The 71,392-nt window shown below is 36.7% G+C and overlaps 5 protein-coding genes, 2 long non-coding RNA genes and 1 other non-coding gene across 13 annotated transcripts; 3 read left to right on the plus strand and 5 right to left on the minus strand.

Annotated features, from left to right (window-relative positions):
• The first annotated feature begins 10,066 nt into the window (after window positions 1–10,066).
• LOC130996777 (uncharacterized) lies at window positions 10,067–11,997 on the plus strand. Of its 4 annotated transcripts, XM_057922082.1 has the most exons (6): window positions 10,067–10,257; window positions 10,351–10,724; window positions 10,806–11,009; window positions 11,445–11,505; window positions 11,599–11,647; window positions 11,737–11,997. In XM_057922082.1, exons 2-5 carry the CDS (start codon window positions 10,599–10,601, stop codon window positions 11,613–11,615), a joined length of 408 nt encoding a protein of 135 aa, XP_057778065.1. In that variant the 5' UTR covers window positions 10,067–10,257; window positions 10,351–10,598; the 3' UTR covers window positions 11,616–11,647; window positions 11,737–11,997. The 4 variants fall into 4 exon arrangements, with proteins under 4 accessions (XP_057778065.1, XP_057778063.1, XP_057778066.1 ...); XM_057922080.1 differs by lacking the exon at window positions 11,599–11,647; XM_057922083.1 differs by lacking the exons at window positions 11,445–11,505; window positions 11,599–11,647.
• A 384-nt stretch (window positions 11,998–12,381) lies between these two features.
• LOC130996779 (non-specific lipid-transfer protein-like) lies at window positions 12,382–13,125 on the minus strand. The gene is made up of 2 exons (XM_057922088.1): window positions 12,696–13,125; window positions 12,382–12,610 (listed from the first exon to the last, which is right to left on the minus strand). The coding sequence occupies exons 1-2, from the start codon at window positions 13,018–13,020 to the stop codon at window positions 12,594–12,596; spliced, it is 342 nt and encodes a 113-aa protein (XP_057778071.1). The 5' UTR covers window positions 13,021–13,125; the 3' UTR covers window positions 12,382–12,593.
• Window positions 13,126–13,371: 246 nt separating this feature from the next.
• On the minus strand, window positions 13,372–13,443 carry TRNAD-GUC (transfer RNA aspartic acid (anticodon GUC)). The gene has a single exon. It is a non-coding gene; the product is annotated as a tRNA-Asp (tRNA).
• Window positions 13,444–13,586: 143 nt separating this feature from the next.
• LOC130996766 (rop guanine nucleotide exchange factor 7-like) lies at window positions 13,587–16,308 on the minus strand. The gene is made up of 7 exons (XM_057922063.1): window positions 15,586–16,308; window positions 15,406–15,522; window positions 15,178–15,332; window positions 15,024–15,098; window positions 14,675–14,950; window positions 14,249–14,608; window positions 13,587–14,171 (listed from the first exon to the last, which is right to left on the minus strand). Exons 1-7 carry the CDS (start codon window positions 16,007–16,009, stop codon window positions 13,788–13,790), a joined length of 1,791 nt encoding a protein of 596 aa, XP_057778046.1. The 5' UTR covers window positions 16,010–16,308; the 3' UTR covers window positions 13,587–13,787.
• Window positions 16,309–31,544: 15,236 nt separating this feature from the next.
• On the plus strand, window positions 31,545–34,785 carry LOC130996789 (uncharacterized). The gene is made up of 4 exons (XR_009092799.1): window positions 31,545–32,173; window positions 32,835–33,194; window positions 33,594–33,713; window positions 34,378–34,785. It is a non-coding gene; the product is annotated as an uncharacterized LOC130996789 (long non-coding RNA).
• A 1,946-nt stretch (window positions 34,786–36,731) lies between these two features.
• LOC130996776 (universal stress protein PHOS32-like) lies at window positions 36,732–37,909 on the minus strand. The gene is made up of 4 exons (XM_057922079.1): window positions 37,556–37,909; window positions 37,312–37,421; window positions 37,117–37,235; window positions 36,732–36,970 (listed from the first exon to the last, which is right to left on the minus strand). The coding sequence occupies exons 1-4, from the start codon at window positions 37,728–37,730 to the stop codon at window positions 36,889–36,891; spliced, it is 486 nt and encodes a 161-aa protein (XP_057778062.1). The 5' UTR covers window positions 37,731–37,909; the 3' UTR covers window positions 36,732–36,888.
• Window positions 37,910–40,737: 2,828 nt separating this feature from the next.
• LOC130996778 (T-complex protein 1 subunit gamma-like) lies at window positions 40,738–43,781 on the minus strand. 3 transcript variants are annotated; one of them, XM_057922087.1, is made up of 5 exons: window positions 42,596–43,781; window positions 41,799–42,197; window positions 41,345–41,428; window positions 41,135–41,226; window positions 40,738–41,064 (listed from the first exon to the last, which is right to left on the minus strand). In XM_057922087.1, the coding sequence occupies exons 2-5, from the start codon at window positions 41,850–41,852 to the stop codon at window positions 40,998–41,000; spliced, it is 297 nt and encodes a 98-aa protein (XP_057778070.1). In that variant the 5' UTR covers window positions 41,853–42,197; window positions 42,596–43,781; the 3' UTR covers window positions 40,738–40,997. The 3 variants fall into 3 exon arrangements, with proteins under 3 accessions (XP_057778070.1, XP_057778067.1, XP_057778068.1); XM_057922084.1 differs by lacking the exon at window positions 41,135–41,226; XM_057922085.1 differs by lacking the exon at window positions 41,135–41,226 and having other exon boundaries at window positions 41,799–43,781.
• Window positions 43,782–53,886: 10,105 nt separating this feature from the next.
• Window positions 53,887–54,791, plus strand: LOC130996792 (uncharacterized). Its single transcript, XR_009092802.1, has 2 exons — window positions 53,887–54,419; window positions 54,489–54,791. It is a non-coding gene; the product is annotated as an uncharacterized LOC130996792 (long non-coding RNA).
• Window positions 54,792–71,392: the final 16,601 nt, after the last annotated feature.

Below are 71,392 nucleotides of genomic sequence, written 5' to 3' on the forward strand. Positions count from 1 at the left end.
TTATGACAATCTTATTTTCACCCGCTAGAAAGTCGAGGAGAGGAACACTACTATTTGAGTAATCGTTGATAGACTGACGAAGAGTGCACTTTTCATACCGATTTCGATTACTTATGGTCTGACAAGCTAGCTCAGATCTACTTTCACAAGATAATGCGACAACATAGTGTATCAATGATGATTTCATCTGATAGAGATTTCAAATTTACCTCACGGTTTTAGATGAGTACATAAAAGGAGTTAGGTACTAAATTGAATTTTAGTACAGCCCTTTATCCGCAGATAGATAGTTAGATAGTCCGAGAGAACTATACATGTTTTGGAAAATATGATCCAAACTATTATGTAAAATAGAGGAAACCAATGGGAGCAAGTTCTACCCCTATTTGAGTTTGCGTATAATGATAGCTTTCAATCAACTATCAACGTGGGCCCATACGGAGCCCTCTACGGAAGGAAATGCAGATCCCCGCTTGATTAGAACGAGGTAGGAGAGATAAAGGTACTTAGACCCGAAGCGGTAGAAGAGATGATCACTATTGTTCGACATATTCGACAAAGAATCAAAGAAGCATGAGACCGCCAAAAATCTTACGCGGATACCAGAAGAACAAAGATTCATTTCGATGTGGGAAATAAAGTTTTTCTGAAAGTTTTCCCGTCTCGAGGAGTGCATCGATTTGGAGTGAAAGGAAAGCTCAAACCGAGATGCATAGGACCGTATGATATACTAGAGAAAGTAGGCCCCGTTGCTTACAGACTTGCGTTGCCACCACACTTCGCGAACGTCCATGACATTTTTCATGTATCTCAACTGAGGAAGTACGTGTTCGATCCAAAACACGTCATTCACCAAGAAGAAGTATCCCTGGAACCGGACTTGAGCTATGAGGAGAGGCCAGAAGTTATTCTGGACAGGAAGATACAGCAGTTGCGAAACAAATCAATTGCTTTGGTAAAGATCCAATGGAGACATCATGGCCAAGAAGAAGCAACTTGGGAACTTGAGAAGAAGATGAAGGAGAAGTACCCCGAGCTTTTTCCCGAAGGTAAATAACGTAAATTTCGGGATGAATTTTTTTTAAGGGGGGTAGGATGTAACACCCCGCATTTTTCCTCATTATAAATATTTTGAGATTTATTTTTAAGAGCACTGAGATATAAAAATAAGCTTATGATGAGATGAGATATTCCAATAGATTGAGTTATTATATTTTCGATGATGGGACTAGAGAATGAAATACTTTGAGGAAATAAGGATGTATAGAGATGTTGGTTGAACATTGATGAAGTTAAAAATTTCTTTTCTTTCGTCAGTTTGTAGTAGCTCTGGCGTAACCGAGCTCTGCTCTGGAAGCAGAGCTGAAGTTGAGCCGACCAAGCTCTGCTCTGGAAGCAGAGCTAAAGTTTAGCCGAGCTCTGCTCTGGCGGCAGAGCTGAAAACCGAGCTCTGCTCTGGAAGCATAGCTGAAGTTGAGCCGAGCTCTGCTCTGACAGCAGAGCTGAAAACCGAAGCAGAGCTGAAGTTGAGCCGAGCTCTGCTCTGGCAGCAGAGCTGAAAATCGAGCTCTGCTCTGGAAGCATAGCTGAAGTTGAGCCGAGCTCTGCTCTGGCAACAGAGCTGAAAAATCGAGCTCTGCTCTGGAGGCAGAGCTGAAATCGAGCTCTGCTCTGGAGGCAGATAGAGCTGAAGTCGAGCTCTGCTCTGGAGGAAGAGCTGAAATCGAGCTCTGCTCTGGAGACAGAGCTGAAGTCGAGCTCTGCTCTGGAGGCAGAGCTGAAGTCGAGCTCTGCTCTAGAGGCAGAGCTGAAAGCGAGCTCTGCTCTGCTCTGGTGGTCGAGATGTGCTCTGCTCTGGTGGCAGAGCTGATGTCGAGGGTTGAGCTTGGAGTCATGAAGGTGTAGCTATACTTTTCTCCACACAAAAATCATAGAGTAAGCTTCTAATTACATGAATCTACTTATATATGAGCTTGTGAGTTTGTTGGGATGATATTTGATGGACTAAAATGATGATTAGAGGTGATTGATGAATATTTCAATGAATTAGTTTGATGAGAAATAGGGTATAGTTGGCTATATGCTTAAGGTTGGCAAGTTGATGAGTTATTTTGAAAACCTTTAAAGAGCTACTGACTTGATCAATTTCGACAGGGTTCTTAATACCCAAAAATCTTGAAAATTTTATGGTGAGTATATTAGAGTGTTATGAACGTTCATGTAAAATTTCAAGTCTTTTGAACATCGTTTGCTACCATTGTAAAATACAAACTTCTAACTGCAACTTTCTACCGAAAGTTTGGAAGAAACAGATACTAGAGTCACCCTTTTCAGAAGCTTCCCCTGCGTTTTTGGTTTCCAAATTTTTATATGACTGAGATGAACATATTATCTAGATACCCACAAAATCTCAAGTCATTCTGACTAGATCTACTATTTTTAAAAAATCCAAACTTATAGTTGCACAAAACTGCCGAATATGGTAGGCTGTGGGAAAACGGTCATATCTCTTAAACAACTTGGAGTTTTTCAACCTACTTTTTTTTAAATGAAACTAGACTTAAAGAGGTTTCCAATAGTATGAGTCTCGAACCCAGGGGAGTTCCGAGGAGAAACAGTTTATTTTCTTAAGTTAAGACAATGCAGAAATAGTGAATTGAATAAGATTTTGATTATGAGATGGGATATGTATTAAAGATGCCTATATGTGGCTTAGTGAAGATGAATTCAGCTTATACATGAAAAATGAAATAAAATGGCATTACTTGTTTATGTGAGTAAAATTTTGACTAATTGGTTTAAGAATGTTTTATAAAATAGATTTTTGGGAAATTTCCTCGACTAAAAATATTTTATTTTTTCAAAAATGAGTTGTGTATGTGATTGCTATGTGCCTGGATTGTTTATCTATGAGTTTTTCCTTGACAGGGTTTAGACCTAAATTAGAAGATAAGTCGAGAATAAAATAGTGATTACTTAGAAAGTGTTTGCGATATAAGATCGAGTGAGACGGAGCGTAGAAATGAGAAGTGATGGAATATTACTAAGATAGAATGATATTCTTAGTAAGGAAGTTTCTGACCGATTCCTTTTGTTTTACCCCATGGACTATATTCGATGTTATGATATCTGAAGATGCGAGCAGAGGATGGAAGTGAGTCCACCCCGAGTTCTACGAGAGTAAGCTAAAGACATCAGGTGGGCATTATTTTTACTATACGTATATAGAGATCCCCTGCGTATCGTAGGCCTCTTATACGAAAGGAAGTAAATGACATGAGTTAACTGTTAAGTTTCAGTTTGATGAAAATTCTTACTGATGATGATGTTTATGAGTTTGATAAATGATTTGAGATTAAATAATGATTTAAACTATTTAACTTGCCAATTTTGATGATGATGAGCCTGTATGTCACCCTCTACTGATGAGACGAATTCGGGTCCTGCCACAAGCGGGATTGTGTACACAGAGGTGATCGTAAGCTGTCCTTCGGGTCGGCCGGTCACGGTGCTTGAGAAGGAGGCCTACTTCTCAGTACCTTTGATAATGACGAGTTGTAGATGTGGTACATACATGATGAGTATTTCGATAGCGCTATCATTTATTTATGATGTTTACGATGATTGTTAACTGCTTACACGGGTTCTTTTGAGTAAAATCCTCGTGTATTGCTTATGTGGCAAGTTCAATCTATAGCTCTAGGAGCGAGTTTTCATTGATTTTTCGGCATATGTCCACTAAGTATTTTATACTCAGCCCTGCATGTATTTCTAAACGTGCAGGATAAGCGAGGAGGGAGATTGGACTAGTGCTGGCGGGGATTTTGTTTCGGACAGTTTTTCTTTTACCGTATTCATATTTCTTACGGTAGTATCATGATGTTGAAGTTTATTTTGAATTTAATCAAGAAATTTACTCACGGCTATATGTCTTCATACATATGGTCTGTTCGCATTTTGCTGCGATACTCTGTATATCCCGAGTCATTGTGAGTAATTAGCTATGTCTTCTTGTAAAGGTTGACAAGAATCTCGATGATTTAAAAGTTATAAAGCCAATAATATTTTTATTGATGTTGAGGTCATCTTTCTTGATTTATCACGTTTCAGTGATTGCTTCCGCTTGACGTTCAATCTAGTTTTCTCTTTTTACCTTATTAATTTATTTAGTCGTATCGATACCCGGTCTACGCTATCACTGGCTAGGCGGCGGGCTACGACAAGTCTATATCGAGCAACCTGAAGGGTTTGTAGTACCTGGACAAGAGAAAAAAGTATGCAAACTAGTAAAGTCTCTTTATGGACTAAAACAAGCGCCGCTGCAATGGCATTTAAAATTTGACAATGTCATGTCGTCAAATGGCTTCAAAATCAACGAATGTGACAAATGTGTCTACATCAAAAGCACCAATAATGGGTACGTTATGGTGTGTCTCTATATAGACGACATGTTGATTATGGGAAGCAACAATCGTATCATTGTTGATACAAAGAACATGTTAAAAATGAATTTTGACAAGAAAGACATGGGGTTAGCTGACGTGATCCTTGGAATGAAAATTCTCAGGACCACTGATGGAATAATTTTGACACAATCTCATTACATTGAGAAAGTGCTCAAAAGTTTTAATGCGTTTGACAAATCGCCTATAAAAACTCCATTGGAACTCAACGTTCACATGAATAAGAACATAGGTGAACCTGTCGCACAGGAAGATTATGCTAGGATCATTGGGTGCCTTATGTATATTACAAACTGCACTCGACCTGATCTTGCATGCCCAGTGAACAAATTGAGTCGTTATACAAGCAATCCAAGTAGAGAACATTGGAAAGCACTTGAGAGAGTTTTGAGATACTTAAAGTATACTCTAAATTTTGGAATACACTACACGAGATACCCCCGGTACTTGAAGGGTACTGTGATGCTAACTGGATATCCGACGCGAAAGACTCGTTATCAACGAGTGGTTACATGTTCACTATAGGGGGAGGAGCAATCTCGTGGAGATCTACAAAACAGACATATATTGCTAGATCCACCATGGAATCAGAATTCATCGCTTTAGACAAAGCAGGTGAAGAAGCCGAGTGGCTACGAAACTTTTTGGAAGATATTCCATGTTGGTCAAAACCCGTGTCGCTTGTTATGATAAACTGCGACAACCAAGCAGCTATTGGGAGGGCGAAAAGTGGGTTGTATAACGGTAAGTCTCGACACATACGTCGACGACATAATACCGTAAGACATTTGATCGAAAGTGGAGTTATCTCTATTGACTACATAAAGTCAATAGATAATCTGGTCGATCCGCTCACTAAAGCTTTGAATCGAGATCAAATGTATAAATTGCTAGAGGGAATGGGTGTAAAATCCACAAAATAAGGATGATTATAGTGGTAACCCAACCATGATGACTGGAGATCCCAAGAACGTGGTTCAATGGGAAAACGAAGCTATAAGATTCCAAGTAGAACACTCAACTACTTGCATTCCCTAGAGAGCAACTGAGTGTTGAAGCCTGCTCAGTGGTAAGGTTAAGTCTTTGACTTTTAATGATTCCTAAACACCTCGGGGAGGTTGAGTATAGCAGGATACTCGGGAAAGAATCACCTATATAAGTGAGATGTGGGGGCCGCATCGACCTAACACTTATGAATCCAAAGAGCTGTCCAAGGCCCGCAAAGGACAAAAACATGAGAACGAAATGAGGTTGAGGCGTTAGTGTGTTAATATTGTCGTCTCGGTATACACGAATGAGAAATGGTTCAAAGACATCAAGTTCTACCAATTCACCAGTATATCCGATAGTATTAACTAAGGATGGTTCAAGGCCACAAACCACCTATTCTAATGCACTAAGGTCTCTTGAGAACAGAGCTTGTGTCTGCATTTGCATTTGGCTATTTCCACTCATGTGGGGGATTGTTGGAAATTGGTTGTGAGTAACTAATGTTTGATAATTTTTTGAGTACCGAAAACATTTAATTTAGCAGAATTAAATGGGACAAGATCGATCTACGTTCCGAGTAGATGATCGTAGTATATTTATTTACTCAAAACCGATTTCCGGTGAGTGAGAAATAATTATTTAAAGTTGGGTACTTAAAACATGGAGTTGTAGGAAAAGATAAGCATTAAAGAAGATTTAATGCTTATCCCACATTGGTTTGTGGATAACATTTATTACAATATAAAAGTTATTACATCAGAGCATGTAACAAAACTGTGTGCACACGTGACAGGTTGCAAAGCCCACACGCGCGCGCCGCCGCCGCCGCCCGCCCGGCCCCGGCCCCGGCACCCGGCCCCCGGCCCCGGTCCCGTCTCGTCACCCGACGTGCGGCCATGGACTTGGATCTTGGCAATTGGTCTTTGGGCTGGCCTTTGGGCCTACCCTAGCCCACACCGGCTCAAAACTTGGTCCGAAGGGGACGAGGCCCAACTCAATTGGGCCTACGCGCACGCACACGAAGCTCGCTAGGGCTTGGTCCAACGGGAGGACCCTTTGGTCTCCCAGGAAGCTTCCCACGTAACTGCTGCTGTCGGAGGAGTCATGGCAGATTCAAACAGCCCTAGTGTTACATCTGTTACTGTTGTAACCCCCGACACCATTTGAATTCCATCAATGGAATTAAACCCGCAAGCTCCCCCTATTGATGTGGTTTGTGCCTATAAATAGGACAGCCTACATGCATAACAACACACATCTGAACAAGCATCACACTTAAAACTCTGCTGCATTCTGCATCCTCTGTTAAGTCCTGTTCTCGCCTCATTCCAGTTCGCCGGAGCTCGTTGGTCTGCGGTGCTGCTGCCTACGTGACGAAGCCGTTTCATCTTTGGGGACGACACGCCAAACCGAGAGCACTACCGGGGCGTATCTCGTCTTGCGGAGAGAGGACCCTCCTCGACTCGGCTATCTTCCTGGTTTCTTTTGTTTTTGTAATTTCAATACAGTTTGTTTTGTAATCTCATCTCCTGCTTTTTGTTTCATTGTAATTACGCCCGCAAGCTTATATTCCAACATAATATATATTTTAAACATATGTCGGTAGAAATTCATTATTGACAAAGTGATAACGATATAGATGAAACCCCCTTCTAAGGACTTTCTCGGCCATAAAATTGTATCTATTTTCAACTTTACGTTAATGATATCACAGTATTAGTATACGCGAAATTGATAGAAGAAAACAAAATAGAGATCAAACTATTTTTTGTAAATGTCTGGTAATTATGTTCTCTATTTCTGAGAGACAAATCAATATCATGTTAATTCCAAATAAAAATATCGCTCTCCCCGGTGAACCTATAAACAAGCTAGCTACAACAATGACTAAAAACTTATTGTAGCTCCACAAATTGTATAACCTTGGACCCAAATTTTGAGCACAATTAAGCAATTTTATTTTATATTATTACATCTACATATCCACACATATTCATTATAGTGAGAAACAATTGTGAGCATCTCCATATTATTATTATTTTCGTAAATAATAAAAAAATGTATAAATACTAATAGAATAAAACACAATAGTAATTAATCTCTAAATAGCATTAAGTTAGTGGGATGTTATATATGAATTAAAGCAAATTTGGGAAGAATATGATGGAAAGTATATATGAATCAATTACAACGTCGTTAATGTGCAAATGGGATCCTCCGTCCCAAAATATAGTGTGTACCACGTGTACCACTCTTCATTTCTTAATATTTTTAAATTATTTTTTATTCAATTTTAATTTATTATGCTTTTATATAATATATAGATAATTAACAAGGGTTCACTCATCCATTTAGGGTTTATAATTATTTTTTTATATTTATTTGAATTAATAATAGATTATTTGGGTTCATTAATTCAAAGTTAGGGTATATAATTTTTTAAATTTTAATTTTTCAATGATAAATACTAATTAGAGTTTATAATATAATAATAATTTTTATTTTTATAAAAAACAATTTATAAGACAAAGAAATGAAGAGTGGTACAGGTGGTACACACAATATTCTGGGACAGAGGATCCCATCTGGTTAATGTGTGTATCCCATGTCAATTAATTAAACTAAGCATTTCATAAGATGGTTATACTAACTTTTTTTATAAGACTGCGTTTTACTTTGATGATTTATCCATGGAAAATGATGGATAACAAAAATTTATGCTTTAAAATATCTCTTTTCTTTTTCAACATTTGACACAAAAGAGATGTTTATCATTTTTTCTTCTTTATTTTCACTTCAAGGATGGATAAGGCATAAATTTTTGTTATCCATCATTTTCTATGAATAAATTTATCCATCAAAGTAAACAAAGTATAAGAGAAATGGAGGCTTGAAGAATATGAGAATCAAATATTAATGACACTATCATCATCAGGTGACTATTTTTTTTTTTTTTTTTTTTACGTAGATTAGTTATATAGATAGATAGATAGAGATTGAAGAAGACGAAAGCTTGTTTGTTTTGTCCGACAGATAAAGAGATAAGGCCATTCTTCCCCTGTGTAGCAGTGACATTACAATTGGCATGTAGCAGATATATATTAAGAATGTGTCGCCTCATTATATTATATTTTTATAATGTAGATCTCATGCCTCGTATTTTTTTATTATCGACCTAGCATATTTTGTATTGATCAAGGCCTATTGGCCTCGCTCTACCCATTGTCTCGAAACTTCTTGCAACATTTTTTTTTTTTGTGTAAAGAAAAACTTAGGATTCCTTTGGTGGGTGAGGTTCGTACAGTCTTAAATTCAATTTGAAATGTAATCAATTATTGCTCATTATACAATTAAGTGTGCTTGTTTTGTTCATTACCACAATTTTGAAACGAATTAATGTCCTTTCTTGCAGCAGTCAAAGTTTGAAACGAATCACAACAAAATAACTGTCGAAAAGTTAAAAAGATTTATTTCCTTTCGGTGGTAGTTTCGCAAAAATGCAATATTGACCACATACATTGAACGCAATTCTCATATAATTCCCTCAAACTTGTAGGAATTAAAACTATATTTTCTATCCTCCCCCAAAATTATTTATTTTCTGTCTACTTTTATCATATAATTATATACCAATATTATGTTTTATGGCTGCACCTTTATTCATAAATAAATGATTGTACTCCACCACAGCATAAAATAGTAACTGTTTTCATATGAAATTCGGGTACACTATGCCGTGTACTACTGATTACAATTATGGAATTATAACAATGTGCTGTGCTTTGTAATTTAATAATAATAAAAATTCTTATAGGGTTAATGGCATATAAATTACTGAATTTTCAATAAATTCTCATTTTCCATACAAACTTTAAAATTTTTATTAAAATTACTCAACTATTAATTTTTTTTCATTTTTCATTCGTGGTGACATGACATAAATATACTTGCTTGACATGAATATGCTTGCGTGACATAAATATGATCGTGTGAAAAAATAAAATTGACGTTGTAATATATAGTTGGATGAAAACAACGTCATTTCAGACCCAAAGTTTGGTCGGAAAATGGACAAATATGCAAATTGAGAAAAAATTTAAAGTTTAATAATTTATACCCAAAGTTTGGTCGGAAAATGGACAAATATGCAAAATTAGAAGAAATTTAAAGTTAGATAATTTATATGCAATTAACTATTTCTTATATATTAAATTATCTCGCTCGATAAATCCATCACATATAAATGTCCCCCCCCCCCCTCCCAAACACTGGATCTAAACAAATTCCACGACGGATTAAATTATTATTAACGGTTACGATTTATCAAATCTTGTTAAATAAAGGCGGTTGTTCGCCCCCAAATTAAGATAACACACATGCAACAAACAAACTGTAAATTTGGATCCGAAAGCCCTAATTAAATTAATAAATGGTGGTCTCTAAAGAAATAAAAATAAAAATAAAATAAATGGTGTGGATCCGAGAAAAGTGTCAGAAATTTTTCAAAGAAAACGACAGTACGATGAGAAGTTAAAAATAAGACATAAAATCGAAAATAACTAAAAAAGTTTGATAATAAAATAGGGTAAGGGATCGTTATTATCCACTAGCTAAGTATTGTATTCGTGGCAGTGAAAGTTTGGGAGTTGCAAAAAAATGGTCCCACACGGGGCACTGCCTCCGCCACGTGGCGTGATCCTGTTAGACTACAACGCCGACGTGAGTAACCGAAACTGAAAAACCTAAACGAAATTAATAAATTAATTAATTACTGAGTGAAGATGAGAGAACGTCGGCGAGGAAGGTATACATAATACTCCTTTGTATCTATAATCTGGATTACGGCCACACTTTACTATTTTCGTCTTTAAATTAATCTGATTTATTTATTGTGCAGCATTCATTATAAACAAGGAGTAGTAGATATCTGAGCGAGAGATCATTCACGTGCCTTGCTCTGTTTTTTCGATTTGGCGTTTCTGTATTTTCCCTTTTCCCACACGATTTCGCTTTTTCTTCTGGTTTGTGTTTGTTTGTGGGAAAAGATTCTGTGCGGTTACGTTTTGTTGACGGTGGGCGTTGTATATAAGACTGGAGGGTTTTCTTTCTGGTTTTACCACAGCTTACCAAGATTCTAGAGAGAGAATGGAAGGAGGAAAGCAATCAGGTTCTTCACTTGCCTCTGATCTTTTTGGGGCCAAGGATAAGGATTCTTCCGCCGCCTCTTCGTCTTCTGGGATTTTCGGTTCCTTGTTTCCGCCGCCTCCAAAGGTTGTAATAATTCAGACCAATTTCCTTTGATTGTTTAATGTTTTGGTGATTCAAATATGAATTGTGGTATGGTATGTGAAGGTTGTGGGAGGGGAATGGCACTACTATTCTGAGACAGAGAAGAAGATTCCAAAGGCAGATAGAAATGGCGAAGACCAAAAGGCCAAGGAGGAGCAGCAGCAGCAGCCCTTTCACTACAGCTCCTCAATATACTACGGCGCTCAGGATGTCTATTCTCCACCCAAGACCGAGGCTGAGGCTGAGGCCGAGGCTGCTCAGACTACTGTCAGTAGTTACTAACCAAACTCACTATATATTCATTTAATTACATGCTTGTTTGGCTAAGCTAAAGAGCTTATAAGCTTCAACAACTTTTATAAGATGGGGTTTTTTAAGAGCTTATAAGTAAAGTATTTGGATAATTGAGCTTATGAACTTGAAATGATATATAATGAAAATAACAAATTATAGTCGAAAAATATTTGTAAAATAATTATTGCATGCAAGATTATAAAAAAATAAGTTGGGGTAGACGAACTTAATTAGTTTTTGGGGAGTTTATAAGCTTCTAAAATTTATTTTTAAAGCTTATAAGAGGTTTAGGAGTTTATTTGAACTACTTTGAATGAACTTATAAGCTGTTTTGAAGAGGCAGCTGTAAGCTCAGCCAAACACCCTCTTAGTTTATTACTCTAATATTCAATATTCTTTTCTCATCAGTTCAACAAAGATAACGGACAAGACGACTCCACCACTGCTTCACGAGGGAATTGGTGGCAGGGTATACATACTATAATCATCACACTTCACACCAACATATACATTTATATACTATTTCTTGCATGTGTTCATTGTTTTTTTCTTCTTTTCGCAGGCTCTCTTTACTATTAATAACACCTAAATACCATATAATACTTAATTAGGTACTCAATAGTACTGTAACTCATTTTCTACACTTGATAATTCTTAAATCCAACCTTCTCAATCTTTTTTTTTTTTCTTTTCTCTGCAGGCATAAATATTTATATAATATATAGGCAGTTGATCCTGAACTTTTATAATGAAGAAAGGAGATGCTTGGCGACAGATTATATTTAAAAAGTCAGCCTCTCTTGGCCACAGTCAATATTTGTAACTGTAGCCGAGTAAACTTTCTTCCCCTTTCTTAATTTCTCTTATCATTTCGGGGAAATATAAATATTAGCTAGTTATAATAGCTTTGATATTCCTTGTAATCAAGTTCTGGGAAATATAAATGTTAGCTAATTATAAATCCGACTAGACAAACGTGTTTCAGAGTTTGTGGCCCATATTATATATAACGCCACACAAAGTTAAAAAAGGATATGATGGGATGTAAAATTAACGTCACTGATTACAACCGATTTTTGACTGTTTGTGTCAGCGTTTTTATTTTTTTCTTTTGTTTAGACAAAGGCTGTTTGTATCAGAAAGAATTTGGTCGGAACATCGACATTTTAAAGGTTTTTGTAGTATATATATATGTCCCTTGAAGTGGATAGCCATGTCAACAATGAAAAAAAATACTTATGCCCACATTTCTTAAAGGAATAATGAAAAAAAATACTACTTATTTCTGCAATCGGAGATGCTTGAGTAGCTCGAACTCGTGACTGAGAGGTTCAAAGTGGCGTCGTTTTGTAATATGCATCGTGTGTATATAAAAGAACATTCGTGATGTTACATGGATACGAGAGGAACTGTGATTATTTGTTATAAGTAACACAATTAGACAAAGTAATTAACTCGTAGTTATACATAATGATCCGATTGCAAATTATATCAGCAGTATATTATTCACTAGTTACTACCACTAGTAGTCCATTTCTGTACGAATCAACGCTTGATTCAAGGCAAGGTGTAAGCTGCAAAAACCAAACACAAATTCATTACAAAAACATAGGAATTAATTATATATATATAGTGAGTGTGTACGAAACGAGAACTTACGCCCACACTTGAAGCCGACGGGTCGGTTAGCCAAACGGCAGCGTTTGGGGATGGTGATGGCAACGGCCGGTTTGACGCCGGAGGCCTTGGCCGTGGCCGAGAGTAGAACGGCGCATAGGCATTTAGGATTCCTCCCAATCCTCTTCACTTGCAGGCAGCAGCTGCTCGACACCGCGGCCTTGGGGTCTCGCCCTGCAGCCGCGCAGGGCGCCAGCTGCACCGCCACTTTGTCCGGGGACAGTTTGCCGCACGCGCTGCCGCCTGCTCCCTCCGCCGCAGCAGCGAGCAAGGCGACGAGGCAAACAACCTTGAACAGAGCAGCCATTGTTGTTTGTTAAGTTTGGAATATTTGTGGTGTGGATGAGAAGTGAATGTTAGAAGATTATTGCATGGGATTTTATAGAGGAGGTTTGGGTAGTGTGAAAAGAGGAAAGTGAGAAGCACTAAGTGAATCATTATGTTTTGTTTGAATTGCATTGTGTGTGGCGTTTTGGTTCTGGAAAGAGTGACTCAACCACCCAACTGTAACAATGTGGCGTTTTGGTTCTGGAAAAGAGTGACTCAACCACCCAACTATAATTCTCCATTAAGCCTAAAACAACGAGATATTTATTTATTTTATATTGTCATGATTATAATTCAAAGAAAAAGAATCCCAAAAAAAAATGTTTAAAATCGCCGTTGCCGGGGATCGAACCCGGGTCACCCGCGTGACAGGCGGGAATACTTACCACTATACTACAACGACCACATGTTTTAAAGGTAAATTAATAAAATACTAGTATATAATATGAGTATTTGTCGTTACCATATCCATATTATCACTTCTCATGTTCTCAGATGCAGCTCGAATTATAAAGTGAAGAAGAATTAATGTTTCATGTGAAGAAATTTTAAAAAAATGCTGCTATTTATTAAGCATATCCTTGGCTAGTATATCGAAGTTGTCAGCTTGTGGAAAGAAAATCTTGATGCAATAAATTTAACTCCAAAAACACTAGTCTTTTTGCATGCAATTTACACAAAATTAACAAAAAAAGGGAATATGAACTCTGTCAAAGAAGCAAGGCAGGAAAGAAGTCATGGGCTGCCTCAGAAAGATTCAAGAGACGGCGATGTAGAATTCTCTCGTGTGGTGCTCGAAAACGAATCCGATCTCTCCATCATCTCCTTCCCTTTCCCATCAATGCTCAGATAATCTGTCAAGATCTTCTTCACCCCAAATCCACCAAGTGGGATCTTGCTGTTATCCTTGTATCCCTTTGCAGGGGTGCTGATGAGCGGCGAAGCTGCAAAGGTGGCCTTATACCCGACATTCTTGTGAGTGATCACACCAACTTTGGAGATGGAGATGAGCTGATCCGAATGCTTAGACAAGTCGTCCACGTACAGCAGATCATTTATACGCGCCACAATGTTGAATGCTAGGCTCTCGAGAACTCTTGAGTAGCTCTCCAAAATGGATTTTCCCACATCCTAGTCAACACCAACTGCATCAGCAACAATATCATGCATATATTCTGTGTAACTAACTAACTAACTAACTCACTCACCTTGTTGCATTGGATCTTGCACATGTCTAGTGTGGTCTGAGGCAGGCCAGGGAACCTCAGTTTCAAGCAGAGGAGAAGGCTCTCGGCCCTCCCCGCCAGCACCTCACGCCTATCCGCGTCACTAACAAGATCCTTAACCATTTCCCATGATGATCTTGAATTTGATCTCTGTGTGCTGCTGTGTAGAGGCTTTGAGCTCATTTTCCTCCGCCACACGTGTATGGCCGCCTCCAATCTGTTGGCGACGTCTATGGCGTGGTGCTCGGATGAGAGGTCGAGGCAGGCCAGCAAACACTCGGGCGAGAAGTGGTCAGCGCTGATGTACCTGTGGATCACATCTCCCAAGCTTGCCTTGCCATTCTGCAACAATGTTGAAGCTTTCATTCTTGTATCACATTTGAAAAGTCATTGATATATGTATCTTACCTTTGGAAGAGAATCTAGATATGAATCAGGTACATCCATTTCAGCAAGGGCAGCATTGTTGATAGCCATTGCAGCTTTGTGGATCTGGTTCGTGGAGTCGCGCCTGTGCTGCAGCATCCTTCTAGAATCTTCGGTGAGGCCACCGGGTGGGACCCGAGGAACGGGGAGCCACCATTTGTGTTCTTGGTTAGGGTTGCGGAAGGAGGTGGCTCCATCGCCACCCTCTGGGGCTAATACATACCGGAACTCTGACCCCTCAAAACTCTCCAATATCTCCTAATATTTTTTCATATAAGAAACAAGAGAGCGAAAATGAAAATGAAAATGAAAATATATAAAAGAATCTCACGAGTAGCATATTGTCCAATTTGCGCAATGCAGGGAGGTTAACGTACAGATCCACCCGTGGTCTGGAAGTCATGACCTGAAAGATGAATGAAGAATGTGGAGAAGAATACAAGCAGAGGAAGAAGAAGAAGAAGAGATTCAAGAATCCTAGTCACCTCGAGTTTGGTTCCGTCGGGGAATGTCTGCCAAGATGGCACAAATTCCACAATGTGATCACTAACACACACAATCCAATCCATTTCTCTTCGCCACATTAGTTTCTTCTCGACTTGCAGAGGTTCTAATCTCCAAATCTGACCAAAAAGTGTAGCTGACGAGGGGACAAAGATTCGCCGTCACACTCAAATTCCAAACAACCTTAATATCATAACTAAACTACCTACCGCAAAGATTGGTAATAGCATTTGATATAGCCAGAGCAGTGCAAACTCCATTGCCACAACCAGACATGTCTTCACCCAGCAGCAGCTTTGCAAATCTTTCTTTCATCATCTCAGTCTCTACACACACACATTAAATTATGTTCAACACACTAAAACCATACTGTAATAAAAATACAGTACCTGAAACACACGATCCTTGTTTGACTAATTTCCTCTTGTCTAAATGGGGCCTCTCGACTTCCTCGCAATTTAGAGGCGGCGAAGATGAGTCTTCGGAGCTACTATTTTCATCACACGGATTGGCCTCAGAGGCCAAAAAATCAGAACTCGAACTGCTTTCGCCGCTTTCTTCTTCATTCAAATCCTTCAACTCTCCGATTTTACTACACGTATGTTTCTCATTTTCATTCAACATCTTCTCCTCGATGTAATTGGGCGAATCACAGTAGACAGAGTTGTTCACTACCATTCCATCAAAATGGTACCTTGTGCTGGAACTTCTCGCTCTGCTTTTCAAGAATTTGACGGATTTGGACACCCAAAACGCCAATGTGGAAGAGGGCTGCTTCAATTTCGTATCTTGGTCTGACAGAGCTCTATCCATAAGGTGGCAGCTTGGATTTCAGCCATTTTTTACGAGTGAGAAAAGTTTATAAAACAAGAAAAAAGGTGGAGTGGGAAGTGGCAATAATTGTTCCAAGATAGTTGCTGAAGCACTGAGGTGGAAGAATGATGTCTAGAAAGAGAGAGAGAAAGATGATTAATTGGAGTGGTTTTTATGGAGAAGAGAATGATAAGCGAAGGCGCTCTTGAGGAGACCAAGAAGAGGCAGCGAGGCTCCTCCTTTTTGCTTACACAAGCCGCTTGTTACCCTTTGCTTCAACAAGGGCTCTCACACAATCATTGCATTTACACAACTATAAAAAGGTTGAAAAAATGTAAAATATTTTACTTTCCTTCTCTTTCTTGCTTATTTATCCGCTCCATTAACGTTTTGCACGAAATGTGTTGTTCAATTCTTCACTCTTCATAACATCACATTTAATGTTTTCGTATTTTATTTGTAATTTTCTTGGTCTCATGGAGATGTATGTTACTCCCTCTATTCAGGTTATATTCCGACCTTTTTTTTACACGAAAATTAAAAAATTAGTATTTTATTTATAGGTGAAAAATTGAAAACGTAAATAAAAAGTAAATTTTTTGTCAAGTAAAAAAATATCTCAAGATAGGTGGGAGTATTTTTTTTTTTTGAGCCACTCAATACTCATGGAGATGTATGTTAGGTAAGGGAAGAAGGTGTGGATTCACATCATCACATGGCAAGACAAAATGCGAGGATTATTCTTTCTTTTTTTTGTTTTTTTTTAGAATCAATGCGAGGATTATTACTAGGTGACAAAAATCATGTTTGCTGACAGTTTTAATTCATGATGGTCTAGTGAAGACGACGCAATATTATTAGTGGAAATTGTCAAACACAACAAAATCGAAATGTGATTTTGACAATAAAGTGTAGGTAGGTTCAGCAGAATCTGGGCAGGTCCGTGTGCAAATTTCAACTTCATTGCAAATTATTTATGGTAAAATAAAATTGCAGTTCTTTATTTGGGGGACATTTTTGAAGGCCTGAGCTCAATCTACTTATTAAAATATCTTACTGTGACATCTTTTGTATAAATAGGCCCCAAATTTAGGTTAATTTCAAACACAACTCCTAATTTTCTCACTATAATCGCTTATTTATAAAAATAATATAAATAATTATAATTGTATTATTTATCCTTATAGCTCTCATTTCAAATTTATACTTCCTCCGACCCACTTTAATAGGCTCATTTTCCTTTTTTGAACGTCTCATTAGAATAGGCTCGTTTTTCATTTTAAGTAAAAAAAATATATTTAATTGGTGTGAAGCACACCACTTTTCTTCTAAAAAGTAAGTTTTTTAATCTGCGTGCCCAAAAGAAATGAGTCTATTAAAATGAGACAAAGAGAGTATTAAATTAATAACTTTATCAAAATTAATTTTAAAAAATAACACATATAATCTCTTTACATATAAATAACATATAGCCCACATCGTAAATCTTCTAATAACCTACAAATCAAAGTGTGCATATAGTCATTCTTTTTTTTCTTTTTCTTTTTAAGGATCACTAATGATTCCCCATTTCCTCTCGTGATGACTCGAACCCTCGACCTATTGATTAGAGGGGAAGCGTCTTACTAACTAAGTTGCGCTTCGTTGTTAAGTGTGCATATTAGTTACCTGCAAATCAAAGTGTGATATGTTTTGGATACAAATAATTTTGTTTTTAGACATATTTTTTTGTTTTTTAGACTTCACGTCGCGAGTCTGATATTTGAAGTCGGTAGATAAAATCTCGTAAATCTTCTTTAACCTCGGTCTATCTTCTTACAATTCTGAGTTGGGAGCTATATTGATGAAATTATTAAAATTATTTATTACTCCGTATTTTTAATATTAAATTTAGGATGTGAGTTATACATGATCTATCTATAAAGATTTAAAGATGACACATGTTATTCTTTCATAGTAATTTTGATGAACATATTAATTAAATACAAATTTTAAATGGAGATTATAACGGTAAAATGATACAATCGTAATTATTTGTATTTTTTTTAATAAAGAGTTATAGCGAAAAAATTGGAAAACGTGTTTAAAATTATCCCCCCAAAATCTAATATAGTCGGGTCGTTATCCATGTCTAGTAGTCTGACCTCTACTTCCAACTCAATTGTGTGACTGTTCATGAAAGTGAAAATATTATGCTTGATTTTCCTGAAGCATCACTTGCTCATTATATTAACACTGTTACTATTTGATACATGTCTATGAGATTAGTATTATTAGTATATTAATATTTTAATTAAATAGTTTAGTTGATCAATAATTGTGACGTTTAGGACCGGTCCTGATATTACGGGAGCCCTGGGTGAGAAACTAAAAAAGGGTCCTTTCTTACTCGTTGCACATGATAATCTTTCATACTTGTGACTATGCTGCTTAACTTTAATACTCCATTAATTATAATCCATTTAACATGTCCACAAGAGCCATTTTTTACCCCTTTTTTAAATACTTCATTTTCAATTTATAAAATATTAATTCATTTAATATTTCTTGAATATAGTAAAACATAAATATGATTTTATCAATTTTAATTTTGAAAAACTTATTTACACTAAAACTACAATAATCAGTATAGTCAACAATGTCATATATGCAATATAATATGAAACTTTACGAACTTAAGAATTTGGAGCCCAAAATATAATTGCTTTTGTTACTGCATAATTATTTTAAAATAGGTAGGAATATATATATATATATATATATATATATATATATATATATATATATATATATATATTAAACAAGGCATAATACTATTAAGTAAAAAAAATGAAATAAAATTGTGGCCCCCTAAAATTTGGGGCCCTAGGCCATTGCCCCACAAGTTATACATAAGGGTCGGCCCTGGCGACGTTCATCGGCTCGTAATTGTATGTGAGCTCATTAGGGACACATCTAGATTTTCTTATATTTATAAATATCAAGTTGTATATTAGGAATTATTAAATCAATAAAATTATAATTCTGATTCTTTTTTAAAATTAAGAAAAGAATGATTGGGTACATACTCAAAATTGTGTGACATTACAAACCCTGGATCAAGGTCGTATCGTATTGGTATTATGTCCAGAGCCGGCCTTTTTATATGGTAAGTGGGAGAAAAGGCCTAGGACCCTCAAAGTTCAGGGGGCTCAAATTTTAGAAATAAATTTACTAGTCTATCTATTATTAAATATGATACATTTTTGAGAGCCCACATTCATTCTCTATCCTACGTGGCGCTCTCAATAATCTCCATTCTCTTTTTTCTAATTTCCACATTTTACTCATTTTCAATAATAATTAAATATACATATATTATTTGATTCATCATTAATTTCCCATCATTAACATCAATTAGTTATTACGCATCTTGCATTTGGAAGGATAAAATTTATGCTCATTAATTAAAACCTTCCTTATATAATGGCATCAATTACTTTTCATATTTTATACGATATTAGTTATATTCTAATTTAAAATGTATCATTTTCAAGGATTTATGCTTTAATATATTATTGCTTTTTTATACAGATCTATAATATTATTTATTTATACTCTAATAACATAAGTCATTTATATTTTTCATATTTTATACTATAATATTGGCTCTATTTAAGCTTCAACCAAAGCAAATCAAATGCATCATGTTCAAAGTTTCACAATAAAATATAATAGTAAGGCCAAATTGTCGTTTTTCAAAACATTCATTAGTGTTCTTTTAGTTTTTTTAGTTCACTTTTTGGAAATGATATTTCTTTAATTGATATTATTCTAATTATTCATTAATATTTGTCAATCAGCTAATTAATTGGCATGTTACGAAGCATAATTTGTGGCAATATTAATTACATTAATAAATTTTCCTTTTTTATACTACTTTTCACCTATAAATTATAGAATTCTGCAACCAATTTCATCCACAATATTAGTTCTTTATGCATCTTCATTCTCTTTTCCTATTAAGCAGCTGCGAATACTATAATATATATTGTATTGTGTGTTAGCAAATTAAGATGATTCTGAAAGTCTCAAGAGAAAAAAGAATTTTCTCATAAATAAGAGATCAAGGATTCTTATTGAAGCAGAAGCTCTAGATCTTAGTCTTAGCAAGGAAACCATCACAAATTGCTTACATTGTAAAAAGAAGATAAAACTCCGATCCATCTAAAGAGAATAATGTCTCCAAATGTTGGTTTGATGTATCATTTTCAAATAGATTTGAGAGATATAGATTAATGGCATGTTGTACAATATATAAATCTTGATTTGTGATTAATATGTATATCTTGATTGTTGATTAATATTAATCAACCAATAATAAGAAGTTCCAAAATATAGTTTGTGGCAAAAAATATTGATTATAACAATAAATTTTCTAATTCTATATTGGTTTTCTACCTTTAATTTCTAGAATTCTTCAATCAATTTCACTAACATTTCATATTGTCTATGCTCACTCATTCAGACATTTGCAATTAAAAGAGTATTTTCAATATTATATTTGTTGTATTTCCTTCATTCAGAGTTTCAGACTTTCCAACCAACCAATGAAGTATATATTTTCCTTCATTCCGATTTTTCAATTATATGTATTTTCACTCTAATGGATTTACATTTATCGTTGAAGAAATATATCATGAATGCTTTTTCTTAATAATTAAAACATAGTAATAGATTAAGTAACTAATTTGAAAAATAAACTAATCTATATATAAAATTTATTAATTATATAAAAAAAATTAAATATATTGAATGCACTACATTCATCCCCAATTTTACGTGGCATCTTCTCCATTGTCCATTCTTAGCTATTATAAAACCTCTATCCCACATGAAAAACATATTAAACTTTAACAATTCATAACCTAAATAAAATGACATTCATCATTCCTATATTAGGCATTTATTATTCCTATATTGATCTTCTATTAAACTTTATCATGGATAAATTTGCGATTCGTGTGGGTTTCACCACATGGCGAATACCCCCAATTTTTTTTTTTAATCAGATTCGCGAATCGGGTGCGCCCACCTCACGAATCTGGTGCATTTAGGGTGCATTGAGGGTTATTTTGAATAATTTCGTTATTTTTAGGCTCTTTTACAATTTTTTCAATTTATTGCCCATGTGTCTCTTCGACCCCTCAATAAAGAAGAATTCAATTTCAAGAAATTATAATCCTACTAGATTTTATTTTCTAAGTTCTATCATAATTAGTAGTAAACTAATAAATTAAATAATTATAAGAATACAAGTGGCAGATTGAAATGCTTTATCTTGCAATTTAAGCTATTATATGTATTTTATTTCTTAATATTTGACTTATATTTGCAATGCAACATTTAATTTATGAATGTTCTTTTCTTTTTTCAATTTGATTGGTCATATATAATAAAATATATAAATATAACAGACGTATCCTTCACGAATCGCATCGATCCTATATGTTTTGAAAATCTGTATCCCCACACCCGAATCGTATCGCTTCCGCACCCGCCCCCTCGCACCTGTACAACATAGAGTATCATGTTAGTTGATATTTCTATTTGAAATTTTTTATTATTTTAATTCTTTGTTATTTATACATTAATAATTAATATATATTTTGTGTTGTTCGAATTTTGTTGAGATGTATAATCAACTAATCTAACAAAGTATATTTGATTATTTAGCTATTTTATAAAATGAAAATGTATAGTAACAACAATTTTTTATTAATTCTCTAATTATTACGGGTATGAATTTGTAAATTCTAAATGAGTTTCATCGCAAATATATATTTTGAATTTGATTATTTATATTTTCTTATTCATATTATTAATATACCATAGTTGTTACAAGTTATTTGATTGTGTAGATTTTTATAAAATTTAAACTGGTTCGACAAATTGGCATATATTACTATATGAGTCGAGAATGGATAGTAAAATCACTTACTAATAGAGGTTTGAACTAATAAAATTACATATATAAATGAAATATCTAAACTGATTAGAGTTCTATTTGTTAGAGAGTTGACAATTGAAGTTATGGTTGAATATAATTTCATATTTGATGATGCGATGCTCAAAACTCCAGACGAGATGATGCTCTTTCAAGTTTCAGATAAGATGATGCTCATAAGTTAGAGGTGATCTGTCAAGTTTGAGACGAGATGATGCCCACAACTTGGTTGCTTTTAAAACTCAAAATGATTTATTTGATGTTCGATAACTTAGTTATGAACTTTTAAACATCAAGGCGAGATGATTTTCATAATTAGTTATGATCTTACAAGTTCGATTATGATCTTTCAAACTCCAGATAAAATTATGATCAAAAGGGAAATTAAAAATATTAAACAAAATTAATAAATCTTGTAACACCAAATGAAACAAATCCCTCTAAAAAAAGGCAACAAATAAATCCTTCATCGTACCTATATCAAATTTATATATTTTTCTACTTTTTTTCTCTTACCCGTCAACATTTTATAAAATTTCATATGAAAGCTTATAAGAGTATAAAAGAGTATTTTTATTATCTCAAAAAAATTGATATTTAATTGTTAAAAGTTGTTGAGATTAATATATACCCCCTCCGTCCACGAGAGAGTATATATTAAATGGATTTGGAGGTTTTTAAATGGGAAAAATCTGCTGTGGGTTAGGGTGATTAGGGCAAGCCAAGGGGAGTTGAGTTGGGATGGAGAAGGTTTCTGGGTCGGGGGTAATAGAGGCTTGGGTGTGGGGTGGTGGAAGCGGGTCCTGGAGTTAAGTCGGGGGAGAAGGGCAAATGGCTTAGGGAGAACCTTGCTTTGAGAATTGGGGAGGGTAATCAACTGAGTTTTTGGAATCATTGTTGGGCGGGGGTAGAACTTTGGCGGAAGAGTTTCCACGACTCTTTCACCTTAGCGCTCATCGGGCGGGGGGTAGAACTTTGGAATCATTCTGGTACCATGATGCAATAAAAAAAAAATTCCTTGCCTGAGCAAAAAAAAAAAAACTTCCTCCGTTCACGAAAGAACTTCCTATCTTTTCTTTTTGAGACGTCCACAAAAAAACTTCATACCTATTTTTGGACTATACCCCACCACTTATAATTACTCTTACTTTTCACTTTTCACAACTCTCAATATTAATTATAATACTTTTCACCACTCCCAACACACTCACTACCTTTTATCCACTCTCAATACATTCAACAATATTTTTTCTTAAAATCCGTGCCACTCCCTCTTAAGAAGTTCTTTCATAGACGGAGGGAGTATAATTTAAAATGTATCGCTAATTTAATTAATTATATAAATAATTTATATAAAAATATTTGTTATATTTTATCATAAAAATAGCGTAAAATATATAAATTACAAGATAAAGTATTTACCCGTCGAATTTCGACGGGTAATACACTAGTTATAATATATTTTATATTAATCATTGAAAGAAATTTAGTGCCTAAATTTACTACAAAACAATGTTTTCCATAAAACATATTGTTGGGAACTTAATGAAATATCCTAGCCCTAGTTTTGATGATACCAAAATCCTTAAGGTTTCTTTGTAATAGAAACGTTTCGAACTTAAGTGTTGGAGTTCATCTTCTAGTTGTTTAGTGTTCTGAAGACTGAAGACCGGAGGAATGAAGAATGAAGAACGAAGGACTGAAGACTGAAGACTGAAGAACTCGACTGATGTTCGCAATTAAAGGCAGAAGTCAAATACTGATATTTGACTAGAACAAGTCTCTCAACTGAAGAATCGGCTATGACTGATTCATCTAATGCTGGCTACGTGGAATCAGCGGACTGATACTAAAGTCAAGTATCAGTTGACATTCTTCCTCAAACTGAAACTCCAACGTTAAAAGGAAGTCACGCAATCAAAATACAACAGCATTAAATGCAGAGATACAGAAGATCGTCCTTTCTCTGCAGAGCATTCCTTTTTGGTGATTACCTTTTCAGAGGCGTCTTACCTCCTGTACCTGAGTAGCCGTTTCTCACCAAACAAGGAACTTCGAAGATTGATACCTCAGCAAAATTCGAATTACTCTCCAACGGATGAATTCTTGAAGACCATGTCCGTCAACGGATCTATATATTCAAGACCTCTCCTATAAATAGAGCTTGAGGATCACTTCAATCTTCACCTATTCAAATACACAAGCTGAAACGCTGCCGAAATTGCAACTCAGCCAATCAAAGCCTTCCAAAGTTTGAAACAAAGCCAAAATTCAGTTCATTGCTGAGTACATATATTCTCTTAGAACCTCAGACAAATATTGTTTATCCAAAGCCTAAGTTACTGATTACAGAGAGCTTGTTCTCCGTGATCTAGTTGGTAGTTTTCGAACCTCCTTTCAACTGAGCGAAAATAATGTTTTCGAACCTTAGACACAATCTTTATGGACGGACGAAAATAGCAATAAACACATAATCTTTGTGGACGGAGAGAGTATTAATTTTGAATCGATCATAAAAAAGAATCTAACTATATTGTGTTCGCCTCTTATATTTAGCTCTCTCATATCACACTTTACTTTCTTTTTGTTTCTAACTGACTACGGCTTAAAAAAAGTTAAATAAGTTAGAAATTTTATGGTGTACGTGTGTTGGCCAAACGGTAAGGGCTTAATGCCTAAGGTCAAAGGTCTTGGGTTTGAGTCCTCTGTGGCGCGGCCATTTAATTTCTTTATTTAATATTATAAATTTGTCAAAAAAAAAGTTAGAAATTTTATGCATTGAAAATAAGGTATACTAAAATTTTTTGATCTTGAATTAATAAGATTTTTCAAATTTCATTTTTATGAGCTCCTTTTTTTTCTTTTGACACTCGAAACCTCAAGACTGACCTGATTTATGTCCCATCAAAACTGGGCATTTTCCTGAATTCTTAAATCAAAGTACTTGAACAATAAAAAATGTCCTAGAATAGATATAAAATCAAACACTGATTTAAAATATAGAGTCGTCAGAAATTATAAAACTGTGGACATAGCCTTAAATAATTATACTAATGATGGAAGCATGCTTAAAGGTTAAATTTATGTAAGTATAAATGCAATTGGGCCATGCATAGAGTAGTATAATCAATTATTTTTGGTGGAGAGGAGTAAGAATTTCATAGTACTAATTAGCAATATTCCTTCAACCCCCAATTCTACTTTGTAACTTTCCTTGTAAGGTAAAAGGTTAGTGCAAACGTTGTAGTGGTGGTTGTTCTAACAGAAAATACATAAGGGAAATAAAATAACTCAAACCAAACACCTTCCAACAGCTTACACATTTTTTGCGAATCACCATTTCAATTACTTAGTTTACACTGTACTACCTTTTGTGATAAAAAAACTGTTTAGTAATTATTGGGAGTATAAGTTTGCAAATTCTTGTGGTCCATTCCAACAGATAGTCATATCTTTTTGTTCAGAATCATTTGTCATTCATAAGGTTATTTTGAGATTCTGACAAAGTGAAAATTTCATTTTAGTTTGGATTTTTGGAATTTGATTAGTTTATATGGTTTTAGAAGAGTTCAGTCCTTATTGCAAATTTAAATATCCTAGTTCTTTTTTATATTATTAAATTAACATTTGTCACGCATGACTTTCTGAAGATTCTAACGGCCCTTTACTACTTCGACTGATTAATTACTCTCATTAGTCGAACATCCTGATACGCTTTTTTTTTTTTTTTATAATGATACTTTTTAAAAATAGTATATGGTAATCTCTGTCAATTTTACACTCTTAACACTTTATTCTTAATCTATATGTCTAAAATAAATGTACCAAGATAAGTGGACGAAGAGAATAATAGTTATTCCATATAGCATAATTATTAGTCTTTAGTGGTATGCAATATAAAATAAGAGTATTATATTTAATTGAAATATTTTTTAATATAATATGTCAATATTATCTTTAAAAGAATATATTATAATTATATATGTTGGTTCCGAGGTGAGTATGTACTGATGTATGGAAGGGGTAGGGGAATGCACCAATTAGCAAATTTGCTCGTTTTCTCAGAGTTTTGAACAGCTCAGCCGATAATGAGTCAGCTAGCTGAAGGCAGGTCAGCATGGGCGGAGCCACACTATGAGGTGGTGGGGCAATTGCCCCCCCTCAAAAAAAATAAAAATTGGTATGCTTATTATATTAATATATGTGTATAATTATTATATAAAAAAAAGTTTGCCCCACCAAAATTTTGAGAAAAAAAGGGGCAAAATTTGGAGGTTGGAAAAAAATTCACTTTGATAAACTACATTCCTTTTCTTTTGTCTAAAGTGGAGATCGGAAAGAAGATAAAGAAGTTAAATTTTCACCAACTAGGAAGTCTTGCAATGGAGATGGTGAAGATAAAAAGAGATATTGTGTATTTATTGGTGTATAATCTTATTAAGCTTGCACTTGTTTTACCTGTGACAATTGCAACTGTGGAAAGAGCTTTTTATGTCATGAAGATTGTCAAAACTCAGCTTCGAAATCGAATGGGTGATCGTTGGATGAATCAAAATCTTTTGTGCATGCTCAATATCAGTGACTTGTGTCAATCTAATAAGATTTGAAAGTTAGTTTATGTTTGTGCTATTTGTGATGCTTGAGACCAGCTTGCTGAAAGGTTTAGCAAATAAGCAAGACTAAATCCTTCACATTGTTTGTATATGCAGATTGTAAAAACACAATCAATTTTTCTTTGCATAAATCTTGTCGATTTTATTGAAAGTACATGCAGCTAGTTAAAAGCATATTCAACAAGGTAAAGAGGAAAACATAAAGTACAACACACAAACATCTTAACGTGGTTCAGAGCAACTACTCCTACATCCGCTATTCTTTAACATTGGATTCCTTGTTTTATAATTGCAAGTCATCTTGACCAGTCAGTTCTATTAAACCGATCACACAGATTACGTGGTCGTGACTGTTAGCAATTTACGCGGTTGCAACACCATAGGTGGTAATTTGCGCGGTTGCGATCATGTGGGTGACAATTTACGCGTTGCGATCTCATTTGCTATTTTTCGATAGCATCCGTTACTCCGTCAACTTTCAGACTGTTACATTGTAATACCTCGAATTTTTAAAATAATTTTTGAGTTTAGAGTTATGTCGATTCGCAACTTAAAAAAAAAAACGTTTTTCCAACTAAAGATTTATTAAAATTTTTAAAGAAAATTTATTTTTTATTTTTATGTTTGACCTTTGCGTGAAATTTTATAATGTGACTATGGAATTTAAGCCATCATTTTGATGAGGTTAGATTGATGAGTTGAAGATTTATAATTTTATTGAACTTTTGGATTGGACTTAAATTTTTATTTAAGTCAAGTTTGATCCAGAGGCCTTATTGTATGGATTCAGTTCTTTCATGTGGGCGGAATTCTTAATTTGGAGGCCCAATTGCATTACTATTTCCTTTTCAAGCAAGCACTGAAAATCACTTCACAGTTCTAAGCAGCAAGCACTCCTCATCAGCCTCTGAATTCTAATATCTCTAAATTACAGTTTCATCAATATCCCTTTTCAAGAAATCGAAAATCTATTGCCAGCTTCTTACCTTCTAAACCACAGTTCCTTGCCACACAATCATACAACATTCTTTACTGCATTACCATCATCGCTACAGACTTTTCAAAGCAAAACACTACTCTATAGCAACATCCTTGAGAAAGGTTTGCTCTTGCTCCCATCTATTCATGACACATATCTATATACTCTCTTAACTACTTCACAAAGAAGACCATAACGATGAAATATACATGTTTCATATACAGAATCAACACTAACAAGGGCTTCAATATTCACACAGAAGAACAAAACATGAATTGAAATTTGAAGGATTCATTTACACATCTGCATTTTCCTGCATATTGAGATAATTAAAGAGATGGAATAAAAAGATGCTTTTGTGTTGTGTGTGTTGGTGTCGTCTGTGTGCGAGAATTTTTTTGGAGAGGGGTGTGGCTGTTGCTCTGAGTTAGGGCTGAGGGAGAACGGAGGAGGCAGGCCGTTGCTGCTGCTGTCGGAGAGAGAGGGGGTGGAGATTAGGATTGCAAAAGAAGGAGGACCGGTGGCCTGATGCTCCTGCTGGCCGTCTGCCAAAAATAGAGAGAGAAAGGGGAGGCGGGGCTGTTCGGCGGCCTCAGCCTTTGAGGTCGACCGACGGTGGTGGCCGATGGCTGCTGCTGTTCGTCTGTCCAGGAGAGAGGTGGGGCGGCGATAAGTCGGAAAGGCCAGACGAGGGAGGTGGCGATGGCGGTGGTCCGGTTGACTGCGGCTATCGTTCCGAAGAGATAAAGAGGCGGTGGTTCCGGCGTTAATTTCGCCGGAAATCGTAGGGGAGGAAGCTAGGGATTTTTGAGGATTTTCATAATTTAGAGAGGGAGGCAATGCAAGGGAGACGGAGGGATGGTGCCGTGGCGGCGACAGAGGCCGCCGGATTTGAAGGAAGGAGCGGCGGCGGAAGGTTATCTGTGAGAGAGAGAGTGGCGAGAGAGAATGCCGAGAGAGAGATATTACACGTAAGAAAAATAATACTAAAAGAAGTGGGAAGGAATTTGGGCTTTGATTAATATTGGGCTTTTTAATATGTGGGCTTTAAAACTATATGTTTGGGCTTAACTTATTAATGATGGATCTTTATTTTATTTCTTTAATTGGGCTCAATTTAATTCAATGGAAGGAATTGGATATATTATGTTAACTTATTTCAGATTATTTATTTCTTTAATTGGGCTCAATTTTTTTCAATTGAAAGAATTTGATATATTATGTTAACTTATTTCAGATTATTAGAAAAGAATAATTAATTGATTACATGTTTTTTTAGAATATAAATGAATTTATTAAAAGTTTTGCATACTTTTACAAACGAAAATATTTTAAGTTAATTTTATACTCAAGTTGAGTTTTCAAAGTAAAAGTCGAGCAAGGGTATTGTTGGAACCCTTAGCCAAGAAAATGATTTTCAAATTTTATGTTGAATTTTTGAAAATTCGAGTCTTGTGAATCTAGTTAAAAAGTGATGACAAGTCATGAAGGTTAAACTTGATTTTAGGACTGCGAGTTTAAGTTGAGAAGTTATCTTGTAGATCCTATAGAATAGGATACTTAGGTTCCTGATCAGCTCAGTTAAATTGTTTGGATTGTCTCCAAATCAGGTGAGGTTTTATTTACGAAATGTATGTTTGAGCTAATAAGTTCGGTTTTATGAAAAGTTAAAGTTGATGGTTCATGCTTAAAATGTTTTTGCTCTCTATTGGTTATTGCTTCTACCAGAACATTGTTGGCTCTGCCAACCAGAATTGTGTACGTACACCAGAACCGTTGTCTCGAGATATTTGATGATGAACCACTTGTAGATAGCGCCCAATAGATGAGCAAGGCAAAACAGAGTACTCGAATTTTTAGTATGCATGGAATGACTTATTTATAAAAGTGTTCTATGTTATACGGTCTAAAGCCTGAATTATCTTTTCAGAATAGCTTTCAACAAATATTTTTAAATGGCTCAACCCAATGAGTACACTAGTACTCAGCGCTGCAAATGTTTTCAAAACCTTTTGCAGTATGAGCAGCTAGTGGTGACGTGCGAGGCTGAGGAATGGTCATTGCTGTGATTTTAAAGGAATGTTATGCTTACTTCTGCTGAAATAAATTCACTTAGTGAATATTATTTGATGCCTAACTATATGATACTTTTTGGATATTATTAATATGAATTCCATTTTCCATCGCTTTCCTAGAGATTATTTTCCGCATATGTTATATACCTAGTATGAGATGTTGTTTTGGTCTCAAACCTTCGAACTTTAGATCCTGATAGGGAGAATAATTATGTTATAACGTCGTACTTGCTATCTTTTAAATACAGCGCATTCGCTTTCAATTAATAAGATGATGTCCGACTCTAAGGGCACATTACTAATTTAATTCAAGTAAAGCTTAGTAGTCCCGTGACATAAGCCATTTCTTATTCTCTCGGGAAATTGGGGAGTGACACACACCCCAATTCTTGAAGGAATAACTATAATCGAGGTGCGACCAATTCATAGAAATAAATAAAGGAAAAACCTTGTTGACGAAAGAAAGAAATCAAGTGGTACTAATCAATCAACAACATAGCTAAATCTTAGGATCACAAGTTTGGTTTCATACTTCTGATAAACAACATTAAATAATATAGTGCTAGAAGTTGAGAGCCTAAGCTTGATAAGAATTATCATTCAAAATCTATCATAAAAGTCTTAAGTTAGGAAAACGAAAGACATATAAGAGCTAGTGCTACATCGGAAGACAAAAATATGGAGTTAAACCTTAGCCTCAGCTCTACCCCGTTACCACCAACCAATCAACGTGAAAATATTTGAAAATATTTGGGTTAAGTATTAATGTACTTAGTGGGCATACAACTTTTAAAACATTTCAAATTTTCGTAAGAGCAATTTATCCAATCATTTATGAAATAACTTAGAAGGTTTTAAAGTAAAAGAACTTCTAAGCATGTTAAAGCGTTTCATTTTATTAGCGCGCTATTGTCACACTCAATTATGTTATTCGTTGTGATCCAGACCTTTTAGCCACCGACACATCTCTTAATCCCATGATAGTTGAACTGAGGGCATAACCCAGACAAGTTGAGATTTGACCTCGGGGCCTACCCAAGTAGGCCTTATATTACATGTTCTGGAACACATCCCGTCGAGCACCCTTATAATGTCTCTGGCAAGTACCTGATGGAGATCAGTTCACTGTGTCAGCTAGCATGCGTACATGATTCACCAACAATGTGTTAAGTCATTAGAGAACCTCGAACGATTTATTTGCGAGCCTTAAACATAGTAGAATGCACAAAATATTTTATTGGATAAACAGTTTGCATTTCATGAAACATTTTATTGCAAAAACCATTCGGCGGTGTCCGGGCAGTGTCGGGTCCCAAAATCAAGACGATCGGCTCTGTTCCCGACGAGGTTCACGGTAGTGTACACAAATATGAAGTCTAGGTATGAGATTTGATTCAACAGGGTCTCCCATACTTAACAACTAGTGGGTAACACCAAACCAAAAAAAAGGCGCACAAAATTAAAGGAGCTTCGGTTCAGAAGTGTGTTCCTAAAGTGTTGCTATATTTTCTGGCAGACATGCATTTTGACCAAGCAGAAAATTTATTTAAAAGAAAGTTTTAAAGAAAAAAATGGCATTAACTTCACTGACGCCCAATGTTTTAAAATCTTTTGCATATTAATGGAGCTAGGCGCTAGGCGCTAGGGGTGTGCATTCGATTTTTACTAAAACCAAACCAAACAAAATTTATAATTGCTTTAAAACAAAATGAATCGACCCGAATTAACCGAATAATTTGAACTGAAAAATCAAAAAATTTAGGATAAAATTTTAGGAGGCTTCGGCTGGCTTCAAGTTGGGCTTTATGTCCAAAACGATTGGCGATCTGCTCACCCTACGTGAGTTTGGTATTTTTGGAGTCCCAAGGCCTCTGCCTTCATTCATTAACGTCATCTTGAAAGGGCCCCTGCCCTCATGGGTGAAGTTTAATGTTGACGGGTCCATCCACGGGGGAGTTATTCACGGCGACAATGTCTATCGGGATGAGTTTGGTAATGTGCTCGACTATTTTCACTTTTCCGATGGTCGAGAGAGGCTTTTGAAGCGGAGTTTTTTGCTCTCCTGAGCGCTCTTGAGATTGCCTACTAGCAGGGCTGGAGCCATATATGGATCGAGATGGACTCCATGTTTGTTACTCAGGCCTTCGCCAGTCAATCTCTTCGGATTCCACGGCGATACGTGGGGCGTTGGGCGCAAATTCGAGCCAAACTTCCCTTTCACCGTGTACGCGTCACTCATATATACCGTGAAGGGAACCAACTGGAGGATCACATAGCCTCCCGAGTCCAGTCTGAAGCTTGGTGGGATCATGCAATCCCTGAGATTTCCTATCTTGTCGCAACGGATGTGGCCAGGCCCTTCTTTGTTCGAATGGTGAATTAGGCGGGGGCTGACTGTCTTATTTTGGCGGTTTGTTTATCGTTGGGGTTTTGTCTTGTTTATTGTTTTAGCTTGTACTTCTAGTTTATTCGCTCCCTTCGGAGTTTTTCACTTGAGCATACGTCTTGGGTGTGCTTTGTGTTTCTTTGAGTTCTTAATAAAATTCTATTTGAGCACTTCTACACACTAAGTCTTGCGTCATGTGAGCGTGCATTAGCTAAATTGACTTAATGCTCTCCTACACGATAAAGGGTAAAATAGTAAAAAAAAATTATATATTATTATAATAATGAGTATAATTTATCTTTATTTATCTCAAAATTTTTATATATATATAAAATTTTGATCTCATCATCATTATATAAAACATTTTGGGATTCCTGACCCCGCCTTGATTTTAGGTCCTACGTGGCATCGTCAGAAAGCTTTATTTTAAATCCCTGCAATTCTAGAGCTTCTAGCTTTAAAACATATAGATATGACACGTAGGACCCCGGATTAAGGAGAGCGCAGGAATCCTTAATCGTATTATATATTAGAGGTCATGGTTTTTCAGGTTTGGGATGGAATGGAGATGGCGACTGATCATGGTATTTGAGATTAACGATATTAAATGTAAAATATGAATAAACTTAAAAGAAATTATGTGGAATTAGTTTGCCACGTAAGATGAATCAAATTAAGCTAAAGGCTCTAGAATTGCAGGGATTTTGAATGGTGAATTCTTAGATATGACACGTAGGACCCCGGATTAAGGAGAGCGCATGAATCCTTAATCGTATTATATATTAGATATCTTATGTGGCAAAACAATTCCACATAAGTTATTTTATTTAAATTTTAAATTTAATTTCTAAATTACCTAAAAATGAATCGAGAAATAGAAATCCCTAAAAATACTTCATCTTCCCCATTTCAATACAAATCATAACAGACCCCCGTCACCGACATCACCTTCGTGACAACATCGAGCAATGGTTTGCCACCACCACCGCCAGCGCCGTCTGCCCCGTCACCAAGCCGCCACCTCATCCAAGCATGGTGCACCGCAAACGCCATCGATCAGATTCCCACCCCCAAATCCCCACTCCAAAGATCGTTTGTCATCAAACTAATCCGCGATGTCAACTGAAGAGACGATTCTCCTCCATGGTAAGTTTTATATGAGGAAGGATTACAACCATAAATATAGAATGAGTTCGGTGAGATTCTCATTGCTACATGACTGTGTAAAATTGACAATTGTTTGGTGTAATTGCTTGATTTTGTGATTTTGAAGATTTTCTCGGATTGGGAAGTTTGGGATAATTGTTTAGCTAATTTACATTTCAATAGCCTTTTGATAATGACTCTTAGTTACTATATGTATAATCAGCCAAGTATTATCATTCATTGCGAGCTCCAATCAATACAGTGCACCAGTATATATTGAATCCTTAATCCTTATCATGTTTTGCACCTTTTTCAAATGGGAAGGGTGTGTTCAACTATTTTTCTCCTATTCTTTTGAATGGATCAGTTTTGACACAATGCTATTTCTATGTATGACAGTATTTTGGACTTAAGGCGGAATAGGCACCTGTGCTCATCGTATAGCAAACAGATGGACATAAGTATCTTAAAGCAAACGAAGAGCCTGACCAGATTGAGTCGTGGGTGAAAGATTATTTGGTAATGATCACGTTTTTAGTAATTACACTTTATTTTGGTGATTTAAATAGCTTTTAATGTTCTTCGTATTGTAAAGAATCAAAAATTAGAGGAGAGATTTTTGTCTTGTCTGGAAGTGATAAAACTGCATGCACCATATACAACTTCGTTCAGTTTAAACTAATATTGTTTCAACTTTCTAATCAATATAACTATATATGTGTTTCAGTATTTGTATCTGAAATGAATATTGCTTGCTACTAACTTATAAACATAGCTTACCTTTATCTTAGATTTTTTGTTGCTAGACATCCCAATTGGTGGCATTAGGAATGGAATTTTGTGTATATAGGAGCATGCCTAGGAATATTAGAAATTATCACTTCTGGTATTTAGTGCTCAATATATTTGCACTTCTCCCATTATAAGCAGTGCCTTTATTTAGCTCATGATATTTTATTAACTTGCAAGTATTGTGCTTTTGGTTTATTTATAAATTAGTTGATATTTGTTAGCATGGTTAATGAAGAAGATAGACAAGTGGTATTCTCGAAGAAAAAAAATGTCTGCCTGTCAATTTAAAGCACATGATCATACTTCAAAGACAACAATATATGCTCTATTTATGATGATTACTGAGTTTCTTAATGCGATTCTAAATGCAATATATTGTTGTGGCTGCCAGGGGAGGAATGGAGACATTAAGACCAGCTCTGCAGCGAGTTTACATGACCAGAACTTCTGCTTATAGAGATGCACTTAAAAGTTTTATTGAAGGCTATCAAGAGGGTATACAACATGCTATGGAGAAGAAGGAAGATTCCAAAAATCAACAAGGACCTGACCATCCAAAAGGATAAATTTCATTCATATGACACGATTATAAATGAGCTTGGGTAATAAGTGGGTATTATTATACGAGTTCGGGACAAGATTCAGTTGTAACATTATTTTTTTTGTATGACTATATATATTTTTTTTTACTTTTTTAATCTTAATTTTGTTATTTAGTTTATTTATATTAATATTTACTTTGTAATGTCGATTTGTTACTGTGAAAGATAATTAATTAGTGCAACAATTTATTTTTATAAATTCTAATAGGTTCAGGTAAATAGTGAGTATAATACACATGTTTGAGATTAAAATTAATAATAAAATCACTTTTAATTAAGTGGTTTATGACAGGTAAGTGTATTTATATAATCTAGACGGGTTTTGAGTAGTTGAACTCTAGCCTTTTCTTCTAATTTGTAAATCATAAATAATTTAGAATATCACATGTATTTGATTTATACTATTTATTAAGTTTGACAAATAAATAATTTTTGGTGGTACCTCTTTTCGATTTTAGTGATAGTAAATGTTTATAATTATTAAAATATTAATCAATATACATATAAAATTAAATAAACTATTTCGTATTAATATAACAGTGTAATACCTTTTTGATTTTGGTGGTAATAAATGTTTAGATTATTAAGATATTACTTCAATAGCAGATATTACTATTGAGATTGAACACAGATATAAAAATAATTTACATAATTGCATGTTATTAATACATATGCAATGTATTAATATATAATATTGTTTAGTCGACATTGTTTTAATACTTCGTATAATAGTATTGTAGTACATTTTCAATCTTATGATAGTGACTGTTAAAAATATTAATACTCACTCTCTGTCCCCAAATAACTTCATAAGAGGGAAAGGTACGGATTTTAAGACAAAGTTGTTGAGTGTATTGAAAGTGATGAATGTTAGACTATAATTATTCACAATCGGTTGTCAAAAGTTTTAACTAAAAGACAAAAAAAATGTAAAAATAAAAAGATAAAATAAAAAATAATGAATAACCGGTCATGTGCATAGTGCACGGACCAACCTTAAATAATTCATTCTCTCTCTCTCTCTCTCTCTTATTATAATGACATGTTAATTATAAAATATATAACAATAAATAATAGTATAATAAGATATATTTTAGGTTGAAGTAGGTTATTATTAAAACATAATAGAAAATAATTTTTTATTAAAAAAGGTTAGGTTAAGATGGATTGTTGATAAAGATAGTCTTATAATTAGTATTGAAAGTGGTGAAAAGATGAAAAATAAGAATAAATGGGGCATTATTAGTGGTGGAGTAGTGTCTCCAAAATGGAAAGAAAGTTATTTGAGGACGACAAAAAAAAAAAGATATGAAGTTATTTGGGGATGAAGTTATTTGGGGGACGAAGGGAGTATATTATTTAAGTAGTGGATATTACTATAGGAGATTGAGACATGAATGGGTACAAAAATATATTTTAATTGAATTTGAGATTAATATGAGTAGGTAAATTATAAATGGGAATAAATATATAAATTTGTAACATCTTATATTTATAAAATTAAATGAGTTCGTATAATTAATCAAAATTGGGACTAGTATAAGTATATACATTTTAGACGGGTAACAACATTTATCAACGTGTCTTTGTGGAATTTTCTCTAATTTTAAGTATTTTGTTATTCAAATTATCTGGGTATGAGTAACATACATTCTTGACGGGTACGAAAATTTTATCAACATGTTTACCTAAATTTTTTTTTTCTAATTTATAATCTCTTAATTTTGTATATATATGTTTATTCTTTAATATTCGAGTCTTTATTAAGACGGATAACCAATTATTGTGATAAATTATATTTATAAATGTAAATGTATGGATATTTAACACATATTACTATACATTTTGTGATGAGAACTAATAGTAAAATCGTTATTTACATAGCAAATTCATTACTTTGATATAAATATTAGTATTTTATTTATTATAATTATAATTATAATTATAATTAAAATAATTACCCATCAAATTTCAACGGCTTACACAGTATAAAATTATATCGATTGATTTACAGTAGTGTACACATTGAAAAAAAATGAAAATGAAAAACAAATACTCCTCATGGGATTCGATCGAACTCGTGTATTGAAAACAATGCACTAAATTGTCAATATTTATGATGAATATATAATCTTTGCCAATATTTTTCAAGCAATAGAATTCATGAATCAAATTCGATATAATAATCGAGGTTTATTATCAAACATAACTTGGGAGTACCAATGACTCAACAATTAATGTAAATTTGCCACCTATTAATGATTCACATTATCTCTCACTAAATAAATTTTGGTCGAGTTCTAAATTCGTAGATCCTTCACAATGGTAACTGCACAATTTGCATGTGTCATCACATAATTGCTCACGCTCCCCACAATGATCCTACATAACACCAGCCATTAAATAAAAATCATTATGCGATTCTAATGAAACTCGATATATCGATGCATTCAAATATGGTAGTAAAATATAGAAAATCAGATATGTGAAATAGAAAATATTTCGTGTGTTCGAAAAATAAAAAATACCTTTGGATGAGAGTGAGGCCCCTACTACCCATAACCAAAGAATCCAATTTCAATTCCTCGCAAGCTTCGCAAAGCTTCTCTCGAGCATCTCCCCAATACAACTTTACCACCACATTTATCTAATTAACCCATCAAATTTTTCGTTAGGTATACAAATTTAAAATGCAGAAATCTCTAGCAAAATAAAATAAGAACCTCTTTCTGCCTGACGGCGGTGTCGAGCATGTCGAGAACTTCAATATCAATGGTGACGTTGTACTTCTTCATCCTCTCCGGCTGCCGAAATTCGGCCAATGGCATCAGAGCTGCGATCGACAAATTTTTCACAAAATCAAAATCAAAATCAAAATAATCGATTGTTCGATCTCGAAAATCGAAATCAAAATAAAACGAGGATTCAAGAAGCAAAATTAGAAGAAATGGAAGAAATTTGACGTACGAGAACCGGATTGTGCCCAGAGTTGGCTCTGCGAGTCGTCGGCGGAGTAAGATTTGACGTGGAGAATGTAAAATGTATCGCCTTTATCGGCCAAATGATCGATCGACCACCGCAACGCGGATTTGCTGCTCTTGGAGAAATCAATGGCGACGCCGATTGTCTTGTCCTTCGGCATTCTTCTTCTGCCTAATATGGATCCTCTTCTTTGTGTTTGTGAGGAATTATTACAGTTGAGAGCAGTGTGATTTCAAACTTGTGTTTTTTCTTTTTCTATTCTAGAATTTTGGATTGGGCTTATCTCGATCCGAAAAATAATTTTCCGGTATTTTCTGATGTACTCATGTGGATGTGGTGTGCAACATCCAAAAAACATGAATTAGTTAGTTTTGTAACTTTTATGGACATCACTTGAGATAATAATATATTAGTATGATTAGTTACTTAACATTATAATTTGTTGATGTGTATAACTTCTACTATATTGAATTTGAACACGTAAAACATAGGTGTAAATATCTTTATTATGATTTTTGTTTTCTTTTCATGCAAAAGCAGCAAAACCCAGTATGTTTTTTTTTCTTTTCTTTTCATGCAAAACCTACTATTAATTATTATGCTTTTTTTTTTTTCATGCAACTACATACATGTAATTAATAGAAAAACTAAAATATAACTTAATGTGGACGATTTTACATATTCACTTTTTTTTTGGCTCAGCCCCATGCGACTTAGGTTTGAAATAAAAGTTTAAAAATCTCATAATTGATTTATATATGGTCTAAAACTTCTATACCTTATCACGTAAATAATTACAAGTTAAATTAGAAGCTCAAAGTTGAAACTAACAGTGATGCCAAAGCATGGCAGAGCTGGGCAAATAGCAAAATTTGATGATAAAATTCGAATTTGAAGAAGATATCAAGGATCAGACCTGGAGAAAACGAAAATCAAACCCGAGAAAAATTCTTAGTAGACCATTATCAACTTTCAGATCAAGTATTATTTTTCTTTTACTGACATGTTTCTATTGGATTTTTGCTAGAGATTTAACTTGGCTAAGACCTTGCTAATAGGCCTTGGTGCTGGGTTTAGTTTATACTTTGTAGATTATAAAAAGGACATTATGTTCAAATGTCATAAGCTATTGATAATTATCTTATTAAAAATAAAAACTCTCTTTTGCCTATCAATACATTAATGCAATTCAATTTCATTTTTTCCTTCAATTTGCTAACTTGTTTTTCTTAATTTTTACAAATTCATTATTTGAGAATAAATCCGATTCAATACAACCCTTCAGAAAAAGAAAGAGATACAATTTTTGTAGTCCATGCACTACACGAGTACGAAAGGTTAAAAAGGAAGAATGTAGTCCCCAAGGGACACTAAGCGTTGCGAACTCCTGTTTACGAACAGTGAGGTTCAGGGATCAAACTCCGCCGCTCACCCTCTCCCAAAATCAAAAAAAGAAGAAGAAAGATTGTAAAGCATTTTTGGGCTTCAGACTTTTTGGGCCTATGTATATAACCACATTTATGCAGAAATCCCAATTGAATTGTACACGGCCCAATTCACTTGTTTTTTATAATGTCCCACACCAATAATACAAACAGGATATGTAACCTAAGCTAACATAAAGTTGTGTCCCTTTGGGGACATCTCATAAATCGAGAAATGGTCTTTTTTTTTTTTTATAGGAAAAATGAAATTTAAAATTATTTGAAACAAGTTATGCTGCCTACAAAATGGGTATTGAGGCGGGCGGCGGGCTGGAAAGTTATCAAATTAAATAAGTTGATAATTTAAATATGAGATATTGTATATTTTTTATATTTATTTTTTCAAACAAAATTATTGTAGAATATTCAAAGTCACTAATAACATCAAAAAATTGATTAAGTACAACTATAAATAATTTAGCATGAGAAAATTGTATTTTATATAAAATTATCAACGACATTTTGTTTTCTTTCCAATTATTCTTCATGAATATGATTTAAAATATTATTACTAAAGATTGGTTTACAGTAACATGTTCCATTTCTATGTTTTTTTTAATGAATTAAAATTTGATAAAGATAAAATAAATGAGTGCGGGCTTAATTCTATGTTCATAGTTAGAGCCAAGCCCAATAACGGCCTCTCTCTCTCACACACACACACATTATTATCGTTATTTGGTGGATAATAAAGTCATGCAAGATCAGTCGATCTCGATCATCCTCTTTAGTCTTCATCAGTATCCTTTTTCTCCTGCAACATCGTCTTTTTCATTTTTCCTATTATTTTTATTAAATAATGAAGTCCGGTATGATCAGATTAAGTAAAAGGCAGCTGGTTAATATGGACTGAGGTTTAAACGATGCCGGAAGCCTTAGGGACATTTACTTTGGAGGATCAGTCTTAATAGATAAAAGTAATAGGGCTAGTCCTTTGTTTATTTTAACGAATCTAAACTTTGGAATATCCTAAGATCTTTGATTATTTCTATTATTTAAGTTGGTTTTACTTGATGATTCATATCTCATTGAAAGAGTGAGATTAGAAAAATATACTCTTGAGGATAAAAATATTCAATCATGCATCTTATCAATTATGCAAAGTAAGCGTTCCCTAAGAGTTTGCTTAACATCCTTCTTTTACCCAACCTTATTTTCACTACAAGAATCTGGCCGATTACCGACGGAATTTTCCGTCGGTAAAGTCAAAAAATCCGTTGGTAAAAGCTAATACCGACGGATTAACGACGCCGCGCGAACGTCGCTTAAAATATGGTCGGTAAAATTTTTACCGACGGAAATTCAATCCGTTGCTAAATTACCGACGGAAATAGCAACGGAATGCCCGTCGGCTACGAGGGGACGACGTTGGCGTCGTCTAGACTTTACGACGGAAATAGCAACGAAATTTTCCGTCGCGATTAGCAACGGAATCAAATTCCGTCGGTAATGTTCGTGCGGGTATTAGCAACGGAATCAAATTCCGTCGGTAATATTCGTGCGGATATTAGCAACGGAATTAAATTCCGTCGGTAATTTTCGTGCGGGTAGTAGCAACGGAATTAAATTCCGTCGGTATTTTTTTAATCCAATTTTTTTTTTTAATTTGCATTATACAATTTAACGACGTCCTGTTACACGCTTCTTTTCAATTATATAACCATCAATATCGAAAACACCAAATGAAATTTAAATTAGCATTCGAATAGTCATAACTTAACAAAATATTCAAGTGTTCACAAATATATAATAGAAATATTCAAGTATTCAAAATACAAAAACACAACATAATCAAGATGATGGTCCAGTGGGTGGAGTGGGTCCAGTGGGTCCAGGTGGAATCCTAGCCAATATCTCCTCGAACATACGCTGCTGAGCCTGAAATCGAGCATCGGTCTGCTCATCTTTCTGCCTCATCTCCTCCTTTTGACGTGCTATCTCCACTAATGCATCCTGCAATTGCTGCTCCACGTCCATAAATCGTTGAGGATCGACAAGAGGGCCCTGAAACTGAGATGAAACAAATATCAAAATTGAATAAGTAATTAAAACTTTACTACATACTCCAATCCGTCTAGACCTCTCGTCTGTATAAGTGCCATCCTTGTTCTTATGAAGGATCTCATAAGCATCATACAAACATTCAGTCGGCTCCACTCCTTTTCTCTTACCCTTTTAAAAACATAACAAATATAAAATTTTAAATATGAATGTCAATGAAAAAAATGCAATATGAATACAATGAAAAGGAGAAGAAACAAGGGGCTTGCTTCTTCTTGATGCCACTCACTATGTCATCGATTCTTAAAAGCATGCAAGCAGCTTCAATGGCGGTCTTGAATGCTTGAGCCTTCACAGTGTATGAATCCCATATCTATACATCCAGGTGGAGAATTAATAAAATGGAAAAGGTTCACTGCCACACATTCAGGATGGCAACAAAGAGGATATAATATATAAAGGAAATTAACGTAGAAAGTAAAACTTTAGTGAACACGGTTGCTAGTGAGAGCAGAGAGTTAGAAAACCAGAAATTTTTAGAACACACGTGGAATCAATTCTCTGCAGATAAAACTTAGCTACAAGTTCTAGATTCAAGAGGCTCATCTCATCACAATTCATGATAAAACATACGAGCTACTTCTATTCCAAAACAATTCATGAAGATGGGAGAAATTCTGAGTGCCATAGAAATGAAGGAGAGTGAAGGGAAGGGAAAGGAAGAGAGGTACCCCAAAACATACCTTACGTTCTTTCATGTCAGTAATTTCACTAGTATGATAATTAATATAACACATGTTAAACACAAAATCTATAAATCAAACACAAAAGCACATACGCGGCTCCAAGCCATCACCACAGCAACAAAATGGGATGGAACACAGCCATCCCCCAACCTAATATCCATTTACTACCTAGATACATGCTCATCTAAAATATATATAAAAAAAGAATAAATACACTTAGATACATGCTCATCTAAAATTTTAAAATCTCACAATGGCTACCATTTGAGCCATACTAACATTTCAAAAGATAATGTAATGAAAACTTACTTGTTTTGTTACTAGCTTTTCTTTTCGATCACCTTGACTTCTTTTTTTCTTCCTCAAGAAGCAATGGTGGACCCAAATTTTGAGTATCTTGTTTTCCAAACAAAGAAATAAGCCCAATTAGATACGAAAAAGAGGCACCTATATATCTCCAAAAATACATAAATTTCAATCAATTACTTTAAATATTGCACCATACTCTTGCATATTAATTTAAAAATCAAAATCATGAAAAACTCGTTGATTATCAATACATGAGATTCAAAATCCTAACGGACTCACAGTCACAGATGAACATTTTCATTCTCTATTCTTTCGTGAGTTCTTCCCCATAGTCAAAATCGAGTTCAAATCAAAACCACAATTCGTCGATTGATTGAGATCGATCACTAATGATGAACCTATGGAGGAATATTAATACAAAATTTACAATAAAACATAATAGGATTTTTCAAATAATTAATGGAAATTAAAAAAAAATTACAAACCTATGGAGGAATCCGACGGACGCAGGCAGCGGAGGAAGAGGACCGGTGGCCGCGGAGGAGGAGGACCGGTGGCGGCGGAGGAATCCGGCGCTGGCAGCAGAGGACACGGCGCCAGGGAGGGGCGGGGCAAGCAGCGGCGCGGCGTGGGACGGGCAGCGGCGCAGGGCGGGGCGAGCAGCGGCGCAGGGCGGCAGCGGCGCCAGGCGGGGCGACCAGCGGCGAGGCGTGGGGCGGGCAGCAGTGCAGGGCGCGGAGCGGCGCGAGGAGGGCAGCAGCGCAGGGCGAGGATCGGCGAAAGGCGGCAACGGAGCGAGGCGGGGCGAGCAGGGGCGGGGCGGAAACGGCGGCGTGGACGAGTCGCCGGAGGGGAGCACTCAGCGGGAGTCGCCGGAAATGGGGAATCGGAGGGAGGAAATTTGGGAATTTTGAGAAATAGAAGAGAAAGTTGTGTTGAAAAAATGAAGGAGGAGGCGCGGTGAAGTCATCTTTTTTTTAGGGCGCAGCAACGGAAACTTCCGTTGCTATTTAGCAACGGACGTGAATTCCGTTGTTATTTTTAAAATAAATATTTTCGGTTATTTGAATTAATTATTATCAACGGAATAGCAACGGAAACTTCCGTTGCTATTTAGCAACGGACGTGAATTCCGTTGTTATTTTTAAAATAAATATTTTCGGTTATTTGAATTAATTATTAGCAACGGAAACTTCCGTTGCTATTTAGCAACGGACGTGAATTCCGTTGTTATTTTTAAAATAAATATTTTCGGTTATTTAAAATAATTATTAGCAACGGAATAGAAACGGAAAATTCCGTTGCTATTTAGCAACGGACGTGAATTCCGTTGTTATTTTTAAAATAAATATTTTCGGTTATTTAAAATAATTATTAGCAACGGAATATCGTCCGTCGCTAAATAGCAACGGAATTTTCCATCGCTATCTGCAATTTTTAAAATCGCGGAAATTAAAAAAAGAAATAACAACGGAAAATTTTCCATCGGTAATTTTTCATCGGGGATCCGTCGGTAATTCCGTCGGTAATTTCGCGGGAAATATTCCGTCGGTAAATCCGTCGGTAAATCCATCGCTATGTATGAAAGAGTATTTCCGTCGTTAATCCGTCGTTATTCGGTCGTTATTTTGTGACGGAATTAATTCCGTCGGTAATTCCGTCGGTGTCCGATAGCTTTTCTTGTAGTGTGTTTATTATATCAATAAGAAATTACAAGGTTGGTGATTAGAGATTTTTTTTATGTTACCCATGATTATTGTACAGTATATATATGGGAAGGAGTTAAAATAAAAACCTTAAGAACATGAGAAATTGCATATAATGTATAGTGAGTACTTGCACGGAACGTATAAAGTAAATGCATTTAACATATAAAGTAATTCGTCTATGATAACATTATATTTTAGTGCATATATAATCGTAGTGCATCTACTTTGTATGTTCCGTTAGGGGTGAGCAAACCCGAACCAAAACCACCAAATCGAACCATAATTAGCGGTTTGTTCAGTTTTCTCGTCACAAACGGTGTGGTTCGGTTTCAATATTGCAAATTGAAATATAGTTTACGGTTTATGAAAATCGGTTTGGGTTTCAATCTGAACCCACCCGAATTATATATATATATATATATATATATATATATATATATTATATTTATATTTATATAGTATTATAATATATAAATACACATACGAATTATTAATAGCAAATTATATACTCTCTCCGTCCCACTTCAATAGGCTCACTTCTTTTAGGCACGGAGATTAAGAAAACTTATTTTTCAGTAGGAAAGTGGTAGTAAAGTGGTGTGTGTTGGATTTGTCTGAAAGCAAGAACTTTTTATGCTTGTATACATTGGTTCCTGTATTCACTATTTTATCTCCTATCTGATTGTGTTCATGATTGCATATGTATGTTCTTTATCTCTATATAAGTAGATTATATGGTGTGTTGTAGATCACAGAAGACCGTATAATTGGAATAACCTTAAGAGATATAATATATAATCACAACCGAAATAACTCTAGGACAAGTTATTGGTTTAGGCTGCGGTATAGATGGAAGTAGTTTGTCTTGACTACTTATCTATACTGGTACGTCATAACGTATTGATAGGACCACAGTAGGATGTATTCTTCTATCTGACTTAAGTGAAGAATCAAGGTCTCGGTAACTTATATGATCTTAATACTAATAAGATTTCAGATATATATGTTGATTCGTTTATCACTTTGATTTACTATGAGCGAGAGTTATATAGTAACTTGAGTACTCTGTATCTTGGGTGATAGCGGTTAATATATGATATTTGATTATCTGTATTAGTACTCGTATCCAATAGAGGATAATGACATTCCCTTAAGGAGCTCAATAATGTTTATTGCGTTAAACCCTGCAGGTTGATTAAGTTCAGACGCAATAATAAGGTTTGAGTGGTACTGCTTAAGGATTACAAAAGAGATTAATTAATTAAGGCTGTCAGATCTCTAATTAATTGATGGATGTCGGATATTTTAAATACGAGGATTTAATAAGTCTAAATACAAGCCCCGACTCAACACCGGCAATAAAGGGGTAAGTCAATATCGGTTCTCTAGTGAAATGAACTGATATTTATAAATTAATTATGGTCTGTGCTGACCATAGATAAATTAATTTATTTGAGGCCCATATTTATTCCTTGTATCTGGTCCCTGGACTGGCCCAATGTCTCCTAGCCCAAGTAGGGCTAGAAAACGTCCCTGCATAGAAACTGGCGCCCCCTCCCTTTGTTTTGTATTATAAAATACAGCTGCCAGCTCTCAGGAAACACACACTGATTATTATTAGGGTTTTTGAGAGCTAAGGAGGCGCATGAAACGTGTAGGGTGATTTCTAGCTTGGGACTTTCATAGCTCGTTGTCCATCCAACGGTGAAAGCTGAGCGGGATACAGTCGAGAAGATCGGAACTGGAGTCTTTCGACACGATCATCAACGACCTCTGCATCCGCTTCACAAGTAAGTAATTCCTAACACCTATGTGCAGCTGTTAAATTCATAGGAGCATGTTTAAGATTAATCGTTGTATGATAAATTAATAATAACCAAGAAACGATCATCGGGCAAAGCGGAACGTTAATTCAATTTAATATTCCTTCAGTGTGGTCCACACCAATTAAGTACAACTTTTTTACCCAAACAGGAAAATGAGCCTATTGGAGTGGGACATCCCAAAAAAGAAAATGAGCCTATTGAAGTGAGATGGAGGGAGTATATAAAAAAAGAATATTGGTTTAAAAATATATAATATATAAGTATTGTGTTGAATTATTAAAAAAATAAAAAATAAATTAAAACGGTTTTAGCTAAATCGAATCAAAGCAAACCGAAAATTTACGGTTTGGTTTGGGTTTGACCTTGTAAATGATGCGGTTTGATTAAATTTTTAGACCCTGTTTGGGTTCGGGTTTTCCGAGTTCCATTTGGTTTTAGATTGAGTACTCGTCCGAATGCTCATCCCTACTTTTCCGTGCAAATTTACTACACATTTTGTGCAAATATTTTCACGTTCTATCGTGAAGATTTTTATTTTAGCTTTAGCGGTATATATAAATAGTTGATAAACGTAAAAATGATTATCACTGAATACAGTAAAATTTTGAAGACACACTATTGTATATACTCCCTCCGTCCCGGCCAAGACGCTACATTTATTTTTCGGCACGGGATTTAAGGAGTTGTAGATTAATGTTTTAAGTGTGTAATAATAAAGTGATAAAGTAGGAGAGAGAAAGTAATAAAGTGATAAAGTAAGAAAAAAAAAGGTAATAAAGTGATAAAGTAGGAGAGAGAATGTAATACTCCCTCCGTCCCATTATAAGTGGCCACATTTCCTTTTTCGTCTGTCCCACTATAAGTGGCTGCTTTCTAAAAATGGCAAAAGTTTACTTTAATTAAGTCAACAATTACTCACTAATTTGGTCAACAATTGTAGGCCACTTTCTAAAAATGCCAAAATTACTTTAATTAAGTCAACAATTACTCACTAATTTGGTCAACAATTGTAGGCCACACTCTATTAAAACATATAACACTCAATTTCTTAATCTCCGTGCCGAAAAGAATGTGGCCGGAAATAATGGGACGGAGGGAGTAAATAAATACTTAATTAGTGTTAATTAAGCGTTTAAAATTTCTTATTTTTGCCAAATATAGAAATGTAGCATCTTCATTGGGACGGCAAAAAAAAAAATATATAGCATCTTGGACGGGACGGAGGGAGTATTAACTTAATTCTCTCAATTTTGTAAATGCGTATGACAATTGACATACTTCTTTGTGTCTTGATGAATGAGTTTGGAGAGAGAAAGCAGGTGATTATTTTTGTGGTGATTAGGGATTGTATAATTAAGGTATAGATTCAATGCATTTTACCGAATACTCATACATACAGGTACAATTTCAAACATACCAACATTTGGCTTGGAATCATTATTATGCAAATACCTAAAGAAGCTGTACCTGTACGTATATATGATTCATTCCTTTATCTGTGTTGTCATGAATTTGGGATTTTGAAAATGTGGACAGAATTTCCATTCAAAGAGAGAGATGTAGATCTTGTAGAAAGGATGAGCCTCCACGTGCATTTCTTACTTTGTTGTCCCATGACCATATATGCATGAGACATCTTACCTAGCATATATCTTTATATTAAAATAAATGCACATATTATTGTTATTACAAATGAATTACTAATATTTATAGCGTTAACGTGCGATGGACTAAGTGCTATACAGCCAGCATACATAGCAGGTACAACCACCAATCCATCTCCATTTGCAAAACCCTACATCACGCACTAATTGTTTCAGCTTATGAAACATGGATACGTGCAGCAGATCATGTATTAGTTCAACTTAATACCAAAATTAATTAAACTCCACTTCTTTAATTACTCCAACTTAAAAATTTCAAATTGATTTGAATGCCATTTTATAAATTATAAAAAAATTATAGTCATTTATGAAAAAAATCAAATAACTACATTTATCAAATTAGCCGTTAATTACCATTCATTAATTATGTAAAAAAAAAAAAAATCGTTTATCACTGCCATTAGCCAAGTAACTACCATGAGCTTTCTTTGTTGGGACCACTACAATCTTTCATTGTACTCCCTCCATCCCAAACGAAATGTCCTGTTTTCCTTTTTGAGCTGTCCCAAACGAAATGTCCTGTTTCCTTTTTTGGTAATACACACTCTCTCTATACTTAATATTTAAATAATTTCCACCAACCCACTTTATCTACTTTATACACATTTCTTAATCTCTGTGCCGAAAAGAAATAGGACATTTCGTTTGGGACGGAGGGAGTACTTATTTGCATGTAAATACATGGCTAAATATAACACACAAATTATAAAATTAAAGATGGGTAAATTGTAATTTAATAGATTTAATAGTTGGTTTGAAGTTATAAATTTTTATCAAAATTAAAAAATTTTATAATTCTAGATTTCTTATACGATTACACAATTCATATTATTTTAAGTTCCTTGCATACCCTTCATATATATAACACTCTTAAGTGTATAAAATATAAACATTTCTTAATGTACGAATTTTATGTAGAACACGTATAAATTTATCCAACAGAGTTACGAATTGCGAAAAATAAATTTTTGTTACCACGAATTCATCCAACAGGGTTACGAATCAACCGTAGATCTTGATGATCTAAGGGTTGAAAATCATTTATATTTTATACACTTAAGAGTGTTTTTATTCTAGCCCTCCCCTATATATATATATATATAATTTAAAATTTTAAAAATATAAAATATTTCGTGCATCGCACGAATGGCAAATTTAGTATTAAAATATGCGTTAAATTGAAATTTTAATTAAGACAAGTTGTAGATTCGATATAGCCTAAGGGTCTATTTACTTTGATAAAAAATGTGAGAGAAAAAAATATATTTTCACTCATTTTTCACCATTATCACATGTTTACTATGATGAAAAATTTTCTCCGAGCAGGGTGAAATATTTTATCGGGCAGCTCCGCTTCACTCATTTTCTCTCAAATGTTGGATAATATTATCCTAGGGTAGGGGTGTGAAAATATTTTCCAACATTTTCTCATCTTTTCATTTCTTGATAAAAGAAAAGAGAAAAAGATAATATTTTCTCATCTTTTCATTTCTTTTCTTATAATCATTTTCTAATGATTTTTTTTTTCATCTAAGTAAATGCAACCTAAGAGAATATGATCAGGTCAGATGTATGATTAAATTAAAATACGATTTTATTAAGAAAAAGAAAAAGAAAAATGACCTAAAGAAATCCTTGAATGCACAACAAAAGCAGACTAAGGGTCGAACCTCGTTAAAACCTTGTTATGGAAAACCCCATGGAAAAAATCGTAACAAGGAAAAACTTCAGAAACTCCGATCTAATCATCACCCCTAAGTAATTCCGGACCCCACTCACAGTATATAATCCAAGCTGCCATAATAGCCATAATATTAAAGAAAAATAGAATCGACACCGATCTAATATATATATATATATATATATATATATATATATATATATATGTTACTGCATGTAAGTGCATGTGTTTATAATTATTGCATTGAATTTTCATTGCACATAGTAGAAGGGGTTGACTAATTTGAAATTTCAAATATGTTAAGATTGGCCAACGACATTGAATCACTAATTCTTAAGTTGGTGAGAATAATATTGACAATTAACAAAGAAGTCGGTAATAGGAATCTTTGTTCCTAGTGAAGTCGGCAAAGATGCACTGAATTAGATCAAACATCAATCATTCCCTCATAAAATAGCATACAATATATTACTATAAGAACCCTCTCACCTCCCTCACAACATTTTGTGTTTTATTACTTGTATATATTGTTGAATATCAACATTTAATTTTCATCATTCATTATTCTGGGCCAAGCAATTAAGAATCTTTGTTTAGAGATTTAATAGTAAAAAAAGCAGGCATAATGTAATCAGCTCCCCATTAGCATGTCATTAATCAATCCTCAATATGCAATGAGTATTTATGCCTAATGATCGATGTTAATCAGGCTTAATTGTCGCAAATTTATTCAAATCTTGGGCATGTGAAGCATGGTCCCTACAAAATGATAATATTTTTAGGTAGTGAAGTTGAGTGATTACATCACAGGCTAGAGAACAAGTTCCCTCATGATAGAGCACATTAGTTATCTCGATTCCATTGCTTTCTTTACATATTATATATAGTGTAGCATGCCTCGCCCAGTGGTATCCAATTATACGATTTGTGGGATACTAGCTACTTTCAACTATGGCAAAATTTAAATTTAGATAATGGACATATTTTAATATGTTAAAAAAACGCCCCTTTAATATTTGAACTCAAACGAAAATGTTTATTCATACGAAATCTTGATTTATTCGAAAAATTTATTGATTTATTCGCTTATTTTATATTCATTCTCCATTATGTATTGAATCTTCTCTCTAAGACATATATATTCATTTAAAAAATTGGTAATGAATAAGACATATATACTGATGAACAAGGAAGTATATACTGATGAATAATACAGTATTTACTGATGAATAACGAAATTTAAAATATTTTGCTTCCTCCAAGATTCGAACCCTGAGAAAAAAATTCGCCCTCTAGATACAATATTAGCCATATGATTGATAAAATAAACGCACGAGATCATGTCTAAGATCTCACTAAAAATAAGGGGTCCTATTTTATATTCTAAGAGGTGTTGTTATTTTAGCCTACCCCCTATATATATATAGGGTAGCGCTATTCAATAAACTGCCCTTAGTCTATAATATAAAACTATATTATGACCATCGATCAAATCTAATCACCGGCTGTCAACCCATTTTTTGTGGGTTTAATAGTTCATTAAGGAAAAGAAATTATTCATACTGATTTTTGACGTGAGGGTATTATTGACATAGTCTGTTGACCTTCTAAATATTTATCTAAACTGTTCCGATTCTCTCTCCCAATTATTTATGGAATTAAAGATATGAAATGATTACTTCTCATTTTATTCAAATAAGTGACGCCATTTCAGTACTAAATGATTCCCACCTGCCAAGTAATTGTAGATTAATATATAAATTAAAGTGACGCTTGTGGATGAATTCTTCATTGTAAGTGGATGAATTTTTCATTGTAAGTGGCCGCTGAGTTTTGTGCGCGAGCACGGAGAGGCGAGGGCGCGGTTGCTGGCGAAAGAGCGTGGCCGCTGGGAGAATGGCGCGATCGCGGGGCTTGGTTGGGAAGCGTGGCCGCTGGAATGGAGGGCGCGTCTGTGGAGTTGGAAAGCGCCGCGAGCTCGGTGATGAGTGCCTGGGTTTCATGCGCGATCATGGAGAGGCGAGGGCGCGGGCGCTGGCGAAAGAACGCAGGCGCGGCCGCTAGGAGTATGGCGTGATCGCGGGGTTTGGTTGGGAAGCGCAGCCGCTAGAATGGAGAGCGCGGCCGTGGAGTTGGAAAGCGCTACGAGCTCGGTGATGAATACCTAATTGTATGAATATTTTTTGGTTTAAGTATGAATTATTTGTAATTAATGGTTGGGATTATATTTTTTGTGTATTGTATAGTTCATTAAATAAATGAAAAAATTCATACAATATTCGTGAACATTGTGCTTGATTGCATGATTTTTTTTTGGTTTATGTATGAATTATTTGTTGTAGTCTCACCCTATATCTGTTGCATGAATTCGAAACACAGTCCCTACATGAATAAATTCAAATTGATTCATGAACATAAATTCAAACCATATTAATCACATATTAACCAAAAGACAACTTTAACGATTCGTCTTTGTTATTAATATTAGTGAGTAAATCAAACAACCATTGATATTAGAATATGAATTTTAATATAACTAAAGTTGCACAATATATATAATTATTAATTGCGGGTGGTTTGATATGGAATGATATAATGATGAACGTGATCCCTTGATTTGAGGATAGGATAGTTATTGAATAATGGTAATTACTTTATTATCCTCTAATCCCAATCTGTGTTGAAGACCTATATTAAATGTCTAACATAATCTGGCCGTCTATTTTAAACAGATCAAGGGTTTAATTGGCCCAGTGAAGTTGTCGGTCTGCTCAACTGGCCGTGGATATAGGAAGTATTTTTCGAACCAGGTAAAAATCTCTGCTTTGTTTACAGCTTTCAGTATTTAACTTCTTACTTGTGTTCTAACTTTCTTAAACTGAAAACTGATTAATTGCAACATGATTAATCTCACAGGCTATTTTGAAACAAAAGTTTTTTGCTGCGTGTGTTATTAGTCTAACTGATCTATCTTCAGATAGTCAGTAAGATTCATAACATCTCTCTATTTAACGAACTTGACTGAAGCCTTATGTGTATCAGTTATAGTCTTTGACTTAACTGATAACTCCTTACTGAAGAGTATTCAGTATCAATCGTCAACCTTGTTTTGATAAAACTCTTTTAACTAAAAAGGTTGAGTCAGTTTGTATTTCAAGTTTCACTTTCAAAAATAGCCTATAGGTGTATTCCCCCCCCAAACACTGTTAGGTCCAGAGGGTCTCGAATAGGTGTATGGGGGGGGGGGGGGAATACACCTATGGGCTATTTTTCAAACTCCTCAATCAGAGGGATCTCAGTCAGAGATCAAAACGAAACTTTACAAGCAAACAAAGACTCTTGTTTTACTGAAATCAGTTTTGACCAAACAGGGTTGACGACTGATACTGAAAGCTCTTCAGTAAGGAGTTATCAGTTAAGTTGCTGGAACTTAACTGATGCACGTAAGGGCTTCTGTCGTGTTTGCTAAGACAGAGATGATAACACTCTTCCTGACTATCAGAAGATAGATCAGTCAGACTGATATCATACGCAGCGGAAATTAAACTTAGTTTCGCAATAGCCTCGGTGGAGCACATTGTTGGTTTTTAGGTTTCTCTTTGCAGTTAATCAGTGTTCAGTTTATCAAATGAAATAACACAAGTAAAAATGTAAAACTGAAAGCTGTAAACAACACAGAGACTTTTACGTGGTTCGGAAAAACCCTTTCCTACATCCACGGTTGGTTGATCAGACCAACAATCCACTCCGCAAGTGCTTAACAGGTGCACTGCAAACCAAACCGTGTGCTTGCCGGGTGCACACAACCGTACCACTGAAGAAAACCCTTCTTCAGTACCCACGCTTCACTCGCGTCGGATTTCTCTGCTCAGCACAACCCGTGCTAAGACTTCTCACTCAGAGTCAGAGTACCTTTCTGAACTCCGAATCACTCAAACACTTTTTTTGACCTTTGGCTTCTGGGTAAACAGAGGTTTGCCTAAGGTCTAAGAGAATATGTGTAATCACCAGTGACTGATTTTGGCTTTGGAATTCTCTTCTTCGATTCAAGCTTTGGGGAGGTTAAGCTTTAGGCTGAGTAGCAATTTCGGTAGAGCTTCAGCTTATGTCGTTGAATCGGTGAAGGTTGAAGTGATCCTCGAGCGCTATTTGTAGGAGAGCTCTTGAATAGATCCGTTGGCGTAGAACGTCATCAAGATTTCTTCCGTTGGAGAGCAATTCGAATTTGGGCTGAGGCTTCAATCTTCGAGGTTCCTTGTCTGGGTGGAAACGACTCTCTTGATGGACAGGAGATGTGACGTCTCCGAAAAGTAACCACCAGATAGGAATGACCTCTGCAGAGATAAGGATATCCTGAGATCTCTGCATTTAATGCGGCTGTACTTTGTGAGTACGTGGCTTCCTCTGAACGTTGGAAGATCAGTCCTAGGAGGAATGTTCAACTGATACTTGACTTTAGTATCAGTCCATTGCGCGCATTAAGTAATCAGTCTTCAACTGATTCTTCAACTGATACTTCAGTTGGTATCTGCAGTCTTCAGTCTTCAGTCCTTCGTTTTTCAGTCTTCGACACCGCAAGCTAAACTAGAAACGAACTCTAACACTTGAGTTCAAAACAATTCTAGTCTATTACAATTACGTCCTATGAATTTTGGTATCATTAAAACAAGGGTTAGGATATTCCACAAGGTTCCCAACAAACACCTATTTGAGACCCTCCGGACCTAACAATTGGTATCAGAGCAGGTTGGTCGCAAGAACAATTTTTCTTTGACCAAGTTCTACTGAACTAGGTCCTATTTTTTAAAGGTCTCAAAATCTTTCCTTTTTCATACTGCTTTTCCTTTCTGTTGTTTTCTGTTTTCTTCTTCTATGGAAACTAACCACAGCTAGGGTTGTAAACGAATCGAATATTTTTGCTCGATTCGATATTCGATTCGAAATTTTGATATTCGTATTCGAAATTATTCGATTCGTATTCGATTATAAATATTCGATTCGATTCGATTAATAAACGAATCGAATATGAAATTTTGATATTCGATTCGATATTCGTATGTATTCGATTCGATTAATAAATAAATAGATAAATATTATATATATATATATATATATTGAATATATATCTAATTTTAAAATATTAAATTAGATATTAAAAAAATTGAAAATTTGAGATACACGCCTATTCCCTAAATTTGAAACACACACCTATCCCACGCCTGTATCCCCTATTATTTGAAACACACGCATTTTCCCTTTACATTGCTTTTTCTCTCTCATTTCATTAACCTAATTTCTATTTGTTTCCGCCGCCCCGCCCCCCACACACCAGACCACTATCGCCGCCCTCACGGCTCACACGCTGCCAGCTCCAGCCAGCCTTCTCTGCCGCCGCCGACCACACCCTACTGACGTCGTTGGATCCTCAGGTAGTTGTCCAATTTAATTTAACTCCTCCAACTTCTGCGTCTGTTACTCATCGAACGGTGCGCCTGCAGGCTGCATCGGTCCGTCTTCTCCGCTGCGGGCTGCCCGTCGCCACTCGCCAGCAACTAACGTCGCTCGTCTCCAGTCGCCAGCACCCCGCCACGGCGTCGCCTCTCCTCCAACTGTCGTCTGAGAAATCTCCCCTTCCCTCTCCTCTGCTGCGCCGCTACTTTATTTTTTGAGTTATTGCAAGAACGCAGATATTACATATTGCTGAATGTGATTTCTGTTTAAGAAATCTAGTGTTTTATGAAATCTAATAGCTGCATTGATGAATGTGATGTATGCTGTAGTATACTTTTACTTTTAATTCTTGGATTCTTGGATTCTTTTGTCATCGAACTAATTAATTCGCGTCTGTTGTCTGTGGAGTTTGGTTTTGGGGAAGGAAGGAAGTAAGGTCTTTAATGGATTAAATCAAGTTATAGTGGCTATCAAGCATTTCCCGGCAATTTCGAATCGAATAGTTCGAATCGAATCGAATAGAAGGGAAAACGAATCGAATATTCGAATCGAATATTCGAATTTTTTAATTTAGAGTAATTTTAAAAAACGAATCGAATACACGAATCGAAGCGAATAATTTCAAAATCAATTCGAATCGAATATCGAATCGCATTTTGTATTCGAAACCTAAACGAATACCGAATCGAATATACGAATTATTTCACGAATACGAATCGAATATTGAGATATTCGTCAGTATTCGATTCGGTTACAACCCTAACCACAGCAGAGTATCCTCACTACCTGTGTTTAGTATTGAAAAATACGACATATGGAAGTTTCGACTTGAGAGCTTCCTCACCGCTCAACATTGCCGAATGTGGGAGGTCATTACCAAAGGACCCATCATCATCACGGCGGTGATCAAAAGGGTTCCTCTGGACCTAACCAGAGATCCTTTTGATGAAGTCCAGATCAAATCAAAGGCTGACTTCACCACAGAAGAAAGGAAGCAAGATGAGCTCGACAACCTCGCCAAAAGCATCATCTCCGGCACAGTCCCAGACAAGCACGTCACCAAGATCATCAAATACAGGACTGCAAAGGAGATGTGGGACATTCTAGAAGGAATGTGCATCAGATCAGATGAGATAAAGGAGAACAAGTTGTCAATAGCTTGTCAAAAATTCACCTCCTTCCTCATGCTAAAAAACGAATCAATCGACGAGATGGAACTGAGATTCAATAAGATCTTGAACGAAGTTCAATCCATCTCGAAGGACAAATACACTCAACGAGAGATCAATCTGAAGATTCTACGAGCACTTCCGCGAGGAGATTGGCAGATCTATGCAGTTGCTCATCAGAACAAGCCAGGATTCAACCAGCTCACGATGAACAAGATTTTCTCGGATCTAGGGGCAAATGAGTTCGACATCTAGAGAAATCTTGAAATAAAAAAGGCTGGAGCATCAGACGAAGATGCTCCATCAGCTTCAAAAGGAGAGGCGCTGAAAGTTTCAGCAAAAGAAAGCAAGAAGCAGTCAAAGGAACCAACGAAACTCAGACCAGAAGACTTCTTCAGTCAATATGCTCTATTGACTGAAAGATTCAACAAGATGGAATCCAAATTCCGCAAGTACAGGAAGTTCCACAAACAACACTACAAAGGGAAAGATAGAGAAAACAAGTCCAAATATTCCACTGATAGAAGCGAAGAAATGAAGTCATCCGCTACTGATCTAAAAGATGTGGAATGCTATGGATGCAAGAAGAAAGGGCACTACAAATCAGAATGCCCAGAACTGTCACAAACTGAGCGCAAAGAGATGAAGGCTAGAAGGGATCACAAATATGCGAAAAAGAAGCGATGGTTGCTGACGATGCAGGATCTTTCGAATATGCATCAGAATCATTTGCCTTTAACACCACCAGCTCAGATGATGAGAGTCAAGCCCTCATGGCCAACGACACCGAAAGCGTGGCCGACAATAGCTACGACAACGAAATGAATGGGCCAGAGTTAAACTCTTACTCAAAAACTTTTTATACTGATAACTCCTTGTTGTTTACAGGAGACTACTCAGAATTTGGAGATAGCTCAGTCAACGAGACTGAAGAATATGATCAGCTCATCACTGATCACTGTCAATTAAGGAAAATATTCAAAGATCTCCTGATGCAGAATCAGAAAATGGCAAAGGAGATCAATGAAGAGTGAATCAAGAATCAAACAGTCATCTACTTTCTAGATGAAACCTATCTTGATGGACTGATCATGGAGAACAGTCGACTGAAAGAAAAGCTTAGAATTTCTACATAAGAATGTGATAGAGCATCTCATGAAATCAAAGACTGTGGAAAGTATCGGAGGAAAGGTGGTTCCTGCCGATAAAGGAAAGAATGTCAGGATCCAGGAAGTAACTGATACATCTGAGGACAACACTTCGGAAGAGTCTATGGATCACGATATGGAGGAAATGAAGGAATATTAAACTGAATTAACGTTCCGCTTTGCCCGATGATCGTTTCTTGGATTATTATTAATTTATCATACAACGATTAATCCTAACATGCTCCTATGAATTTAACAGTTGCACGTTGGAGTTCAGAAATACCTGAAGAATTCCTAAGAATTCGTCAATCTGTCGCTGAACAGGTCAGCCAACTTCAACGCTCCGTTTGACCCCTCAAACGACCTCCAATCGTATTTTGTGCAGAAATACGACTTCGTCGTCTTCGAGAGAGCTTTCCGTGGCCGCCTGATTCGTCTGAATCGGAGTTCTGTGGAGGAAGTTATGGCCGTTTTACGGAGACTGCCAGAACTTGGTTTCCTGCGAGAATCTGACTCCAGCTCTGATCTTCTCGACTGTATCCCGCTCAATTCCCAACGTTGGATGGACAACGAGCTATGGAAATTCCCAAGACAGAATGGCCACACACGTTTCCTGCGCCTCCCTCTGCTCTCAAAAACCCTAATTTTGATAAGATGGTTTTCCTGAGAGCTGACAGCTGTATTTAATAATACAGAAAAGAGGGAGGAGGCGCCACTTTCTTAGTGAGGGCCGAAAATTCTGTCTTCTTGGGCTAGGAGACATTGGGCCAGCCCAGGGACCAGATACAAGGAATAAAGATGGGCCTCAAATAAATTAATTTTATCCATGGTCAGCCCAGACCATAATTAATTTATAAATATCAGTTCATTCCACTAGAGAACCGATACTGACTTACCCCTTTATTGCCGGTGATGAGTCGGGGCTTGTATTTAGACTTATTAAATCTCCGTATTTAAAATATCCGACATCCATTAATTAATTAGAGCTCTGACAGCTTAAATTAATTAATCTCTTAATAATTCCTTAAGCAGTACCACTCAAACTTTATTATTACGCCTGAACTTAATCAACCTGCAGGGTTTAGCATAATAAACCTTATTGAGCTCCTTAAGGGGATGTCATTATCCTATACCGGATACGGGTACTAATACAGATAATCAAATATCATATATTAACCGCTATCACCCAAGATACAGAGTACTCGAGTTAGTATATAACTTTCACCCATAGTAAGTCAAAGTGATATACGAATTAATATATATATCTGAATACTTATTAGTATTAAGATTTATAAGTCACCGAGATCTTGATTCTTCACTTAAGTCAGATAGAAGAATACATCTCAAACTGTGGTCCTATCAATACGTAATGACGTACCAGTATAGACAAGTAGCCAAGACAAACTACTTCCATCTATACTGCAGCCTAAACCAATAACTTGTCCTAGAGTTATTTCGGCTGTGATCATATTATATCTCTTAAGGTTATTCCAATTATATGGTCTTCTGTGATCTACAACACACCATATAATCTACTTATATAGAGATAAAGAACATACATATGCAATCATGAACACAATCAGATAGGAGATTAGATAGTGAACTTAGGAAACATTGTATACAAGCATAAAACGTTCTTGCTTTCAGTATACAAATCCAACAGGAAATTCAGAAGGGAAAACTGATGGCAAGAAGAAATATTCCTCCTCCTCAAAGCTACAGACGAGCCAATGAGGCCCCCAACCAGTTCACCCTACTAAGAAGACTGGAGAGCAGATTTCAGTCAAAATATGGGGAAGGAACATCGGGACTGAAATGACAACATGCCAACGGAGCAAAGAAACTAAGTCTTCCTCACCAATCCAGGGGGAAGAACAATAGGAACAATCAGAAACTGAAACTAGTTCAGTTCCGAAGAGAGCAACAACCATGGAGACAAAATAGTGAGAAGTCCAGACGAACTCGAGTTCATTCACAATAGTATGCAATTGGACACCATCAATATCATGCTCCACAACATCAGTTAAGACTCCATCAGTCAAGGACAACTCCTGTGTCTCAAAGGAGATACTCAATGGAGCAAAGCAGACCTCAATACTTCACCAGACAAAGCTCCTATAAAAGCGAGGCTCCTAAGAAGAAAGCTCAACAGAAGAAAGCACATGTGCCAACTGAAGCACCAGCCACTTCAGTTAGACAACCAGCCAAACGCAAAAGATCAGCACCTAGACCAATTCTGAAGTAGATATGGGTTCCAAAAGGAACACGAACTGACAATGAAGGACCCAACCATTGATTGGGTACCTAAATTAACTCTTCCTTGCAGGGCAAAAATAGGAAACAAAAAAAGAAGGAAGAAGTTAAAGCTTCGATCAGAACATGGTACCTGGATAACGGCTGCTCGAAGCACATGACGGGCTACAAAGAATATCTAACTCAATATGTTGAGAAAGCTGGATCAAAAGTTGCATTCGGAGATAACCCAATTGGCGAAACAAAAGACTATGGTGTACTCGACATGGGTAACGTCAGTATCAATAATGTTAGCTATGTTTCTGGACTAAAACATAATTTGTTGTATGTGAGTCAATTTTGTGACAGCGGATTCACAGTGAAGATCAAGAAAGATGAATTCACTATGAGAAACAGCCAAAAAATGGTGGTGCTGAGAGGAATCAGGCAAGGAAGTCTCTACGTCGTATCATGGGAATATAGCCCACTTGAAACTTGTCTCATCAGCAAAAGCAGCTCAGAGCTCAACTGGCTATGGCACAGAAGACTCAACCACCTCAACTTCAAAATGATCAACAAACTTGCTAAGCATCAACTGGTAAAATGTTGATGCATCTTCGACTTTTGGGCCATTTGGCCCTCGTTTTTTCTCTTCTTTGTGTCTTTTTAAGTCGTCTAGGGGAGAAAACAGGTATTCAGGAGGAGGAAGCTTAGAAAAGGGCATATACACGAAATGTGGTCAGAATGGGCATTACTGGAACAAAACTATCCAAGCTTCCAAAAGTCAAACTTACCAGGAAGAGAGCTCGGTGAAGTACCTCTAAGAACCATTCGAGGCTCGGGAATCTCCGAAGTGTACCACCTGGTGTGAGGCTAACCGAAGGAAGCAGTTGGGAAGGCCATCACAACAGTCGCAGTCAGCACAAATGGGCTATATATGAACCAGGAAGAGAGCTTGGCGAAGTACCCCTCAGAACCAATCGAGGTGCGAAAACCTTCAAAGTGTACCACCTGGTATGAGGCCAACCGAATAAAGAAGCTAGTATGACCATGCCCGTCAATAGCAGTCAGCAGCTGGAGCTATATATGGAAAGACGTGTGGAGGAGATTGCCCGAAAGATTCTGGCGAATTCTAGCAATGGAAGGATCTGGAATAATGTGGAATCAACCCCAAATCCGCTGGAGATCCATTATCAAGAAAATCAAATCAATGATCAAACTAATTATGGAAGGAAATATTCTGCCAGAGATGGTCTGCCGGCTAGGGTTTGACTACTACCAAACTTACGGGGTGGAAATAATTATTGTCGATATGTAAAACTATTGTAAGGCATTTGTGCTCTCAGTTGAGTCTAGTAGTTCCGGGATCTGGGCAGAACCCTGGCCAGTAAGGACCTAACGGAAGAACTCCGCTCGGTACTATCCTGTCCATATCAAGCAAAGGTCAGATGCCCTGGGTGTGACAACCAGTAAGGTGTTTGACCGAGTAGCTGAGCAATACCATTCCAAGGTGTTGTAGATCCATCCGGCGAGGAAAGGATTGATGGGATACACCGTCCTCCCTCGATCTTGGGCTTCTTTAGTGACTACCCATCAACTGTGACGAGGCATAAAGCCATGGTTATCAAACAAGGAAGGCGCTTATTGCATCGTACGTATGACTATGACCGGTTGGTTTGGTACCAGAAATTACAATCCCGAGAGTCATATGTATTAAGGGTGTAGTTCCGGGGACCTTGGGAGAGATGGTTGATGAGGGCCATACTTGGTGGATAACGGGTATGGCTACTATCTACGGAGAAGTGAAGCACAGACTTGTGACTGGGGAAAAATCGTGATCTTCGGACTAAGAGATTACAATAGACTCAACCATCCTAAGTGTGAAGTATGATCTCTTGAAACACCCTAATGTTTTTGGGCCACGCCTTGAGGTTATATGGATCATGGACAGATCTTCAGTATGCCTATGACCAATGCAAATATCCACAACAGTTATGACCTAACCGAAAGCCTTGCCCGCTTTTATATTTGATCTTCATTTAGTTTATTTGTGCAGGTTATACTGGTTGAGACCGTGACAACTCAATTTGTGTACCAGAAGAGTAAAGTAGTTCCTCACTTTCCGTAGGATCGACCCTATACTTGCTGCTAAGACTGTTCTTTAGTTGTGAGCAATAGGAGCGTGTACTATCCGTCTGGAGCATACATAGGTATTTTGATCACACCGCACGACGGGTGCGTGTCAAAGGTTTACCTTCTATTGTGTTCCAGAAGAAGCAAGAATGTGAAGCATGTCAAAGAGGAAAGCAAACTAGGACGTCATTCAAGTAAAAAACAAGACACTTCTCTGAAAGAATTCTCCAACTACTTCACATGGATCTATCTGTTTGGTCCAATCTCTCCCAGAAGTTACAACGGTAGGAAGTATACCTTAGTTGTCGTGGATGACTATTCTCTATATACTTGGGTTATATTTCTCTACAGCAAAAGGTAGACACTGTTGGAATTGCCAAAGCTGCTGAGAAGACTAAGCGTTGAAAAGAAAGTCAACATCATCAGCATCAGATCAGATAGAGGGACTGAATTCCTCAATGCAGTCATTCGTGGTTACTGCGAAGAACGAGGAATCAGTCATCAAACCTCTACAGTAAGAACTCCGCAGCAAAATGGAGTAGCAGAAAGAAGAAACAGGTGTTTGAAGGAAGCAGCAAGAACAATGCTAGCCGAATCAAAACTCCCACCGAAGTTTTTGGCTGAAGCAGTCAACAACGCTTGCTATACACAAAATCGCTCCTTCCTCATTCAAAGACATGGAAAAACTCCATACGAACTACGGAAGAACAGGAAGCCAACAATTTCATACTTTCATGCTTTCGATTCTCGGTGCTTCATTCATAACAATGATAAAAGAAAGTTAAACACATTTGATAGTAAGGCTGATCCAGGAATTTTTCTTGGATACTCTGAAACTGAACAATCCAGCAAAGCCTATTGAGTGTTTAACTCTCAAACTCTTTGTGTGGAAGAAACACCACATGTTATTTTTGACGAGTCTACTGATGATTTCAAGATACAGGAAACTGAAAGAAATGCTGAGAACATTGAAGGTTCCAGGACTGAAATGAAAAGCACCGAACCTACTACAGTATTGGTGTGGGGACCAGGAAAAGAAGGGGATACTGAAAAGCTTCAGTATTAGAAGATCAGTCAAAGGTCTGAAGGTCCGACTGGAGTTACTACAGATAGCATCAGTCAAGGGGGAACTCCAATAGCTGAAGAACAAGTTGAACCTGCTGCTGCAACACCCGTTCAACACTCCCCTGTTCGAGAAACATATGAAGGAGTCAGAACCATCCTAACTGAAGAACCTCCACCCTCACCAGAAGAAATCAAGAAGTATCGAAGATAGTTTGAACTCCACTCAAAGGATAACATTATCGGAGAACCATCAGACGGTGTGAAGACTTGAAGATCAATGTGCAACCTCGTCTACGACATAAACTAAAACTGCATCAATGAAGATAAGAATTTCAACTGTTTCTTATCATCTACAGAGCCCAAGGACATTGAAGAAGCTCTGAAGTCCACTCAATGGGTCATCACAATGCAAGAAGAACTCAATGAATTCAATCGGAATTTAGTTTGGGAACTAGTGGATCGCCCAAATGATGCAAAAGTGATTGAATTGAAATGGATTTTCAAAAATAAGAAAGACAAAGAAGGTCACGTGGTGAGAAACAAAGCAAGGCTAGTGGCCAAAGGGTACAGTCAAGAAGAAGGAATCGACTACGATGAAACCTTTGCACCTGTTGCAAGACTGGAAGCAGTCAGGCTTTTCTTAGCCTTTGCCGCTCACGAAGGATTCAAAGTACACCAAATGGATGTGAAGTGCGCATTTCTCAACGGAGTGCTAACCGATGAAGTCTATGTGGAACAACCTTCGGGTTTTGAGGTTGCTGGACCAGAAAAGGTGTACAAGCTGAAGAAAGCGTTCTATGGATTGAAGCAAGCTCCAAGAACATAGTATGATACTCTCTCTGAGTATCTAGTTGAACAAGAATTCAAGAAAGGATCAGTTGACAGAACCCTGTTCACTCTAAAAGAATGAGAAGATCTCCTACTTGTTCAAATTTATGTCGATGTCATAATCTTCGGATCCAAATCTGAACGAATGTGCAAGAAGTTTGCTGACATTATGACGAATAAATTCCAGATGTCAATGATGGGAGAAATGAATTTCTTTCTAGGATTACAAATCAAGCAGACCAATGAAGGAATACTGATAAATCAGTCAAAGTACGCCAAAGTACTGATCACCAAGTTCGGTATTCAGCACATGAAATCAGTCAAGATTCCAATGAACACAAACTAGAAGGTGGATCCAGGATCGGAAAAAAAATCTGTATCTTCAACGAAATACAGAGAAATCATTGGATCATTACTCTACTTGACTGCTAGCAGACCAGATATCGCGTATGCAGTCGGGGTTTGTGCAAGATATCAGTCAGATCCAAAGGAAGCTCACATGGATGCAGCAAAGCGGATTTAAGATATCTCAAGGGCACGCCCAACTTAGGATTGTGGTATCCAGCTGACGACGACTTCAAGCTCACCGGATACTCAGACTCAGATTTTACAAGATGCAAAATTGATCACAAATCAATTTCGGGAACTTGTCAATTTCTAGGCAACAAGCTTATCTCTTGGTTTTCAAAGAAGCAGACTTCAGTCGCCACTTCTACAACTGAAGTTGAATACGTTTCTGCAGAAAGTTGCTGTTCACAACTCCTATGGCTAGTCCAACAACTGAAGGACTATGGGATCGAAGAAAATAAAGTCCCAATCTATTGCGACAGCTCCAGTGCTATTGCAATCTCACAGAATCCAGTTCATCACACCAGAGTTAAGCATATCATAATCCGACATCACTTCATTCGTGATCATGTGGAAAAGAAGAATGTCTCTGTTGAATGGATTCCGACCGCAGTTCAGAGAGCAGACTTGCTGACCAAAGCTCTTCCTAAAGATAGGTTCAACGATCTTTGTGGAAGGATCGGCCTCATCAACCCTGAAGAATGATGCTGATCTTGAAGATCTCAACTGCAGTCACGATGATTGTTGCTTAGTCAACCGGTGCTCCTCAACTGATGATGTGGCAATAAAAGAAGATGAGTCTACATCTGAGCGGGAACTTAATCTTATAAGTCAACCAGAAACAGTGGTATCAACTGACTACAATGATCAGTCGATTAGTAAGTATCTTCAACTTACCATGTGTTTATCAGTTAATCCAGTTATGAGTTGTTGATAGTCTTCAAAAATCTTTCTCTAACTGATCAATATTTTAAAAATAAAGACTTTAACTGATTGTTGGAAAATGAAATATCCGTGAAGTACAAGTACTTTTAAGAAAATTTAAAAATTGTTTTGACTTGTCCTGATCCTTTACTTAACTTCTTTCCAACTATTTTGCCTCTGAAATAAAAATCTTGAAAATCTCATTGATTTGATAAATTGCAATGATTTTTATTACCTTTTGGAGCTTCCGTCCTCTGCAGTGACGGCGGACGTGAAAATTTTCTTCAAAATCGTTTTAGGCACAACTTTTAGAACAACTTTTCATCTTCTCTCTTGGAAATATAGTCTATATATACCTCGTTGCCATAAATTGTTTTCTTCAATAACTAACATCTTTCCACAGATTCTTCTATGAGAATATTTTATTTTCAAAAGTGGCAGAAAAATTTCGTTCCTACAAATGAGAGTTCAATGACAACGAAGTCATGGAGTGGCAGAATGACGTTCACACACTTGGTCTTCACAGGACCCTTCCACTGGATCTCAACGGTTCTCCGACGTCAAACTTGTTTCTATTCTCACTTATATCCAGCGACAAGAGTGTCTTCCATCCTAATGCCAGGCGCCAAGAAGCTTCTAAGCTTCAGGAGGTTATCAAGCTTATTTCACATATCTTGCTCACCTCCATGGCATGCAACAACAACGATCTCTCTCTCGTTGTCTGCCGGCATCCCCAGCCGCACATGGTCTTCTTATCCAAGACCTCGTGCCGGTAAATCGACAGTGTTAGTCCTCACGACTGTCACTAATTCAATTTTTGCCTCTCACGCCCATCCCAACCTAGTCCCCTCTCTCTCCATCTATAAGCCATTATCCTCCCTCTAAGGTCCGTATGCATAGCCACATTACTTGAATATCTCCAAAGAGCTGTGCATACCTACCTTTTCCCCACCCTTCCTCTCCTCACAAACACTCCTATTCCCCGCATCCACGCTTCCCTTCTCCATCTCCCAGCCTCCTTCTCTTCTCCGTCTCCCTCCTCATCTCCTTTCCCACTGGCGTCTTTCTCTTCTGCATCTCTGTACTCACACTCCTCTCGAATATTTTCACAAACTTCTGAGACTCGGAGTTGGGTAGCTTCTGATCATAGCTTCCATCATCAGCTCTCTTCTTGATGTTGCCAAAAAGGGGAAAGTAGAAGTCAGAGAAAAACCTTCTCAAAGTTGGTTCTCTGCATCTTCTCAAAAGACTGAAGATGGTAAAGCAAAAAGATCACCAGAAGTTCAAGGATGACGAACCAGTAAGACCTCAAGTCAACAGAAAATATAAGTTCAGGAACATGAAGACAAAGGCCGATAAGAAAACGAAGATGAAGATCAAAGAAGTTCACACATGCAGACTGCTGGAGTCCCATAAACACTTGTATTTTTGTTTTTTACTCCATTGTATGTTTTGTTCTGTACCTTGTACTTTAACTGATTTCTCATCAGTTATCGTTAATGAAATGAAAAGAACTTCTTTTGATCTCAACCTGAAGACAATTCCTTTTTATCCAGGCTCTGATTATTTACTTCAGTTTCATCTTCGTTCAGTTCATTTGAACTATTGTGTTTTTCCTTCGAGAATGCAAGTTTATAGGTTATCTTGTCAAGGGGGAATAGTATTCACCCTGTTTAGCAACTTGCTGTTCTTGCTTTGTCTTTTCTTGTCTTAGAACTGCTGTATGGTTTTGGCATCATCAAAAAGAGAGAAATTGTTGGAACTTAATGAAATATCCTAATCCTAGTTTTGAAGATACTATACCAAAATCAATAGGTTTCACTTGTAATTGACTAGAACTGTTCGAACTCAAGTGTTAGAGTTTTTTTTTTCTAATTTAGTTGCTGTTCTGAAGACTGAAAACTGAAGCCGGAGGACTAAAGACTGAAGTTGCCGACTGATATAACGATTAAGGCAAAGTCAAATACTGATATTTGACAAACCAGTCCAAGAATCAGTTACGACTGATTATTTAATGCCAGCCACGTGGATTCAGCGGACTGATATTAAAGTTAAGTATAGGTTAAACATTCTTCCTCGGACTGAACCTCTAAAGTTTAAAGGAAGCCACGCACTCCAAAAGTACAGCCTCATTAAATGCAGAGATCTCAGGATCATCCTTTCTCTACAGGGGCCATTCCTTTTTGGTGATTACCTTTTCAGAGATGTCCTATGTCCTACTCTGTAGTAGCCGTTCTCACCAAACAAAGGAACGTCGAAGATTGAAGCCTCGGCCCAAGTTCAAATTACTCTCTAACGGAAGAAATCTTGAAGACCATTTCAGCTAATGGATCTATTCAAGACGTCTCCTATTAATAGATCTTGAGGATCATTTAAATCTTCACCGATTCAACTACATAAGTTGAAACGCTGCCGAATTCATTACTCAGCATTCAAAGCCCTTCCAAAGTTTTAATCGAAGAAGAGAATCTCAAAGCCAAAAATCAGTCACTGCTGATTACATACATTCTCTTAGAACTTAGGCAAATATTGTATATCCAAAGCCTAGGTATAACTGATTAAATAGAACTTATTCTTTGTAATCTAGTTGACGAATTTTCGAACCTCTTTTCAATCGACCGAATCGAGAGTTTGAGTTGTTAGGAGTTCAGACCAGTGCACTGTCTCCGAAGAGATCTTAGTGCCCAGTGTGCGCTAAGAGTGAGAAATCCAACCAAGTGTGTTGGTATTGAAGATAGGATCTTCAGTTGTCCAGGTTTGCTGTACACCCGTAAGCACATGCCCAGTGAAGTTGTCGGTCTGATCAATTGGCCGTGGATGTAGGAAGTTGTTGGGAACTTAATGAAATATCCTAATCCTAGTTTTGATGATACCAAAATCAATAGGTTTCACTTGTAGTAGACTAGAACTGTTCGAACTCAAGTGTTAGAGTTTTTTTTCTAGTTTAGTTGTTGTTCTGAAGACTGAAGACTGAAGCCGGAGGATTGAAGACTGAAGACTAAAGTTGCCGACTGATGTAACGATTAAGACAAAGTGCAATACTGATATTTGACTAACCAGTCCAAGAATTAATTACGACTGATTATTTAATGACAGCCACGTAGATTCAGCGGACTGATACTAAAGTTGAGTATCAGTTTAACATTCTTCCTCGGACTGAACCTCTAAAGTTTAAAGGAAGCCACGCACTCCAGAAGTACAGCCGCATTAAATGCAAAGATCTCAGGATCATCCTTTCTTTGTAGGGGCCAATCCTTTTTGGTGATTACCTTTCAGAGATTTCCTATCTCCTGCTCTGTAGTAGCCGTTCTCACCAAACAAAAGAACCTCGAAGATTGAAGCCTCAGCCCAAGTTCAAATTACTCTCTAACAGAATAATTCTTAAAGACCATTTCAACCAACGGATCTATTCAAGACGTCTCCTATAAATAGAGCTCGAGGATCACTTCAATCTTCACCAATTCAACTACATAAGCTGAGACGCTGCCGACTTCGTTACTCAGCATTCAATGCCCTTCCAAAGTTTGAATCGAAGAAGAGAATCTCAAAGCCAAAAAACAGTCACTGCTGATTACATACATTCTCTTAGAACTTAGGCAAATATTGTATATCCAAAGCCTAGGTATAACTGATTAAATAGAACTTATTCTTTGTAATCTAGTTGACAAGTTTTTGAACCTCTTTTCAATCGACCGAATCGAGAGTTTGAGTTGTTAGGAGTTCAGACCAGTGCTCTGTCTCCGAAGAGATCTTAGTGCCCAATGTGCACTAAGAGTGAGAAATCCAACCAGGTGTGTTGGTACTGAAGATAGGATCTTCAGTTGTCCAGGTTTGCTGTGCACCCGTAAGCACATGCCCAGTGAAGTTGTCAGTCTGATCAACTGGCCGTAGATGTAGGAAGTTGTTGGGAACTTAATGAAATATCCTAATCCTAGTTTTGATGATACCAAAATCAATAGGTTTCACTTGTAGTAGACTAGAACTGTTCGAACTCAAGTGTTAGAGTTTTTTTTTCTAGTTTAGTTGTTGTTCTGAAGATTGAAGACTGAAGCCGGAGGACTGAAGACTGAAGACTGAAGTTGCCGACTGATGTAACGATTAAGGCAAAGTCAAATACTGATATTTGACAAATCAGTCCAAGAATTAGTTACGATTGATTATGTAATGCCAGCCACGTGGATTCATTGGACTGATACTAAAGTCAAGTATCAGTTAAACATTATTCCTCGGACTGAACCTCTAAAGTTTAAAAGAAGCCACGCATTCCAGAAGTACAGCCTCATTAAATGCAGAGATCTCAGTGATGAGGAGTAAGGATCTCATCAGCCAACCTATTCCAGAAACGTCGAATCAAGCGGCGCAGACCTAAGCCTGCGCAGACCAAGAAGAGAACTGATCTAGACTCTAGGTGCACCTGGCTTGGAAGAGCGGAGTCGCATCGTGCAAATATGAAAGCAAGATAGCGGTGCTGATGGAAACAAAGACTAAAAGAGCCGCGTGGATAAGTCAAGGGGACTACACATATGAAGGACCCAAGTATGTCCTATATATAGAGCAGCGCAGACAAAGTTCTACCCCAGTTAAGTGTTTAGCCCTATTTTGTGATGATTTTACGGGTCTTGTTGTTGTGCATTCGAGCATTCTTCGTGTCTTTTTGATATATCCTTGACTTGCTCGATGTTATTTGGGTGTATTACTGTTGTGTGCAGGAATCGGGAGCAGCCGCGCGTTTTGGCGTCGTTTGGAGCAGTTTCGGAGGCAGAGCTCACGGCCGCCGCCGCCCACGGCGGCCGCGGCCCCACGGCGCGGGCCGTGCAAGTTTTGGAGAAATCTGCGAAGCACCCTCACGGCGGCGCCGTCTCATGGCGGCCGCCGTCCACGGCGCCGCCGTCTCACGGCGGCCGCCGCCCCTGTGCAATTCCGGCAGTTACGTTTCAGCCTATAAAAACCGTTTTTTTAGGGTTTTATTCCAGATTTTCGACCCTAGCAGCCTCCACCTGCGATTTTATGCTTTTTTCCTTAGTTTAGTTAGATAGAAACATTCTAGATACTTGTGGATTCCGCTAGATCGTTGTTTTCATTGAATCGATTGTAAGTTCTTCATTTTGATTAGTTAATCTTTACAAGCTTTCTTGTTATTGCATTGCCTAGATAATCGAGCACTTAGATAATGATATTTGATTTATGCTTTTGATGTTTTCATCGCCTAGATAATTAGTGTTTATGGTTGTTGATTTACTATTGCTTTCTAGATTGCTAGTTAAAACCCTAGGTTTTTGGCTTTCCTGCGTTCTTAATCCGCTTCCCATCTTTCGCCTAGATAGATTTATATGCTTCCTGTTGATTCTGCATCAGATAATTTACAAGCTTTATTTAATTACGCCTAGAATTAAAGAGAGAGTGCCAGACCCAATCTACCCGATTAGAGTGTTTAGGTTTTATTTCTGTTTCTTGTGAGAAGCACGATCGAAGCCCTGCTAAGCTTTCCTTGAGAGACGACTTGAGTCACCTTACCGCCCTAGGACGACCTCGTATAAATTCGAGTCCATCCGTTAGGTGTTTTTGGATGAGTCAAATTTTGGCGCCGTTGCCGGGGAAGGCTTTAGGCATTTGATTGTGTTGCATTGTTTTCCGTGTTTACTTTTGCTTATTTCTTTTGACTCGGTTATTTTCTCCCTCCGGTGCGTTTGATTTGTTTGTTCGTGTTGTGTATGCAAGGACGTAGAAGCTTGAAGAGAAAGCTTGCACCTTACTACGACAACATTCACCGACCTCGTGAGGTCCTTTTAAGCCTGGAGGAGGAGTCCGAGTCCAGTTCGAGAACCCTTGTGGAATCACAGTCTCGAGAGGGAGACCGTGAAGAGAGAATCGCTTCCAACCCCATTCTGGAAGCCGTTGAGGATACACCTCCGTTGCACTCGGAAGGAGAAGAAGAAGCTCGGCCTAATCCTGACAAAGAAACCATGGCGGAGCAGAATGTCCAATACATGGGGGATTTCTCCAGGCCGGTCATTGGGAACACTAGCACTTCAGCGATAGTGTTGCCCACGGCGGTTCGGAATTATAATCTGAAGCCTAACGACTCGAACTTGTTGCCGCTTTTCCATGGGATGCCGAGTGAGGACGCCTTACAGTTCATCCGTGATTTCTGCACTCAAGTGAAGACCTTCCCACTGTTGGAGCTCACCGAGGATCAGTTGAGACTCAAGTGCTTACCTTATGCACTCAAGGACCGGGCTAGAACGTGGTTGCTGTCCCTGCCGCCGAACTCCATCACTACATGGGGAGAGGCGTGTGAGAAGTTCATGCTCAAGTACTACCCTAATCACAAGACTCAAGAGATTAGGAGCCAAATAATGAACTTCATGCAAGGAGCTGACGAGCCTCTCCACGAGGCTTGGGAGAGATTCCAAAAGCTCCTTGATTCAGACGGATTGATTCAGACGGCACAGTTTATGGTGGACAGTACAGCAGGGGGCAACATTGCCCGGAAGACAGCTGATGAGCTCAAGGAGATTTTCAACACACTTGCAGCGAGTTCTCAACAGAAATCAGTTAGAGGAAGGAGGGTTGAAGCCAATGCAGTAGCTCCCAACAATGAGCTTCAGAAGCAAGTAGCAGATTTGATGAGGCAAGTTCAGCACCTCAAGATGAACCAGGCAGAGGCCCCACCAGTTCACGCGCCACCAGCAGAAGGATGTGGAATATGTGGCGATTTTGGTCATGGAACCAACGTGTGCCATCGCATGGGGGAATTCACACCTGAAGGAGAAGCAGAGGTCTATGCTGCTCAGAGCTATCCGGGGAGGCCTCAATTTGAACAGAGGCCCGTGTTTAATCAAGGGCAACAAAATTCCAACTCGGGTTGGAGAGCTCAGCAGCAGAACTACACTCAAGCTTATCAGCAACAGCAGCCCCCGCAGTATCAGCAGTATCAACAGTTTCCTATGCAACAAGGGAATTTTCAGCAGCAGCAGCAGCAGCAATACCAGAATGCTCCCCAACAGTTTCAGAAGCAAGCTCAACCGCAGAAGCCGTCTCTCGAGGACACCATGCAGTCTTTCATGGAGATGACCAAACAGAACATGGAGTCTCAGAGTGCTA

The sequence above is a fragment of the Salvia miltiorrhiza genome, chromosome 8, assembly GCF_028751815.1.
Source record: "Salvia miltiorrhiza cultivar Shanhuang (shh) chromosome 8, IMPLAD_Smil_shh, whole genome shotgun sequence".
Taxonomy (NCBI): Eukaryota; Viridiplantae; Streptophyta; class Magnoliopsida; order Lamiales; family Lamiaceae; genus Salvia; species Salvia miltiorrhiza.

What these genes read in the sequence shown, in the direction of transcription:
- LOC130996777 (XM_057922080.1), top strand. Translation starts at nt 10,599, where the DNA reads ATGGAAGGAGGAAAGCAATCAGGTTCTTCACTTGCCTCTGATCTTTTT. An exon ending in TGTTTCCGCCGCCTCCAAAG is followed by an intron (nt 10,725 to 10,805) that starts GTTGTAATAATT and finishes TGGTATGTGAAG; the next exon opens with GTTGTGGGAGGGGAATGGCA. An exon ending in ACGAGGGAATTGGTGGCAGG is followed by an intron (nt 11,506 to 11,736) that starts GTATACATACTA and finishes TTTTCTCTGCAG; the next exon opens with GCATAAATATTTATATAATA.
- LOC130996776 (XM_057922079.1), bottom strand. Translation starts at nt 37,730, where the DNA reads ATGCCGAAGGACAAGACAATCGGCGTCGCCATTGATTTCTCCAAGAGC. An exon ending in CTGGGCACAATCCGGTTCTC is followed by an intron (nt 37,422 to 37,555) that starts GTACGTCAAATT and finishes TGTCGATCGCAG; the next exon opens with CTCTGATGCCATTGGCCGAA. An exon ending in GGCCTCACTCTCATCCAAAG is followed by an intron (nt 36,971 to 37,116) that starts GTATTTTTTATT and finishes GGTGTTATGTAG; the next exon opens with GATCATTGTGGGGAGCGTGA.
- LOC130996779 (XM_057922088.1), bottom strand. Translation starts at nt 13,020, where the DNA reads ATGGCTGCTCTGTTCAAGGTTGTTTGCCTCGTCGCCTTGCTCGCTGCT.
- LOC130996778 (XM_057922084.1), bottom strand. Translation starts at nt 41,852, where the DNA reads ATGTGTTATATTAATTATCATACTAGTGAAATTACTGACATGAAAGAA. An exon ending in CTGACATGAAAGAACGTAAG is followed by an intron (nt 41,429 to 41,798) that starts GTATGTTTTGGG and finishes CTGGATGTATAG; the next exon opens with ATATGGGATTCATACACTGT. An exon ending in TTTTAAGAATCGATGACATA is followed by an intron (nt 41,065 to 41,344) that starts GTGAGTGGCATC and finishes GTTTCATCTCAG; the next exon opens with TTTCAGGGCCCTCTTGTCGA.
- LOC130996766 (XM_057922063.1), bottom strand. Translation starts at nt 16,009, where the DNA reads ATGGATAGAGCTCTGTCAGACCAAGATACGAAATTGAAGCAGCCCTCT. An exon ending in CCGACGGAACCAAACTCGAG is followed by an intron (nt 15,099 to 15,177) that starts GTGACTAGGATT and finishes TTCATCTTTCAG; the next exon opens with GTCATGACTTCCAGACCACG. An exon ending in AATTGGACAATATGCTACTC is followed by an intron (nt 14,951 to 15,023) that starts GTGAGATTCTTT and finishes AAAAAATATTAG; the next exon opens with GAGATATTGGAGAGTTTTGA.